The following is a 72,089-nucleotide window of genomic DNA, read 5'->3' as shown; positions in this document are numbered from 1 at the left end:
AACCCTTGAGATCTTCAAATCTACAAAAGGTCTTCATTTGCAACTTCATGGCTACATCTTCCAAGAACCTCCATCTTCAAGACTTAACCATAATTAAATGCAACTACTATTATCTACGATTAGGACTAATCAAAATATTAAGGTACAAAAATACTCAACGGTACGCAGACCGTATTTAGATTTACAAAAATACATCACGGATCGCAGTCCGTATTTTCTCTCCTAATCGGGCCCCACTAGTTGCCATTTCATAAAACCTGTGAGAGAATATACATTCCATTCATCCATTCACTATTTGTGAATGGCCCGTGCATTTTACAATGATAAACAAGTAACAATGTGTAAATACGCGTGAACTAGTAACTAATCTAGGTGGTTAATCCAATTAACACGCCTAATTAAAACTAGTCAAAGTTATTTTAACCGGTTATGTAAATAAGTGCAATTAACATTTGAAGCTCCCACTAAATTCCGCATCCAACTTAAATAATCCAATTAATTAAGCCGGTAAAACACAAAATTTGTCAAAATAAATTTTGCCAATGTTGCTTTAAATTGAGGCTTAGCCTCCAAAATTTATTAAAATAATTAAAAACAAATTAGATTAATAAAATAATTAAAACGACAATTTAAGCAAAAATTACGTAGTCCAAAATGTCTAAGTGCTTAGCACTAAGACATGGAGTGCTCACATTTCGCACAACCGTTTGATGCGGCTCAATGAACGTGGGAGTGGACTCGATGTTGCTAAGCGTTACACCGCCCACATCAGCGAACTTTCACACATCTAAAAATGTGGCCCTTAATGGCCATATTGTACGAACTCATTGCACTACATTGCTTCGCCAGCAACGTCTACGCATATCCCCTATTACACGACGCATGCACCAAGTCCCTAGCCATGCACTAATGTGCTCGTGCTTGCACCAGCCGCGGCCAGCCAGGCAAGGCAGCACGCACAGCGCACACAACACCATGCTGCTGATGCGTCGTGCTACTGCGCCATGCTTGCTACTTGGTGCTTGCTTGCGCGCCATGCTGCTGGCAGCAAGCAGCAGCCACGCATAGGCTTGTGCGCAAGCACGGGGCACCATCCTTGGCAGCCACATGCGGGCTGTTATGCAGCCCGGCTAGCCAAGTGATGTTATTTCCTCGTTTTGCGAGCCATAGCCTCGGGATTTTGATCCTAATTTTGCGTGACATAATTAATAATTCTAAATCAATTTTAGAACTAATTCATTTGAGCAAAAAAAAAAAAAATTTAAACAAGTCTAACTGAAATAAATTTTTCAAAGTGCATGTAACCAAAATAATTCCCAAGAACCATTCTTTAATTAAATTGGTTTAACTAGGTGCAACAAAAATAAGAGGGCAATTACTCACCATTAATTTAATTAATTTAAATTAATCTTGAGTTTTTGACAAAATAAGAGGGAGTTGGAAAATGAACATAAGTTCAATAAAGATTCCAAGTTTAATACTTGTGAATCCTTGAAAAATTATATCTTCCAATATGAAGATAAACAATTTTCTATCACAAAGATTCAAACTTTATGATTCCAATCAACTAAAACACGATTAAATCAACAAAGTTTAACAAAAAATCATGGAATTTAGTAATATAAAGTTTCAACCACTTAACATAATTAAAGATTGAATCTTTAATACTTGGAAGCCTCAAAGAACAACAATTTCACACTTAATGCAATTAGTTTGCAATTATGTGAAAAATAAAACCAAGCTTTCAAGCACAAATTACTACAAAGTAATCATGCTTAAAGAGGTTTAAAATTGCATATTAAATATGTATTGAATCAATTACATAACCACCATAAATATGCAAATAATTTTCAAGGTTATAAAGACTTAAAATTTTTCGTAAAAATGAAAAAACACTCGAAAATTGCATTTCTGGTCGTGTTTTGGCTAAAAACCGTTCCCTGGAAGAATAAAACCATTTCAAGAACACATTTTCCACCCAAAATTCACTATTTGTTGGTCAAAATCTAGGTTTGGGGCTGAAGATAGCTTAAATACGAGGTTAAAATAAATAAAACGAGTTACTAATCTAATTAGCACTTCAAGACCAGAAAATTAAGCCATAGAAAATTCCTTGAAAAAATATTATGATTTTAAAAATAAACGAGCGTGACTCCGATACCGCTGTTGGGGTTTGGTAAGTCCAACTTACCGCAGAAACAACATGTTGGGGTTTGGTAAGTCTTACACTCCAAGTGGTCCTCACTTCTCTTTACATATAATAGTGACACTTGTAGATTTATTATTATTTGCGTGTCTCGTCATTTACTATTTTTGACTCGACTTCCGACGCTCGGTTTTGACGCTCTAAGCTCGAATTTCCGACGTCTAAATATTTAATACTCGGGCGACGAATTAATTTCTTCCGAATTAATTCCTCGAGTTGGTTCGTTTACTGCAAAGGGTGTGACCCGAAGGGTTCAGTCAAGATTAAGCTTTAATATTAATTATGCATTTATATTACTGATCGGAAGCGGCCTCCACCTAGACATTCTGATCACTTGACCTTACTGAATATATTAGCTTTCTAGTAATTCTGAACCCACTAACGGAATAGTACACTTGTTCGAAGGACACCATTCCTTTCAATGCTTTCACGCATGAAAAAGCACATGGAGATTAGGGATGCACAAATTGATTCAATTATAGACCACAATAAAATCATGGATAATCAAATTATGCAGATTTCATCTACCCTTCAATTTCGTCAGGAAAGAGCTCTACCATCACAACCAATTCATCCCACAGATCATGCCAATGCGATCACTCTAAGGAGTGGTTCACACTATGATGGACCTCTTATGCCAAAGGAATATGGAATTGTTCCTGATCCTGATTCCTTTATACCAAATGCTAATCCTATTAACCCTGTAGGGCTACAAAAAGATACTAACCTTTCTAATGTTTCTTTACAGGACAAATCTGAGGATAAGGGAGGAGATGTCCAAAGCCCAATTATCAAACTACCATTCCGAAATAAACATTTGAAGAGTAATTTTGATAATAAATTCGGTAAGTTTTTAGAGGTTGTGAAAAACTTGCAGGTAACAATTCCTTTCACTGATTTAATCACAAAGGTTCCTGCGTATGCTAAATTTATGAAAGATATTTTGACTAGGAAAAGAGGCTTTGATGAGGTAGAAACTGTAGCTTTTACAGAGGAATGTAGTGCTTTATTTCAAAATAAATCCCCTCCTAAGTTAAAGGATCCTGGTAGTTTTTCTATCCCTTGTCATATAGGTAATGTCTTCATTGATAAATCATTGTGTGATTTGGGTGCTAGTGTCAGTGTTATGCCATCGTCTGTTTGTTCTAAACTTAATATGGGGGATTTAAAAGTTACTAATATAACTTTTCAAATGGCAGATCGTTCTGTTAAGTACCCTTTAGGTATTTTAGAGGATGTCCTTGTCAGAGTTGGTAAATTTTTTATCCCTGTTGATATTGTTGCTTTAGACATGGTTGAGGATACACAAATTCCCATTATATTAGGTTGGCCTTTTCTCTATAATGCAGGAGCCATTATTGATGTTAAAAATGGTAAACTAACCCTTTCTGTTGGTGATGATATTATTACATTTAATTTAGGGAAATTTTTGAAAGGACCTATGCTAGAGGAAAATTGTTGTTTAATTGATGTGATTGATATAAGGGATAATATTTGTGATGAAAGCTTACCACAGGTTCTTGCAAGGGATCCCTTGGAGGAAATTCTTTGTGGAGATTTATCTACAGATAATGCAAGCGTCTGAAGTAATGAGGTGGATGTCATTGAAAAAGCTCTTTCCTTAGAAGAGTTAGACCCCAAAGATACCATTAAGGTAGTGAAATTAGTTCAGGATTCAAAACCTGTAGATGTTAAGAAACCTGAACTAAAACATCTCCCTTCTCATTTAAAATATGTTTTTCTTGATGAGCAGGAACTATACCCTGTGATCATCAGTACTACATTTGATGACCCACAAACTTCCCAACTTCTAGAGGTTCTTTGAATCCATAAAGAACCCATAAAAGAGCAATTGGGTACAGTATTGATGATCTTAAGGGTATTAGCCCTGATTTTTGTATGCACAGGATACATCTAGAGGACAACTATAAGCCCTGTATTCAACCGTAGAGAAGGTTGAATCCTAATATGAAGGAAGTAGTCAAGAAAGAGGTTATGAAATTACTTGAGGCAGGTATTATCTGTCCTATTTCTGACTCAAAGTGGGCATGTCCTGTTCAGGTGGTTCCTAAGAAGGGTAGGATGACTGTAATTAAAAATGATAAAAATGAATTAATTCCCACTAGAACTATTACAGGGTGGCGTATGTGCATTGACTATCATAGATTAAATATCTCCACTAAAAAGGACCACTTCCCTTTCCCCTTTATTGATCAAATGCTTGAGAGGTTAGCTAATCATAAGTTCCATTGTTACTTAGATGGGTACTCGGGAGTTTTCCAAATCCCGATTCACCCTAAAGATCAAGAAAAGACTACATTTACATGCCCTAATGGTACTTTTGCATATTGTAGAATTCCCTTTGGTTTATGTAATGCACCTGCTACTTTTAAACGTTGCATGATGAGTATTTTTTTTTATTTCATAGAGTTCATTATGGAAGTCTTTATGGATGATTTTAGTGTGTATGGGTCTTCATTCGATGCATGTTTAATAAATCTCGCTAAAATATTGAAAAGATGTGAATAATGCAATTTGGTTCTAAATTGGGAGAAGTGTCACTTTATGGTGACAGAGGGAGTAGTTGTTGGTCACATTGTATCTGATAAGGGTATACAAGTAGATAAAGCTAAGATTTTTGTGATTGAGCAATTGCCTCTTCCTGTTAATGATAAGGGGGTTAGAAGTTTCTTAGGTCATGTGGGGTTTTATCGTCGCTTTATCAAAGACTTTTCTAAAATTGCTAAACCACTAACTCAGCTTTTACTCAAGGATGCCCCTTTTGATTTTACTGACGAGTGTCTTGACGCTTTTCACATGTTAAAGTAGGCATTGATATCGGCACCCATCATATGTGCACCAGATTGGACTCTTCTCTTCAAAATCATGTATGATGCAAGTGATTTAGCATAAGGTGTCGTGCTAGGACAGAGAAATACCAAGGTTTTGCATTCTATTTATTATGCAAGTAAAACTTTGGATGAAGCACAAGTCAACTATACCACTACGGAGAAGGAGTCTCTTGCTGTGATTTATGCTTTAGAAAAATTTTGATCATATCTAGTTGGTTCTAAAGTTATTGTTTTTACGGACCATGCCAAGGCAGAATCAAAGCCTAGGCTACACCGTTGGGTTCTCTTACTCCAGGACTTTGATGTTGAAATTAAAGACAACAAAGGTGTAGAGAACGTTGTGGCAGATCACTTGTCACGTATCAGGTATGATGAGGGTAAGAATTCTCTTCCTAGAGATGACTCTTTCCCTGATGATCACTTGTATGCAGTTGTGGAGAAGCACCCATGGTATGCCGATTTTTCTAATTATTTAGTGGGTGGTACTCTACCCCCTGACGTATCCTACCAACAGAAAAAGAAATTCCTTTATGATGGTAAACATTATTTTTGGGATGATCCTTTTTTGTTTCGTGAGTGTGCAGATGGATTATTTCACAGGTGTGTTCCCGAATGGGAAGTCCACGACATTCTTACTAGCTGTCACACTTCACCTTATGGTGGACATCATGGCCCTACCAAAACGGTAGCCAAAATTAATGAGTCAGGTTTCTATTGGCCCACCATGTTCAAGGATGCTAACACTTTTGTGCAGGCTTGTGACTCTTGCCAGAGGACTGGCAACATTTCGCGGCGGCATGAGATGCCTCAAACCGAGATTTTGGAAGTAGAAATTTTTGATGTTTGGGGTATTGATTACATGGGACTGTTCCCTTTTTCGAATGGGAATCGCTATATACTTGTCGCCGTTGACTATGTATCTAAGTGGGTTAAGCCATTGCCACTCCTACCAATGATGCCAAGGTGGTCCATAGACTTTTCAAGAAGACCATCTTTCCACGATTTGGAGTACCTAGAGCTATAATCAGTGATGGAGGATCTCACTTTCATGAGCGGAAGTTAGACACCCTTCTCAAGAAGTATAGTGTATACCATAGGACAGGTTTAGCCTATCATACCCAAACTAGTGGCCAAGTTGAAGCTTCCAACAGGGAAATCAAGGTCATATTAGAGAAGGTGGTAGCCAAATCAAGGAAAGATTGGAGCGATAAATTGGATGACACCCTTTGGGCATACAAAATTGCATTTAAGACCCCAATAGGTACTACCCCCTACAGACTTGTGTACGGTAAAGCATGTCATCTTCCGGTGGAATTAGAATACAAGGCATATTGGGCTATTGAGGAGCTTAATTTGGATGCTAAGCTAGCGGGAGAAAAGAGGTTACTTCAACTTAACCAACTCGATGAGTTTAGGTTGATGGCCTATGATAATGCACAAGTCTACAAGGAGAAGACCAAGAGATGGCACGACAAGATGATCCTTCCAAGAGAGTTCAAAAAGGGTGACAAGGTGTTGTTATTCAACTCTAGACTTAAACTTTTCCCAGGAAAGTTGAAGTTAAGGTGGTTGGGTCCCTTTATTGTAAAGAGGGCTAATAAGTTTTGTTCTGTGGAATTGTTTGATGAGCAAGGTATTGAGTTCAAGGTATACCATGAAGGGGCTACTATCGGTGCAGTTTAACTAGTTCACCTAACTGGTTCCGGTTCATCTTGAGTTACATTGTGGTAAGAGAGTCGTGAGGGACCTAAATAAACCAATGCTTTGCAGGAGGCAACCCGTATTTCTTACTTTCTAGACTAATCTTTTCCTTTTTTTTATTTTTTTTTATTTTGAGAGGTGAGGAGAGTGCAACTTTACCTTTTCAAAGTGTTCTTGCACAGGATTTGAACAAGTAAAGAGTATTCAAGAGAAAAAAAAAAGTTAAAGAAGATTGAGTGTCCCGAACTGGGCAGGGGCCCGATCGGGAGGACCTGATCGGGAGGACCTCGCCCGATCAGGCGCGAGAGTAAGGTTCAAATTGAGTATTATCCTCGCCCGATCGAGCTTTCATGCCCGATCGAGCGTGCAAGCGAGCCAACAATCGAGGGCTAAATCGCCCGATCGGGCGACCTTTGCCTGATCGGGCAAGTGAATCGAGCAAAATTCGACCCTCTCTTGCGCCTGATCAGGCGGAGCTTGCCCGATAGGGCGTGCAAGTTGAGAATACGAGTGCTGAAGGTTCGCCCAATCGGGCGCGCCTTTTCCCCGGGGTTATCAAACCCTCCTTCCCCTTTTTTCTTTTCACTTTCTTCCTTATTTCTCCTCTTTCAAACACTCTTTCTCTCTCTAAAATCCATTAACAAACACTCAAACATCATCTTCTCTTCAAGATCTCCTCACATTCTTCCATCCAAACTCAAATATTTTTATATATTCTTAATCCTCTCCCCTTCCTCTACATTCTCCATATACTTTCTCTCATAATTTTTGAAAACCTTAAGAGAGAGAAAGCTTCAAGGGTTGTCAATTCACCACTAATGGCTCTCAAGCGATCAAGAACACAAAGGTGTGAGAGTTCAAGGCATCAACAACCACCTATGGTTGACCCGGAACTCCAAATTCCGGGGTGGAGCGAGGTGGTGGTCACTTCCTTCGAACAAAAGGCTAGGATGCTCAACCTCATTACGAGGCAGGTAATTTCTACACGTTTTGTTCATCATCCCACTCTAGCTAGACTAGGAATTGATAAACAAATGGAAAAATTATTTAAGGGCATTAGCATGAGTGGTTTCTTTTAAATGCATTATGATACTTATGATTATTTGACTGTGGAATTTATTTCTAGTTTTAGTGTGATTAAATCTAATGCTATAATTACTCATGTTCAATTCCAATTACTTAACAATGATGTGAGAATGCCTTTGAAAGAATTCGGTAAATTGTTTGAGTTAAAATCGGATAAACCCATTGAACCATCCCAAGACCATATTGCCGTGGTCTATAAAAAAACTTACAGGGGAGGGTTTAACTAACCTCCAACATGCCAAGGGAACTTGGTTCAACATCCCGTGCCAAAATTTTGGCAACGATTTGTTGGCCTTACCATCTTTGGGAGGCATGAACCGGCTAATGTAAGGAGGGATGAGATAGAGTTGTTCGCCTCCTATGTGATCCCAAGAGGCGAAAAATTGAACATCCCGCATAGGATAGCCCAACACTTCCAACGGGCGGCCAATGCGGCCGAAGGGGGTAGGTCCAGGGCACCTATTTATTTTGATGGGTTGGTTACCCACATTGCGGTCAAACATCAAGGTTTTACCCCTATCGACCATAGGAAAGTAGAAGGTTCTACCGTTATGGACCTTGCTTTTCTAGGAGGCCTTAGTTGGATCCAACCCATGGGTGGTTAGACGTGGTGGATAATCCACCGAGAGTCGGGTAGGAGAGACCAAGCCTTTAAGCTACCCAACCCCACTTTGACTAAGTTTGAGAAGGGTAAGCCTTCCTATACATTCGAGTTAGATGGTCAAGGGGAGGCTCAAGCGGCTCACCATACACAACCCCACCCACATTCTCAATTCCAACCACCACTCCAACCCTACACACATGATATCCCTACCTCTTTCGTTTATTATAACATTGATCCTCATGCCCCATATGACTTTTCGGCTTTTAGGAGCCAACTCGATAGGATTGAGAGGGGACAAGGAAGAGTAGAGGGTTTAGTGCAAAACCTTAACACTAGAGTAGGTTCTCTAGATAGAAGGGTTGGGTATGTGGAGAGAAACCTAGGGAAGGGTCGTCGAGGGGCTATTCCCCCTGAGGCTGTTGTTCCCGATTGGTTTCAATACACCAAAGGAGGGTATTCGACCCCCGGTGCCTACGGTAGTTATGTGGACTATTTTTCGGTCCATGGTTATCGAATCGATGCTCCTTTTGGTGGGATTGGGGGGAATGTGGACCCTAACTACTTTGCAGGTGGTTCGGGTTATGGTTTCGTTGGTTCGAGCCATGGAGGTGGCTATTCTACCATGGATGGGGATGATAATGAGGAGTAGCTACTCCTAGCTACACCCCCAAGTCAATGTGGGCATTGCTTGATTTGGCTTGGGGGAGAAGATGATCTTGTACATATGGTAATTCTCTCTTTTCTCTATTTAATGCTTTCTAGTATAGATTTATTTGCTTTCTAGAGTAGTTTTATTTCTTTCTTATAAGAAAAATACATAAAAAATTGAAAAATAAAAAAAATCCTAAAATACGTTCCAATGAATTGTAAATCATGCTTCCCTTTGCCCCATACTTGAAAAATATTGTATTGATTCTTGGTATATGATAATGAGCATTGTGAATTTGTTGATCATGATTTGAAGTTTGATTGTTCGGATGCCTAAACATGCGTCAATTTTGCCCAACCATTTGTGAATATAGTTGTAGACACCAATTTGTGTCTCCCCAAAACCAAACCCAGTGATGAGTACCTTCCACGTCGAATCATAATCGAATGAAGTGAAAGTGTGAAAAGTCTAGTGTTGCGGTTAGTTTTTAATTCTTTTCTTTCTCTTTGTTTTTGTAAACCTATTTTATGAAAACAGCCAATCCAGTTTAGTTTGGTCCATAGCAAGGGACCAATAATGGTGTAGTTGGGTCAAGCTCAAAAAGAGCTTTCCAACGATATATTATAACCCAATTCCGATGAATAGTGAGGAAGTTATTGCCAAATTACTAAACTGGGCCCGATTTGATCTTTATGTGCGGCCCGATGATCTAGAGGAGGGCCCATTATTGATTTATCATTCCTAATGTGATTAGGATTGATTATAGTATTTTAGAATCTTCTAGAAGGTTCTTTTGAATCCTAATTTGATTAGCATTGATAAATTGACTTTTAAGAGTTTTATTTAGAATAAAAGAAGTGTTTTAAGGAAATTACAGTTTTACCCCTCTCGTACGCTTAAATTTTATCAAAATAAGAAAACACGTGGAAAACTGATTGCAGCGCAGTACGACATGTCTGTCGCCAGGCGACAGACGTCGCGTCTGGGGATAAGCGTGTTGTTGGCGACAACGTCGTGTTTTATTCTTTCCAAAACTCTGATTCGTTTTTTTATCATATCCAGCTGATTTTCTCTATAAATATCCTCCTAAAACCTCCGTTTTCAATCACCAATTCTCACCATCTCTCATCAAGAAATTCTTGATACTTTCTCTCTCTTTTTCTAAAATAGCTCTTCTCAAACAAAATTCCGCATTCGCAAGATCTAGACACACCTAGCCAATTTCAAAGTTGCCTTCGCCCTAGACGTGAAAGGTTTAATTTATGAGGGTTTGGTCCCAAATCTCTCTTTCAATTATTTAATTTAATTCTTTGATTTTATTATTTTCCTTGAAGTTACTAACGTGTGTATTTTGTTATTAGAAAGAGATACGAGGCATCCAAGTAAGTGCTTTAATTGTTTATTGATATTATGATATTGAAATCATGTTTATGTTACTATTTTGATTTCTAGTATCAAGTTAATTCCGTGTTTATTTTTCCTTTTATTCTCTTGTTTTCTTTTTAATAAAGTTTCTAGTTTATTTCTTAGTTTTAGTAAGTTTTAATTCAATTTCTTTATTTAATTGGTTTCTACTTTATTTTTGAATTTTATTTGCTTTCAATTTATTTTATTTCGTTCCTTTTCTTTGTTACTTTCATAGTTTTTATTAGTTTTAAGTTTATTTTGTTATTTTATTTTATTTTATTTACTTGTATAGTTATATTTAATTTTTATTAGTTTATTTAGTGTTATTTCTCTTATTTTCTATTTTATTTTATTTATTTCCATTTTATTTATTTTATTCTTTGTCCCAATCTTCTCCTCAATCTTACTCGTGTTTTTAGGTGTGTTCGAGGTTCAAGGCATATGGTACAATATCCAAATGGAGTGAGTTTCGGGTTTGAGATAAGGAAATAAAAAGCTACCTTGCTACTTGCTGCTGCCTCCTATCCTTCACCCACCTCTTTCTTAACCTCCACCACATCAACAGCCCACATCAGCTCCCCATCTCCTTCCTACACTGCTCCAATTCGCATCCAGCCACAACAAAACACAACCTCCCCTGCTGCAACCACCAAGCAAATCAGCCCACCAATTCACACCTCTAGCCGATGTTACCACCTTCACCAATCAACCACCTTTAGCCACCCAAATCGGCGCACACAACAGCTCCACCTCTCAAATTCCCTGCTCCACACACCTAGCAGCCACAGCAGCCACCCAAACCAAACTATAGCAACCACAACAATTAACTACACCTGAACCACCATCACCCACCAATTCCACTCACCCTTACCAACACGAGTTGCAACACAGACCACCCAATTTCATCAGTACGACCACCAATTTACAGCAGCCCTTCGCCGCATCTATCAAGCATCACAAACCACCTGCACCACCGTCAACAATCAGCGTAGCCCTTGCTTCCGCCAATCACCACATGCGAGCACATCTGCAACACCAACCAAACCAGCCTCAACCGTCACTAGCAACAACCTGCAACAATTAAGCAACAAATCGCAACCCCCGCAGCTCCAATCACCAATTTGCACAAGCATCAGCTAAAATTAGAGCAAAATGCAAGTCCATTTGGGTCCGAGCAAACCGCATAGGAGTTCAGTCGAAGTGCCAGTCAGAAACTTTTGAAGTTCTCTAAATTGAAGAGGTATGGTCGAACACACCCATGGTTCGACCGAACCAACCCCCTAGTTCGGCCACACCAACCCATGGTTCGACCAAACCACTCCACGAGCTATGCACATGATATTGAATGAGATCAAACAGTTGGGATTGTAGATCGAAGATGATGCTCGATGATGTCCGCTGATGATGGTGTGATACTATGGTAGGCGTCGCTCGAAGTGCGCCTACGTTAAAATCATGTGGTGAATATGCTTGGTACTCATAGGAAGTGGGAATTGACATAATATGATTAGGGACAAGAAAAGTAGGGAGCCGCCAACAAGTTTTTAAGGAACTTGTAAACCGTTCAGGGATCATAAAAGGTAACCATGATAAAGGGACAACGAAACCAACAACGATTGACCCGTGAAGGTTACACCCCATTCATAATCCATGAGATTACTAACTCCATATGGTTTGGAACCACGAAAGGAGGATCGGGGATGATGGTACGAAGTGATTCATGGAGTCACATTCGCCCGTATTGGCCTCTACTCGATTCTTATAGTGAAAAACATTCCTGCAATCTCAAAGGCATACATACAAAATATTCAATTCGCTCCAAACTATTATTAAGCTAAATTGGTTGAATATTAATGCAACACATAATTCTAAAATATTAGTGATCACTTGAATTAAACAACAAGATTAAAAAGGAACCTAAACCGGTTGTCCAATATTAGGCGTGATTTTCAATTACATATTCCCTTTAACCATGCAATATGGTGATCAATAAAAATAATAGAATAAAGATTAATATTGGAAGCAATTCAACAATAATAGCGTTAGTCAAATTAAATATGAAATAACCTAATCAAGATACTAGCAATAAGAAAATAAAATAAGAGTAATTAAATTAATTAATTACTCACATTCCACGCGTTCCTTTAAATTGCTACATCATGAATAAACTATTAGTAACTTCAATAAAAATATAAAGTAAATGGAAATTAAATTAAATTAAAAGTAGAGTTGATTTGGTCCAAACCCTTAGTTATTTGTACCTTTCACGCCTTGGTTTAAGGACGGAACCTCGGGTTAAGTATAGTCTCCTTGGAGTGCATAGGGGAATTATTATGGAAGAATAAGAAGGCTAGAAATTAGGTTAAAGAGGGAGAAGAGAATGATTTTTGGTGTAAGATGAGAGAGAATGATTATTGATGCCCCGTACATCAGAAATGAGAGGGTATTTATAGAGAAAAATGTGCTGAGGGAGCACACGGAACCCTAAAATGATAAAAACCCTAAAAAAGGTATCCCGTGACACGGCAAACTGCACCGTGCCACGGGAAGGCCCACCGTCAGACGACATACTTTCCCATGACACGGTACATTTTTAGTGTGACGCGGGAAATTTTCAGAAAACGGGAAAGAAAACGCGTTAAGGGTTTACGCGGAAAAGACACGGAATGTCCCGTAACACGGCACAGGTTCCGTGACACGGCAGTATCAACCGTGACACGATACATTACACCTTTTCACGGTATGGGAGATGCGGAAATTACACGGAAACAGCTCCGTGTCACGGGGAATCCCACCGTCAGACGGTGTAAATTCCCGTGGCTCGGTGGAAAATGTCGTGACGCGGGAGTTGTTTAGGTACAAAGAACGCAAATAGGACACGGAATAGCCCCGCTTCACAGCAAGGGCACCGTGTCACGGGGATTCCCACTGTCAGACGGTGCAATTTCCCGTGACACGGTGGAATTGCACTGTGCGCGGTATTTCCAGGTTTTTATCCGTTTTTAAAACCATCATAACTTTTGATCCTAACTCGGAATAAAGCATATAATATATCATTGGAAATCTTATTAAGTCTACTTTCCAAAACAATTAGAATCAAGTCAAAATGATATGTAAATTTTAAGATATGGTTGTTTTAGTGGAAGGGTGTCGGTTTTAGACCGAGTTTAGTATTTTGCTCATATCTTTTTCGTTATAGCTTGGAATTGGGCTTATGATATATGTCTGGAAAGCTTATTTAAAGGCCTATCCAAAAAAGTAATAATTGGATCAAAATTGTATAGCCATAAAATCAGTTTCTCTCAGTTTTGCGATGTGGACACGAAAAGTGGAAAATAGGTTATGGTTTAGGGAAATGAGCTAGAAATTGGATTGGTTCATGAAATATATTGAATAGAACATGGATTTAACTCTCTAAAGATTAAATACTCAACTCGACCAATAATGGCGATGAAGGGTGTTCATCAACGAGTTTGGTTTTGGGGAGACATTTTTAGGTGTCTACAACTATGGTGATGGAATTAAGAGCAGCCAATAAATCGAAGAAGAAAAGAAAAAGGGGGTTTGATGGGTTTTTTGAGGGATTTGTTTTTAGTTTTATTTTTCATTTTTCTTTTATTTTTATTTTTTTTTTTACTTTCCTTTTCTTATTTCTTTCATTTATTTCATTTATTTTTCTTTTTCTTTTTCTATTTTATTAGCTTAGTATAAATACCCAATTTTGGGGGTAATTAAAAAATGGAGAAGGAACAATTACCTTTTATTCTATTCTCTAATTAGTTTTTAGGAGAGCTTCTCTCTCTAGGTTTAGATTAGGATTAGAGTAGTTTAGAGAGAGAAATTGAAGGTTTCACCATTGTTGAGCTTGGATATTAAAGAGGAAGATTGATCATCTTGCTTGTAGATTTTCACATTCAATCAATGAGAATCTCTAACTCTCTCTCCTCTATTTTTATTGCTTTCTTTTGATTATTATTTTAGTTGTTGGTATTGCTTGTTAATCATGTTGATTCTTGATTATTTATTAATTAATCTTGTTGTTAGCATGATTAGTGAGTAATTCCCCCATTAAGGGGATGGTTGTGGTGTAGTTGGATCTTGAGTATAATCTAGGGTTTAGAATTGATTTATTTGTGATTTAAGTCTTTATACGCTTGATATTCTTTAATCTTCTTGCAAGTGCACATTATTGGTTGATTAAACGTGAATCTTTGCTAACAAGGAACGGAAGTTGACTTAGCTAGGGTTCATTATTATCGATTGTTATTTAATAGTACATCTTAGTATGTGGTTCTAATGTGGAAACATAGAGGCTATATTAAGAGAAGCCAATTGACTCCAGAAGGTGGCTAGATTGGATCTTTTACTTTGATATTCGAGCATTGTTTAGTTCATAATTAATTCAATTTCTATCCCTTTGTTTATGTTCAAGTGAATGCTATACCTGTAAGCATCGCTCGAAGTGCGCCTACGTTAAAACATGTGTGAATATGCTTGGCACTCATAGGAAGTGGGAATTGACATTACGATTAGGGACAGCGATTAGGGACAAATAAAGTAGGGTGCCGCCAACAAGTTTTTAAGGAACTTGTAAACCGTTCACGGATCATAAAAGGCAACCACGATAAAGGGACAACGAAGGCAACAACGATTGACCCGTGAAGGTTACACCCCATTCATATTCCATGAGATTACTAACTCCATATGGTTCGGAAACACGAAAGGAGGATCGGGGATGATGGTGCGAAGTGAGTCATGGAGTCACATTTGCCCGTATTGGCCTCTACTCGATTCTTATAGTGAAAAGTGATTCCTGCGATCTCAAAGGCATACAAACAAAATATTCAATTTTCTCCAAACTATTATTAAGCCAAATTGGTTTAATATTAATGCAACACATAATTCTAAAATATCGTGATCACTTAATTTAATAACAAGATTAAAAAGGAACCTAAACCGGTTGTCCAAATTATCTTATTTGGCGTGATTTTCAATTACATATTACCTTTAAACATGCAATATGGTGATCATAACAATATAATAAAATAAACATTAATATTAGAAGCAATTTAACCATAATAGCGTTAGGCAAATAAAATATTAAATAAATCTAATCTTGATACTAGCAATATAAAATAAAATAAGAGTAATTAAATTAATTAATTACTCACATTCCACGCGTTCCTTTAAATTGTTACATCATGAATAAATTGTTAGTAACTTTAATAAAAAATTTAAATCAAATTGAAAATTAAATTAAATAAAATTAGAGATGATATGGTCAAAACACTCAGCAATTATACCTTTCACGCCTTGGTTTAAGGATGGAACCTCGGGTTAAGTATGGACTCCGTGGTTTAAGGATGGAACCTCGGGATAAGTATAGGCTAAAGAGGGAGAAAAAAATTATTTTGTGATCAAGCTTGTTGATTATTGAAAAATGGGTCATATGACCTCTATTTATAGGGATAAAAGCGGGGTCGAAGAATTAAGATAAGATCCGAATTAAATCGGAATAAAACTCGATAGACTGTAGTTTTTGCGGTTTTTGTTTTAATCATATCTTTTGATTCAGAAATCAAATTAAGATGAATAAGATATTTTTGGAAAGATCTTGAAGTCTACTTTCTAACCCAATTAGAATCAAATTAAACTATTTTGTATAATAAAAGATATGGCTGAAATAGTGAGACGGTGTCAGTTTTGGATAGAGTTTGACATTTTATTCATAACTTTTCCGTTATAGCTCGGAATTGATATTATAATATATCATTGGAAAAATACTTTCAAGAGCTATCCAACCATATAAAATTAGGATAAAAAATATGAGGCAAAAAAATAATATCTGTCTATCTTTGAAAGCCTTTCAATTCGGATAGAATTAGGACTTTCAACAAAAGAAAAGTTTTATTCAATTTCAAACTCTTTAATCTTATCTTTTCAAAACATAATTAAGATATTTTAGAAACTTATATAAGCTTCTAATTAATCGTAATTGGTTTAGGAATTAGATTAAATCATTTAGACCCTCCACATGAACATTAGGTCGTAGGTAAGGTGGGCTTAGGTTCGATTTGGGCTCAGTTTAATATTTCTGCCATAACTTATTCGTTATATCTCGGATTTGAGCTTATAATATATTGTTGGAAAGCTCTTTTAAAGCCCCATCAAAATAATAATTCATTGGACCCTGATTATGGACCAAAATAAAATGGATTAAACGTTTTATAAAAAGGACACGAAATGAATTATTTTGGGTTTAAAGGCACGAAAAGAGGAAAATAATTATGGTTTGGGGAAATGGGCTAGAAGTGGGTTGGTTTATGAAATGAAAATATGGGTTTAAGCAACCCAAGATTAAATACTCAACCTGACCAATAATGGCGGTGAAAGGTTGTTCATCATCGGGTTTGGTTTTGGGGAGACATTTTTAGGTGTCTACAGAAGCCCCCACTTTGACTGAGTTTGTAGAAACGTCAGTTTCAAAAACGATAGTTAAAGTAGTCTATAGGGACGGAGAATGATTGAAGACGTTCTGCGATCCTAAATCACTCTGTATACGCCGATACCTGCAAAAAAATGTTAGTTCCACAGATAAAAGAGTAAAGGAATATAATGCTTATCTGACACCAGTGTATCGGTGACAAATGAGTTTGGTAGCTCCCTATGCTTGAAGGAATCCACCGAATGATGTTTTATTGAAATACTTTCCATGCTTGAGGAAAGTCGACTGATGAGTTTGGTAGCTTTCTAAGCCTGAAGAAATCTACCGGATGATACTTTCCATGCTTGAGGAAAGTCGACAAAGGAATTTGGCGGATTTCCATGCTTGAGGAAAGTCGACAGATGATGAGATTGCAAGTCTCTTTGTATCGAGAACCTTGCGTCATGAAATGATGGTGGTTCGATTGTCCCCGAACGTGGGCTGTAGATGGGTCGCTTGTCCCCGGACGTGGGTTGTAGTTAGTTCGCTTGTCCACGAATGTGGGCTGTAAATGGTTCGCTTGTCCCCAAACGTAGGCTGTAGATGGTCCGCTTGTCCCCGGACATGGGCTGTAGATGGTCCGCATGTCCCCGGGCGTGGGCTATAGATGGTCTGCTAGTCCCTGGACGTGGGCTGTAGATGGTCCGCTTGTCCCCGGACGTGGGCTGTAGATGGCCCGCTTGTCCCCGGACGTGGGCAATAGATGGTCCGCTTGTCCCCGGAAATGGGTTGTAGATGGTCCGCTTGTCCCTGGACGTGGGCTGTAGATGGTCCGCTTGTCGCCGGACGTGGGATGTAGATGGTCCGCTTGTCCTCGGACGTGGGTTGTAGTTGGTTCGCTTGTCCCCAAACGTGGGTTGTAGATGAGACCTGCAAAAAATAAATCTGCCGATGGACTCGTATATATTGTGATTGACTTAACAACTGACTTGACCAAGTTTGACTTGATGTGACATGACATGTGTATGACTTGTGAGTGTGTGTCTGTATATGTGTGTGTGCAGAAACAAGCAAACGAAGATGCAAAAGCGAAAAATTTCCTTCAATTTTTGTCATGAGTGGAGGGTACCGACTTTCTCCCGAGAAAGAAAGATGTGAAAAGTGAACTTTTATTTTCGAACTTCCCTCGATGAGAAAATTTTTAATTTTTTTTAAACTCCCCAAAAGAAAAGACGCGAAAAAAAGGAAAGAAGTTTAGAACTTCCTCGTTGAGCAAGACAAAATGAATCACATGGATTGAATTGCTTTTCTTGAAAGTAATGTATGCATGATGCATGTCCTTAGGCCAGGAGGCTAAGGACAATCACATCATGTGACACGATAGATGAATAAACTTAAGTCATGGAGCTAAGCATTATATATGGTGTAAAGAAGCGATCTTGAACGTCACTTAGGTCTAGAAGCTAAGCACGTATATAGATGAAGTGATTATGAACGTTGCTTAGGTCAAGAAGCTAAGAACGATATGCTTTGTATTATTACAAATCTTTGATATAGAAATGTTACTCAGCACATTATGAACATTGCTCAGGTCAAGAAGCCAATCAAGTATACAACGTTTCTTCTTATGAATGTTGTCTTGAAAGATGATGAAGCATGCGCGGTAGGGAAACAATATTTCATGATAAAGGGTTCCTAAGGGAAGGATGATTGATATGGATAAGGATGTGTGAGTGAAGTGTGTGAATGTGATACTAAGGCTAGCTGCAAGGGTTGTGGTGATGGAAAGAGATGTGAGAAGAGTCAAAGATGATGACTCTTTAGGCTGGGTAAGTTAATGTGATGTGGGTTCAAGCCCCTAAGTCTAGCTCTAAAAGGGTAGGGATATAGAGATAAGAATTGGATATTCTTTGACTCGATCATGCATAGATATGTGGCCGCACCTCGATGTGAGGTTACCTACGTATCCGTTAGGAATCAGGCTGAACGTAGCTCTAATCGAACTTTGCACAAGTGTGTGTACACCTGAAAGAGGTCTTTCAAGGGTTGTAATGTGGTTAAGCTGAAGGCTTAAAGAAGAAAGGGGTAAAAGGCTCAAGACCCGAGAGAAGCCCCCAAGATATGCAATTACGTATTAGACTTTGCAAGTTTTATTTTTCATATATATTTTTTTGTTTTGAATTTTTTTTTCTTTTTTCCATTCTTGTAAATCAATGTAGGCAATCTCAGATCATGCGGTCCATCACTCACTTAGCATTCATGTTTCTTAGGCACGGTACCAAGCACTCAATGAGAGATGCAATTTAAGACATGTTCATATCGGAGACATTGGAACACTTGCCTTTAGACATTGTTTATTTTTTAATTTACTTATTCTTTTCCCTTTTTTTTTAATTTGAACTTGCTTTCTGATTATTACACAAATTGCACAGCTTCCCATCCCAGGGTTAAGTGAATGTGGGTTGAATAAATAAGGTCAATTGTTAGACGAGGCTCAAAGTGGTTGACGAAGAAATGGATATGTGATTGAATGGTAAATGGGGAATGAATGGGTTGCAAAGGCGCCTCAAGTCATTGGTGTACCTTGAGTTTAGTTCGGTTTTTTTTTTTTTTTTTTCCGAATGACATGATCAAATGAAAAGGAAAGAAATTCTCACTGATGAAAAAGGTAAGAAATGTGACACATAGACACATGGATAAGAAGAACCTATGCTAGACTTTTTAGGGGGAAGGGTTTGAAACAAAAGAAGAAGAAAACATGAAATCTTGGTGAGAAACTTGCATCGTGCATTGTCTTCATGGCTGTTTATGAGTTACTTCTAGCTGCCTGCTGAGGAAAATAGTTTCATGTTATTGACGTTTTAATTGGAAGGAAAGAAGGAAGGAGTGACGTTCCCCTTATTCTTCCAATTATTTCCTAGTGATTTTAGACTCAAGTACTGTGTAAGGAAAAACTCACTTAATGCATTTACTCAATACTCGGATTGGAAAGGAAGAGTGTATGAAACAATTTTGAAAACTGATGGGAAAAACTCCACTCATTCCTATTACGATAGAAAACGACGCATGCATGGAGTTAGTATACGATCACAAACAATATAGTGCATTACTCGAAGACAAAGTGTGTGCAATGACTCAACATATGTGATTAGGTGAGTTTATTAAGACTCGTGGTATGATCGCATGACTAGACCTGAGGACGTTGTGAAAAACAAAAGACCCAATGACCAAATAGCACGGAAGACTAAAAGACAAACTAACTTGATTAATTTTGTCCAATTTTAATGTTTATGCTATTTATTAGGTGAAAACAGTCCATTGGCAATCGTTAGTCATAAATAAGATCAACCACAATCAAGGACAAAGAACACATGTTAAGGTTATCACAAAAATCGATAGAAACTAAGAAGAGGACTAGAATTCTAGAAGAGTTATGACTCATGGGTATAAAAAAATAAAAATAAAAATAAAAACAAAAATCTAAATCTATAATCATATGTTATATGAGGTGACACGAATTAAAGGACTTGGCTAAGACTAGCTTGACACGATTTTTTTTTTAAAATAAAATAAAATAAAAATAAAAAAGGTAACGCTGAAAAGACACCTAAACTAGACAGGCCTGTAGTATATCGGTTATTACTTTTGATGTATGACTCTAATTAGGACGAAACTAGCTCCAAATGAAAGATAAAACTCGGGGCTACAGATCCATAGATGGCACGACACGTAACTCTTTATAGGACTCCGGATATGACCAAAACAAGTTGACTCTTGTGCAGGATACGAGAATAAAAATCCGGGTTGACTCAAATTTTAAAAAAAAAATCTATGACTCGACTCTAAAAAAAATAAAAGGGTTAAATAAGAAAAAAAAAATTAATTAAAAAAATTCAATAAAAAAATGCACATATAAGCACATCATCAAGCATGATGCAATGAAGTTCGCAACCTAAAGTCAAGTTCTATGTTCGACTATGGTCAAGCTTATTTGGGTGTCAAAGGGTACCATGGTTAAGAGATTGGATGCGTTAGCAAGGCAGCCTCCCTTGAGGGTGTATGCCAACAGGCGGCTCCGCAAGTTCGTGATGAAATCGAACTCGACTCCATGGTTTGGGTGGATTTAAAAAACTCGGATGAACCCTTATTGCCATGAGCGTTTTCGGGTTGATAGAGTATAAATCCCCCGGGCTAGCCACATACGTAGAACACGTACTATTGTGGCAAATAGGTAATCTAAAATGCATATGCATATGTGACAATGCCAATTAAATCACAGGAATATTTTTCAAAAATCTTTCAAGTCTCATCCACTCATCTCAACTAAGTACCGATCACTCAAATCGATAAATAACCAAGAATCGTCCCCAGTGGAGTCGCCAAATTGTAGGCGTCGCTCGAAGTGCGCCTACATTAAAGGATGTGTGAATATTCTTGGCACTCATAGGAAGTGGGAATTGACATTACGATTAGGGACAACGATTAGGGACAAATAAAGTAGGGAGCCGCCAACAAGTTTTTAAGGAACTTGTAAACCGTTCACGAATCATAAAAGGCAACCACGATAAAGGGACAACGAAGGCAACAACGATTGACCCGTTAAGGTTACAACCCATTCATAATCCATGAGATTACTAACTCCATATGGTTCAGAACCATGAAAGGAGGATCGGGGATGATGGTGCGAAGTGAGTCATGGAGTCACATTCGCCCGTATTGGCCTCTACTCGATTCTTATAGTGAAAAGTGATTCCTGCGATCTCAAAAGCATGCAAACAAAATATTCAATTTGCTCCAAACTATTATTAAGCTAAATTGGTTTAATATTAATGTAACACATAATTCTAAAATATCGTGATCACTTGATTTATTAACAAGATTAAAAAGGAACCTAAACCGATTGTCCAAATTATCTTATTAGGCGTGATTTTCATTTACAAATTCCCTTTAAACATGCAATATGGTGATCATAACAATATAATAAAATAAACATTAATATTGGAAGCAATTTAACCATAATAGTGTTAGTCAAATCAAATAATAAATAAATCTAATCATGATACTAGCAATATAAAAAAAAATAAAATAAATTAAATTAATTAATTACTCACATTCCGCGCGTTCCTTTAAATTGCTACATCATGAATAAATTGTTAGTAACTTCAATAAAAATTTAAATCAAATAGAAAATTAAATTAAATAAAACTAGAGATGATTTGGTCAAAACCCTCATTCATTTATACATTTCACGCCTTGGTTTAAGGATGGAACCTCGGGTTAAGTATGGACTCCTTGGAATGCTTAGGGGATGGAATGAAAGAATAGGGAGGCTAGTGTTTAGGCTAAAGAGGGAGAAAATAATTATTTTGTGATAAATCTTGTTTATTATTGTAAAAGGGGTGATATGACCTCTATTTATAGGGAAAAAAGACGGGTCAAAGAATTAAGATAAGATCCGAATTAAATCGGAATAAAACTCGATAGACTGCAGTTTTTGCGGTTTTTGTTTTAATCATATCTTTTGATCCAGAAATTGGATTAAGATGAATAAGATACATTTGGAAATATATTGAAGTCTACTTTCTAACACAATTAGAATCAGATTAAAATATTTTGTAGAATAAAAGATATTGCTGAAATAGTGAGACGGTTTCAGTTTTGGATAGAGTTTGACATTTTATACATATCTTTTTTGTTATAGCTAGGAATTGATATTATAATATATCATTGAAAAGATAATTTCAAGGGCTATCTAACCATATAAAATTCGGATAAAAAATATGAGGCACGAAAATAATATCTGTCTATCTCTGAACGTCTTTCAATTCGGATAGAATTAGGACTTTCAAAAAAAGAAAAGTTTTATTCAATTTCAAACTCTTTAATCTTATGTTTTCAAAACGGATAATTAAGATATTTTAGAAACTTATAGAAGCTTCCAATTAATCCTAATTGGTTTAGGTATTGGATTAAATCATTTGGACCCTCCACATGATCATTGGGTCGTAGGTAAGGTGGGCTTAAGTTCGGTTTGGGCTCAGTTTAATATTTTGGCCATAACGTATTCGTTATAACTCGGATTTGAGCTTATAATATATCGTTGGAAATCTCTTTTAAAGCCCCATACAACTATTAAATCTTTGGACTTAAATTATGGACCAAAATAAAATGGATTAAACGTTTTATAAAAAGGACACGAAATGAATTATTTTGGGTTTAAAGGCACGAAAAGAGGAAAATAAGTTTTGGTTTGGGGAAATGGTCTAGAAGTTGGGTTGGTTTATGAAATGAAAATATAGATTTAAGCACTCCAAGACTAAATACTCAACCTGACCAATAATGGCGGTGAAAGGTTGTTCATCATCTGGTTTGGTTTTGGGGAGACATTTTTAGGTGTCTACAGAAGCCCCCACTTTGACTGAGTTTGTAGAAATGTCAGTTTTATAAACGATAGTTAAAGTAGTCGATAGGGACGGAGAATGATTTAAGACATTCTGCGATCCTAAATCACTCTGTATACGCTGATACCTGCAAAAGAATGTTAGTTCCACAGATAAAAGAGTAAAGGAATATAATGCTTATCTGACACCAGTGTATCGGTGACAAATGAGTTTGGTAGCTCCCTATGCTTGAAGGAATCCTCCGAATGATATTTTGTTGAAATACTTTCCATGCTTGAGGAAAGTCGACTGACGAGTTTAGTAGCTTTCTAAGCCTGAAGTAATGTATCGGATGATACTTTCCATGCTTGAGGAAAGTCGACAAAGGAATTTGGCGTATTTCCATGCTTGAGGAAAGTCGATAGATGATGAGATTGCAAGTCTCTTTGTATCGAGAACCTTGCGTCATGAAATGATGGTGGTTCGATTGTCCCTGAATGTGGGCTGTAGATGGCCCGCTTGTCCCCGGATGTGGGCTGTAGTTAGTTCGCTTGTCCACGAACGTGGGATGTAAATGGTTCGCTTGTCCCCAAACGTAGGCTGTAGATGGTCCGCTTGTCCCCTAAAGTGGGCTGTAGATGGTCCGCTTGTCCCGGGACGTGGGCTGTAGATGGCCCGCTTGTCCCCGGACGTTGGTCGTAGATGGCCCGCTTGTCCCCGGACGTGAGCAGTAGATGGTCCGCTTGTCCCCGTTAATGGGTTGTAGATGGTTCCCTTGTCCCCGAACGTGGGCTGTAGATGGTCTGCTTGTCGCCGGACGTGGGCTGTAGATGGTCCGCTTGTCCCCGGACGTGGGTTGTAGTTGGTTCGCTTGTCCCCAAACGTGGGTTGTAGATGAGACCTGCAAAAATAAATCTGTCAATGGACTCGTATATATTGTGATTGACTTAACCACTGACTTGACCAAGTTTGACTTAATGTGACATGACATGTGTATGACTTGTGAGTGTGTGTGTGTATATGTGTGTGTGCAGACACAAGCAAACGAAGATGCAAAAGCAAAAAATTTCCTTCAATTTTTGTGATGAGTGGAGGGTACCGACTTTCTCTCGAAAAAGAAAGATGTGAAAAGTGAACTTTTATTTTCGAACTTCCCTCGATGAGAAAATTTTGAATTTTTTTTTAAACTTCCCCAAAAGAAAAGACGCGAAAAAAAGGAAAGAAGTTTAGAACTTCCTCGTTGAGCAAGACAAAATGAATCGCATGGATTGAATTGCTTTTCTTGAAAGTAATGTATGCATGATGCATGTCCTTAGGCCAGGAGGCTAAGGACAATTACATCATGTGACACGATAAATGAATTAACTTACACTAGGCGAAAAAAGCATTTGGCCACCGGTTCAAAACCTTCTTATGCCATCTGTTTTGAACCGGTGGGCATTTGGGGGGTGGCAATACTCGTATAAAAAGCCACCGGTTCAAAACCGGTGGCAAAAACAAGTATTGCCACCGGTTTACCGGTGGCAATAGCACTTCCCGGTTTTTTTTTAAGGGGCTATTGGCACCGGTTCCTGTTCGAAACCGGTGCCAATAATGGGCAAAAAAAAATAAATTTTATTTTATTTTATTTTTTTGCATTTTTTCCACTTAAATTGGTAAATAAACTCTAACATATATATAAACTAACATATTTTCATAAATAAATGTTGTAATATTACAATTTTTGTCTAAAAATTAAAATAAAATACAAGGTTACAAACATATGCAAGACTTGTCATAAGGAGCAGCACAGAGGCAGAATACCAGCATAACAGCAGCACATAAGGAGCAGCACAGAAGCAGAACACCAAATAAGGAGCAGCACAGAAGCAGAACACCAGCAGCAAAGTCGGCATATAGTGCGAGGCAGCAGCTGCAGCAGCAGCAGCTGCAGCAGCAGCAGCAGCTTCCCTGCGAGGCAGCAGCTGCACCCCTGCGAGGCTTGGCGGTGGAGATCTGATAGATATAATCAAGAGATCTTGGCGGCTGCTGAGGAAGAGGCGTTGGAGGAGGAGGAGCAGCCGGTAGTGGCGCTTGTGTAGCTTGGGGGTAATGCATCAAAGAAGGATGCAGCTGAAGCCGAGTCCAGCAAGAAGAGTGCTGACCAGGCGGCAGCTGCTAATATTGAAGATCTGCCCCCTTCTTAAGCTTTATGTCTTCTTTCCACGGCCTGCGTGCCGTTTGTTTGTATTTACCCGGCCAGGGGGCCGGGGCTCTGAATATTTTGTCGGTCTTTAATGACCGGCTTCTTTAATGAATTTTTTTTTTGTTTTGCTTCAAATTTGTTTAAGTATTGAATATTCTGATATCCAATTGTACACTATACCGACTGTTTTACATGGCTGATAGTTGCAGACAGGTACAGATAGTTAGCCACGCCGCCTATGCCCTTGGACGACTGGTTGTCTGTTTCCAGGCTAGACGATCAGTCGGCCATTTATCCAATCGGTATTCGAACCATCTTAAAGACTGGATCCCCTTTAAGCAGGCGGTTCTGTCCTTTGTAAAATTAACCAAGTAGGAAAGTGGTTTCCTACTTGTCATGTTTTTAGGCTAGAGACTTTAGGCCGTTTGGGCCGACTGTATGAACACCTTTTTAGTTTCAAACTAAAATTTTTAGGGAGTGACCAAGTAAACATGATTGTTACCTAATCGCCAAGTAACTGAGTAGTAGAGGTATCAAGCGGTGGGTACCGGTTGTTCCCTTTTATTCGCCAATGTTTTTTGGCTTTTAACTCATAGGTTGTTAACTTAGCAGGAGTAGTGGTTGAGAGCCCCTGTTTGCTAAAAACAGGCGGACGACTCATACCTTTTAGGCTCCATACTAAGTTTGAGAGAGTGACTATGAGTTAACTTTGGTGTTACTCAGTCGTCGTCACTCCTGCTTGAGTAGTAAAGGTACCAGGCGGCGGAGGCCGGCTGAACCTTTTGATTCAAAGCCAATGTTTGTTGGCTATTAACTCAAGAGGTACCCCCTGCATTTATCCCAAGTAATACAGGCGATCATCTGACTCAGATGCCAACTGCTACCACTGGTTTGGTTAGTGATAGAGTTATCCTTGTCTCAAAAACGGCTACGTGGTTGCCCTTGGGGACGGTCGTACAGGTGCCGTGTAATTAGTTTATAGAGCAATGTTCCACCCAAAAGGGAGCTGCTCTCTGTGACGAATTTCATCCGGAGGGATGCCGCCGGACGCCTGCTATGATGTTGGGACAGGTCGTATTAGTTTTGAAGATTGGATCAGTTGGCTTGGCGCCTGGACTGATCATTCGGCTTGTGGCCTTGGTTAGTTCTTGGTGAACGTAGGTGCTAAGTAAGAGGAGGGTGGCTGTGTGCTTTGGAACCAGTCGGCCCTCTTCTATGGAGAGTAGCCGACTATATGTCCAGACGGCATGCCCCTATGGTGATAGAGTAAAATATTCAATGGAGAGTAGCCGACTGTAAAGGTACAGGTGGCATGCCCCTCTGAAGATAGAGTAAAATACTTAATGGAGAGTAGCCGACTGTAAAGGTACAAACGGCATGCCCCTCCGATGATAAAGTGAAATACTCAGTGGAGAGTAGGCGACTGTAAATGTATAGGCGGCCTGCTCCTCTTAAGTAAGAATAGTCGACTGTTTGTTAGTAGGCGTGCCCCTCTTAGTACAAAATTGAATATTAAGTATGCAAACTTTTATTAAGTAGCCCTTGACTATTTACATCATTCAAAAGAAATATTTCTTAAGATTATCTACATTCGAAGTTCGAGGCAACGGTTGTCCGTCTGGTGTTCCCAGACGGTAGGTACCGTCCCTGACCTCTTCACAGATTCGGTAGGGTCCTTCCCAGTTGGGAGTTAGTTTTCCAGACTCATTAGCCCTTCCAACTGCTTCCATTTTTCTAAGTACAAAGTCCCCCACTTTGAGTGGACGCCTGTGTACTTTTTTGTTGTATGATCTAGTCATTCTCAGGCGGTAAATTTCATGGCGCAAGACAACATTGCCCCTACTTTCAGGAAGTGAGTCTAATGTCAGGCGCATGGCTTCCCAGTTTGCCTCTTCGTCATATAACATTACTCAAAGAGTCGGCTCGTAGTGTTCTATTGGAAGAACAGCTTCTGCACCATAAGTTAGGAGGAATGGAGTTTCTCCAGTCGCCCCTTTTTCAGTCGTCCTAATGGCCCAGAGAACATGTGGTAATTCATCCGCCCATAGGCCACCTGCTCGTTCAATCTTTTTCTTGAGACCGTCTGAGATGATTTTATTAAAGGCTTCTACCTGGCCGTTTGCTTGTGGACGGCCGACAGATGCAAAGTAGTGTGCAATTCCTTGGTCACCCAACCAGCTTTTGAGAACAGGCGTCTCAAATTGGGGACCATTATCAAAAACCATAGACATGGGAACCCCGAACCGAGTGATGACATTTTTCCAAATGAATGAAATTACATCCTTCGTCTTGATTCCCTTTACAGCCTCCGCCTCTACCCATTTAGTGAAGTAGTCGACGGCAACAAGTATGTACCTCCTTCCGCCTGTAGCAGGCGTATATGGACCCAGAATATCCATGCCCCACTTAGCAAACGGTAGTGGGCTATGAATGGTAGTGAGGTCAGTAGCCGGACGGTGAATTAGCTTGCCAAACCTTTGGCACTTGTCACATTTTTTCACCACCTCCATTGCATCTGCTTCTAAAGTAGGCCAAAAGTAGCCCTGCCGCCTTGCCCGTTGATCAAGCGTCCTACCGCCTATATGGGAAGCACAATAACCAGAGTGAAGATCGTCTAGTATCTCTCGTCCCTTTTCTGGAGTAACACACTTTAAGAAGGGTTGAAGGTACCCCCTTTTGTGAAGTTCTCCCTTTATTATTTCAAAACTGGTTGCTCGTTTTTTCAGTGCTGCCGCCTATTGATGATCATCCGGCAGGGTACCGTTTGTCAGATATGCCCTGATTTGATCCATCCAGGTTGAGCTTCTGTCTAGGATTCCAATAGGGTCTTCCTCGATGCTTCTCTTCTCCATTACTTCCCAAAAAACAGTTCGAGGAGTATCACAGGAGGCGGATGATGCTAATTTTGACAGTGCATCTGCCTAGTTGTTTTCTGATCTCGGCACTTGGGTCAGATGGAAATCCTCAAGGGAGTAGACTGCTTGTCGGACCGCCTGTAAATACTTGATCATGGTCGGATGGGTTGCTTCGTATTCGCCATTGTACTGACTCACTATCAATTGTGAATCGGAACAACCGTCTATTTTTCTTGCCCCTGCCGCCTTGCACATGCGGCTTCCGGCTAGTAAAGCTTCATATTCTGCCTCATTGTTTGAGGCCTGAAAACAGAAGCGTAGAGCATACTCGTACCTGTCGCCCTTTGGCGACTGACATATGACGCCTGCTCTACAACCATTTGAAGTAGAGCTTCCGTCCACATATACCTTCCAGACCTGGTCTGTAACTTGAGAGTCAGGAGGACGAGTCATCTCAACAATAAAGTCAGCAAAGGCTTGCCCCTTCACTGCTTTTCTAGGCTCGAAAGTAACTTCGAGGCTCTGTATTTCTATGGCCCATTTGATCATTCGGCCTGACGACTCCATGATGGTCAGTGGCCGCTTGATAGGTTGGTCTGTATACACGACGACTGCATGTGCCAAAAAGTAGGGCTTCAAATTTTTAACAGCCATGAAGAGTGCAAGACCAAATTTCTCCACTAAGGGATACCTCAACTCGGCATTTTTCAGTACATGACTAACAAAGTAGACCGGGAGCTGACAGCCGTCTCTTTTAGCAAGGAGAACAGCGCTTAACGCATGATCAGAGACGGCCAGGTACATGTAGAGTACTTCTTTGGGCAAAGGGCTGACCAGCCTCGGCAAGGAATGCAAGTGAACTTTCAATTTCTGGAAGGCCGCCACAGCATCCGGCCCCCATTCAAACCTTGCCTTTTTCTTAATTGTCTGGAAAAAGTATAGGCATTTGTCGCCTGATCGGCTTAGAAATCTTCCCAAGGCCGCCAGACAACCTGTTAACTTATGAACCTCTCGGATGGTACGAGGCGACTGCATGTCGATGATCGCCTGCACCTTCTCAGGGTTCGCCTCTATTCCTCTCTGATTGATAAGGAATCCGAGAAATTTCCCAGACTCAACTCCAAAGACACATTTCTTGGGATTGAGCATGACATGGTGCCGCCTGAGTGTGGAGAAAGTTTCTCGGAGGTCCGACAGATGATCTTTCTGAAGTTTAGACTTGACAATCATATCATCAATATATGCCTCGACATTTCTCCCAATCTGATCAAAGAACACAGTGTTTATCATTCGCTGGAAAGTGGCCGGGGCATTCTTAAGACCAAACGGCATGACCGTGTAACAGTATAACCCCTGATTAGTGACGAAGGCCGTCTTCCCCTGATCTTTCTCCCATAAAGGAATTTGATGGAAACAAGAGTAGGCGTCCATAAAGCTCATAAAAGCATGGCTGGCTGTTGAGTCGACCAGGTTATCAATTTTAGGCAGAGGGTAACTGTCTTTGGGGCACGCCTTGTTTAAGTCTGTGTATTCTACACACATTCGCCAGGTGCCATTCGGCTTTTTAACAAGCACCACATTTGCAACCCAGTCTGGGAAGTAACATTGCCGAATGAACCCTGCATCAAGTAATTTTTTAACTTCAGCGGCTGCCGCCTGACTTCTTTCTTCGCCATGGTTCCGCTTCTTCTGCCGTACCGGCTTCTTTGTCGGATCCACGACCAGTTTATGTACCGCCAGATATGGACTAATGCCTGGCATTTCATGGACTTCGAATGCAAAGATGTCCTTGTATTCTTTCAATAGTTTGTGAAAGTCGTCACCTAGGTCCCTTAGAGCAGTCGTCCCAACCTTGATTGTTCTGTCAGGACGCGAGTCATCTAAGATCAGGTCCGTATGCTCACCAGCTGGCTGAGGGAGGAATTCATCCGACCGCTCCCCTGCCAATGATTGCTATTTTCTGTCTTTTCTTGCGGCCCCTGTCTGGGATGCCTTTCTCTTCTTGTCGCCTGCCTCTTGAACAGGCGCACTCTCCTTGACATTGTCAAGGTCTATTTTTCCACCGCTCGACATAGTGGCCATAACAGTGGGCTTGACATCCGAGAGATAGCACTCTCGGGCCATCCTTTGATCTCCCCTTAGGGACCCGACTGTTCCATTATCCCTCTCAAACTTGAGCAACATAAGAGATGGGATTATAACAGCCTTGGAATTATTCAGGGTTGGTCGTCCCAGAATCATGTTGTAGGCCGAGAGTTCTTCTACTACCAGGAACTGGACTACCATGTGTCGTCCTTCCCCTTTTTCGCCCAGGCGGATGGGTAAATCCACTTGTCCCACTGGGTGGACGACTCCTCCTCCAAACCCTACGAAAGGGTGGGATGCCGGATGTATGCAATCAGTCTGATATTTTAGTTTCGACAGACATTTGCTACTGATGAGATCTGAGGAGCTTCCGGTATCTATGAGGATTCGGCCTACTCTCTGGTTGGCCACTTTACATTGAATAACGATAGGGTCGTCATGCGGCCCTCTTACCCCTCCTAGATCTTCTTCAGTGATGACAATCTCAGGAAATGAATATTTGGAGGGCCGTTCTTGGTGAACGGAATTTACATCTAACCGTCTGATATTGTCTTTGTTGCCCCTAATAGTGGGGTCGCCTCCTGAGAAGCCGCCTGCAATGGTGTAGACGACTGCATCATATGTATCGGAACTGTCGGCCTCTTGATTCTTTTTGGCCGACTGCTTTTTCGAGGAAGTGTTCCCCGTAGATTTTTCTTGTTATAAGTGTCAAGATCACCTTGCTCAGCCAGGCGGTCCAGATACCGCATGAGACTGATGCATTCATTGGTGTGATGACCAACATCTTCATGATAATCACAGAATTTTTCTTGGTTCCGGTTGTTTGCAGAACCCTTCATGGGGACCGGCTTCTCAATTGAGATCCGTCCCTTGATTTCCTTTAGGATAAACTGGCTATCCTTGTTAAACGCATACTTTAGGGAGTATGGTTTGAATTCTTTTTCCTTTTTCTGGGCCGGCTGTTTAGAGGAATCAGCCGCCCATACCTCTTTTCTCTTCTCGTCTTTGTTTTACGACTGTTTCTGTCGTCCTTCTCTTTTGTCGGACCTTCTCCCGTCTGACTGTTTTACCGTACTACAAAGATCAGTCGCCTGTATATAAGCTTCCGCTTCAATCAAGGCCTCTTGAAGAGTCGCCACCCTCTTTCGGACCAAATCAAATTTGAAGGTCGACCCGTCTTTGAGACCTCTGAAAAAGTCAGTATAGGCTACTTCATCCGGTAACCCTTGAATCTGTATTTTCATCAGGTTAAACCGCCTGATGTAAGAACGAAGCCCCTCCTTCTCGCCTTGCTGAATTGTTCCTAAATCAAGGGTCGTCTTCTTCGCAGGGATGTTCATGGCGAAGTTGGAGGTGAATAAGTAAGCAAGCGTCTTGAAGCTATTTACACAACCAGTCGGCAGGTTGCCGAACCATTGTTATGCGATTCCTTTGAGATTCGCTGGGAAACACTTGCACCAAGTGGGATCATCCAACCCTTGAAGGTACATCAGGTTGGTGAATGCCATCAGATGGTCTTCTGGGTTAGTAGTGCCGTCATAGGCGCCTACTAATACATTTTTCACTTTGGCCGGCTGAGCGGCTTCAGTAATTTCCTTGGAGAAGGCCGACGGCTGTTCGCCAAGTCTAAGCAACCGTAGCTGCCAGTCCATAGGTTGGACGTTTTTTGCTGCATGTCCACCAAACGGAGGTGGCTGTAAAAAATAATGTTGTTGCGGTACAAACGGTAAGTTTGGTACCGCCTGGTCGCTATGATAGCCGGACTGACGTGAGGTGTTGCCTGACGGACTCTCATGATACGACTGAGTATGCCTCATCGAGGTATTTCGTAGACTGTCTTGGAGGTTTGAAGTAGAGGCCGACTCTGACAATCGGTCACTCTTCTTCTGCTCTAGCAGTAGCCGAGCGTCTGTGTATGTTTTCCTCGACCCGTCCGCCTGAATATGACGAACAATTTTCCTATTTCCTGGAGTAGGAAAACGGTATTTTGTGAAATCAAGGGCAGGTGGCTCCCGCTTCCTAGATTTAGGATGAGGGGTCGCCTCTCGCCCTTGAACTGGCTTCCTCTTCTGTGAAGTGGAGGGTTTCTTAGCCGACTGCTCCTTGTCCAGAGCAGGCGGCTTCTTGTTGATCAACTCTTGAATTTCTCCCTTGAAGTCCCTCATGAAGGTCATGAGTTCGTTCCTTGTGATGGGAGCAGACCCATCAGTCGGCTGTTGCCGAACAGGCGGTGCGCCTGCTGGCTCGCTTCCTGTATGAAGATGTTCCCGTTCCCTCCTTTCGGTATGACGGGTACGTCGGGCCCTTAGGGTCCCGTCTGAAGCTGTGTGAGCTTCAACTTCAAATTCATTCTCAGTATCGTGGTCCGACTGAACTAGAGGGTCGTCCAGGGGACGTCTCTCTTCAGGAGTCGGTACAAACGTGGATGCCATCTCAGAAGTACTCTCCCCACAGACGGCGCCAAAATGTTTCGGGGTTTTCTGATGTCCTGCGGGAGAGTTACAATTCCGAGACTGGAACCGGACGCCTGTACCTGCAAAACAAACGAATGCTCCGGATGATTGGAGATCCGCCTCCGACGGTCAAGTTAGTACTTGATTAAGGAGTAATTAATGCGGAAATTAAAGTGATTGGGTCTCTCTAGGTGAGAGAGTTTAATGTGTGTAATCTGCGTTCTCCCTCTTAATGAGGATTAAGGGAGGTATTTATAACCTCGGGAAACGTGCCAATCTAGGTTTAGGTTAACCTTGGGCTGATTGGGCTTCCCTCGGAAGTTAGGCCTTGGTGACCAGTTATCCCAGGTGTCATGGGAAGGACACATGTCGTGTCGTAATTGGTCCATAGTGGACGGATCATTGCTTGACACGTGGCAGGCTCCTATTGGCCCATGTGACAGACACATGGCGGAACCTGATTGGTCCACTTGTCAGATGGTGATTGGTGGGAAAAATCCCCTAATCAAGAAGAGTTAAAGATGATGACTCTTTAGGCTGGGTGAGCTAATGTGATGTGGGTTCAAGCCCCCAAGTCTAGCTCTAAATGGGTAGGGATATAGAGATAAGAATTGGATATTCTTTTACTCGATCATGCATAGATATGTGGCTGCACCTCGATGTGAGGTTGCCTACGTATCCGTTAGGAATCAGGCTGAACGTAGCTCTAATCGAACTTTGCACAAGTGTGTGTACACCTCAAAGAGGTCTTTCAAGGATTGTAATGTGGTTAAGCTGAACGCTTAAAGAAGAAAGGGGTAAAAGGCTCAAGACCCGAGAGAAGCCCCCAAGATATGCAATTATGTATTAGACTTTGCAAGTTTTATTTTTCATATATATTTTTTTGTTTTGAATTTTTTTTTCTTTTTTCCATTCTTGTAAATCAATGTAGGAAATCTCAGATCATGCGGTCCATCACTCACTTAGAATTCATGTTTCTTAGGCACGGTACCAAGCACTCAATGAGAGATGAAAATTAAGACATGTTCATATCAGAGACATTGCAACACTTGCGTTTAGACATTGTTTTTTTTTTTTAATTTACTTATTCTTTTCTTTTTTTTTTAATTTGAACTTGCTTTCTGATTGTTACACAAATTGCACACCTTCCCATCCCAGGGTTAAGTGAATGTGGGTTGAATAAATAAGGTCAATCGTTAGACGAGGCTCAAAGTGGTTAACGAAGAAATGGATATGTGATTGAATGGTAAATGGGGAATGAATGGGTTGCAAAGGCGCCTCAAGTCATTGGTGTACCTTGTGTTTAGTTCGGTTTTTTATTTTTTTATTTTTTTTTCGAATGACATGATCAAATGAAAAGGAAAGAAATGCTCACTGATGAAAAAGGTAAGAAATGTGACACATAGACACATGGATAAGAAGAACCTATGCTAGACTTTTTAGGGGGAGGGGTTTGAAACAAAAGAAGAAGAAAACATGAAATCTCGGTGAGAAACTTGCATCGTGCATTGTCTTCATGGCTGTTTATGAGTTACTTCTAGCTGCCTGCTGAGGAAAATAGTTTCATGTTATTGACGTTTTAATTGGAAGGAAAGAAGGAAGGAGTGACGTTCCCCTTATTCTTCCAATTATTTCCTAGTGATTTTAGACTCAAGTACTATGTAAGGAAAAACTCACTTAATGCATTTACTCAATCCTCGGATTGGTAAGGAAGAGTGTATGAAACAATTTTGAAAACTGATGGGAAAAACTCCACTCATTCCTATTACGATAGAAAACGACATATGCAAGGAGTTAGTATACGATCATAAACAATATAGTGCATTACTCGAAGACAAAGTGTGTGCAATGACTCAACATATGTGATTAGGTGAGTTTATTAAGACTCGTGGTATGATCGCATGGGTAGACATTAGGACGTCGTGAAAAACAAAAGACCCAATGACCAAATAGCACGGAAGACTAAAAGACAAACTAACTTGATTAATTTTGTCCAATTTTAATGTTTATGCTATTTTTTAGGTGAAAACGGTCCATTGGCAATCGTTAGTCATAAATAAGATCAACCATAATCAAGGACAAAGAACACATGTTAAGGTTAGCACAAAAATTGATAGAAACTAAGAAGAGGACTAGAATTCTAGAAGAGTTATGACTCATGGGTATAAAAAAATAAAAATAAAAATCTAAATTTATAATCATATGTTATACGAGGTGACACAGATTAAAGGACTTGGCTAAGACTACCTTGACACGAATTTTTTTTTAAATAAAATAAAATAAAAATAAAAAAGGTAACGCTGAAAAGACACCTAAACTAGACAGGTCTATAGTATATCGGTTATTACTATTGATGTATGACTCTGATTAGGACGAAATCAGCTCCAAATGAAAGATAAAACTCGGGGCTACAGATCCATAGATGGCACGACACGTAACTCTTTCTAGAACTCCGGATATGGCCAAAACACGTTGACTCTTGTGCAGGATACGAGAATAAAAATCCGGGTTGACTCAAATTTAAAAAAAAAATACTATGACTCGACTCTAAAAAAAAATAAAAGGGTTTAATAAGAGAAAAAAAAAATTAATTAAAAAAATTCAATAAAAAAATGCACATATAAGCACATCGTCATGCATGATGCAATGAAGTTCGCAACCTAAAGTCAAGTTCTATGTTCGACTATGGTCAAGCTTATTTGGGTGTCAAAGGGTACCATGGTTAAGAGTTTGGACGCGTTAGCAAGGCAGCCTCTCTTGAGGGTGTATGCCAACGAGCGGCTCCGCAAGTTCGTGATGAAATCGAACTCGAATCCATGGTTTGGGTGGATTTAAAAAACTCGGATGAACCCTTATTGCCATGAGCGTTTTCGGGTTGATAGAGTATAAATCCCCCGGGCTAGCCACATACGTAGAACACGTATTATTGTGGCAAATAGGTAATCTAAAATGCATATGCATATGTGACAATGCCAATTAAATCACAGGAATATTTTTCAAGAATCTTTCAAGTCTCATCCACTCTTCTCAATTAAATACCGATCACTCAAATCGATAAATAACCAAGAATCGTCCCCAGTGGAGTCGCCAAATTGTAGGCGTCGCTCGAAGTGCGCCAACGTTAAAGCATGTGTGTATATGCTTGGCACTTATAGGAAGTGGGAATTGACATTACGATTAGGGACAACGATTAGGGACAAATAAAGTAGGGAGCCGCCAACAAGTTTTTAAGGAACTTGTAAACCATTCACGGATCATAAAAGGCAACCACGATAAAGGGACAACGAAGGCAACAACGATTGACCCGTGAAGGTTACACCCCATTCATAATCCATGATATTACTAACTCCATATGGTTCGGAACCATGAATGGAGGATCGGGGATGATGTTGCGAAGTGAGTCATGGAGTCACATTCGCGCGTATTGACCTCTACTCGATTCTTATAGTGAAAAGTGATTCCTGCGATCTCAAAGGCATGCAAACAAAATATTCAATTTGCTCCAAACTATTATTAAGCTAAATTTGTTTAATATTAATGCAACACATAATTCTAAAATATCGTGATCACTTGATTTAATAACAAGATTAAAAAGGAACCTAAACCGATTGTCCAAATTATCTTATTAGGCGTGATTTTCATTTACAAATTCCCTTTAAACATGCAATATGGTGATCATAACAATATAATAAAATAAACATTAATATAGGAAGCATTTTAACCATAATAGTGTTAGTCAAATCAAATAATAAATAAATTAATCATTATACTAGCAATATAAAATAAAATAAAAGTAATTAAATTAATTAATTACTCACATTCCGCGCGTTCCTTTAAATTGCTACATCATGAATAAATTGTTAGTAACTTCAATAAAAATTTCAATCAAATTGAAAATTAAATTAAATAAAACTAGAGATGATTTGGTCAAAACCCTCAGTCATTTATACCTTTCACGCTTTGGTTTAAGGATGGAACCTCGGGTTAAGTATGGACTACTTGAAGTGCTTAGGGGATGGAATGAAAGAATAGGGAGGCTAGTGTTTAGGCTAAAGAGGGAAAAAATAATTATTTTGTGATTAATCTTGTTTATTATTGAAAAAGGGGTGATATGACCTCTATTTATAGGGAAAAAAGAGGGGTCGAAGAATTAAGATAAGATCCGAATTAAATCGGAATAAAACTCGATAGACTGCAGTTTTTGCGGTTTTTGTTTTAATCATATATTTTGATCCAGAAATTGGATTAAGATGAATAAGATATAGTTGGAAAGATATTGAAGTCTACTTTCTAATCCAATTAGAATCAGATTAAAATATTTTGTAAAATAAAAGATATTGCTGAAATAGTGAGACGGTGTCAGTTTTGGATAGAGTTTGACATTTTATACATATCTTTTCTGTTATAGCTCGGAATTGATATTATAATATAACATTGAAAAGATAATTTCAAGGGTTATCTAACCACATAAAATTCAAATAAAAAATATGAGGCACGAAAATAATATCTGTCTATCTCTGAACGTCTTTCAATTCGGATAGAATTAGGACTTTCAAAAAAAGAAAAGTTTTATTCAATTTCAAACTCTTTAATCTTATGTTTTCAAAACGGATAATTAAGACATTTTAGAAACTTATAGAAGCTTCCAATTAATCCTAATTGGTTTAGGAATTGGATTAAATCATTTGGACCCTCCACATGATCATTGGGTCGTAGGTAAGGTGGGCTTAGGTTCGGTTTGGGCTCAGTTTAATATTTTGGCCATAACTTATTCGTTATAACTCGGATTTGAGCTTATAATATATCGTTGGAAATCTCTTTTAAAGCCCCATCCAATATTAAATCATTGGACCCAGATTATGGACCAAAATAAAATGGATTAAACGTTTTATAAAAAGGACACGAAATAAATTATTTTGGGTTTAAAGGCACGAAAAGAGGAAAATAAGTTATGGTTTGGGGAAATGGTCTAGAATTTGGGTTGGTTTATGAAATGAAAATATGGATTTAAGCACTCCAAGATTAAATACTCAACCTGACCAACAATGGCGGTGAAAGGTTGTTCATCATCGGGTTTGGTTTTGGGGAGACATTTTTAGGTGTCTACAGAAGCCCCCACTTTGACTGAGTTTGTAGAAACGTCAGTTTCAAAAATGATAGTCAAAGTAGTTGAAGGGACGAAGAATGATTTAAGACGTTCTGCGATCCTAAATCACTCTGTATACGCCGATACCTGTAGAAAAATGTTTGTTCCACAGATAAAAGAGTAAAGGAATATAATGCTTATCTGACACTAGTGTATCGGTGACAAATGAGTTTGGTAGCTTCCTATGCTTGAAGGAATCCACCGAATGATGTTTTGTTCAAATACTTTCCATGCCTGAGGAAAGTCGACTGATGAGTTTTGTATCTTTCTAAGCCTGAAGAAATTTACCAGATGATACTTTCCATGCTTGAGGAAAGTCGATAAAGGAATTTGGCGGTTTTCTATGCTTGAAGGATAATACTTTCCATGCTTGAGAAAATTCGACAGATGATGAGATTACAAGTCTCTGTGTATCGAGAACCTTGCGTCAAGAAATGATGGTGGTTCGATTTTCCCCGAACGTGGGCTGTAGATGGTCCGCTTGTCCCCAGACGTGGGCTATAGTTGGTTCGCTTGTCCACGAACGTGGGCTGTAAATGGTTCGTTTGTCCCCAAACGTGGGCTGTAGATGGTCTGCTTGTCCCTGAACGTGGGCTGTAGATGGTCCGCTTGTCCCCGGGCGTGGGCTGTAGATGGTCCGCTTGTCCCGGGACGTGGGCTGTAGATGGCCCGCTTGTCCCCGGACGTGGGCTGTAGATGGCCCGCTTGTCCCCGGACGTGGGCTTTAGATGGTCCGCTTGTCCTGGAAAGTGGGTTGTAGATGGTCCGCTTGTCCCCGTACGTGGGCTGTAGATGGTCCGCTTGTTCCCGGACGTGGGCTGTAGATGGTCCGCTTGTCCCCGGACGTGGGTTGTAGTTGGTTCGCTAGTCCCCGAACGTGGGCTGTAGATCAAACCTGCTAAAATAAATTTTCCAATGGACTCTTATATATTGTGATTGACTTAATCACTGACTTGACCAAGTTTGACTTGATGTGACATGACATGTGTATGACTTGTGAGTGTGTGTGTGTATATGTGTGTGTGCAGACACAAGCAAACGAAGATGCAAAAGCAAAAAAATTTCGTCAATTTTTGTCATGAGTGGAGGGTACCTAAACCATTTCTCTTAATGTTTTATTTCTTGTTTTAGCATCTTTAGACTTTAGTTTATTTATCCCTTGTTCCGGACTAGCTTAATTGTCGATAACATTTGGTGGTGTTTATTCGTTCCCTGTGGTTCGACCCCTATGCTTGCCTTATTCTCGTATTAGGTTTGTTTAGGTTGTATAAATTGTATTTGATCTTGGGATAGACAATTGACGACGCGTTTTTTCCCTTGTCTATGTTTGATGTTTTGAATGACTTCAATGATTCCTAGTATCATGTTTAGGGTAAAGGTTATAATACCAAATATGCTTATTATAATTAATGCGATGCTTCCTATTTTCTTTCCTAATATTCATGTTAGTATCATGTTACGGCTATATATTTGATCTTTGATGTTTAGTGACATGCTAGGGTTTGTTATTAATCTTGTTAGTATCATGCCTAGGATCCTGCTATTATTATACTTTAACAAGATTATTTTAATTATAATTGTTATTACGATTATTATTATTATTATTATTATTATTATTATTATTATTATTATTTAATAATTATTATTATTATTATTATTATTATTATTTTTATTTTTATTACTACTACTACTACTACTATTATTATTATTATTATTATTATTATTATTATTATTATTATTATTATATGTTGCTTGATGCTTATTTTTATTGCTTGATCACGCCTTTTATGCATGTTTAAAGGGAATTTGTACATGTAATCACGCTTAATAAGATAATTGATGATCTTGTTTAGGTTAATTTGATTATAATTCAAGTGATCGCCACTAATAGTTTTATTTGTGCATTAATACTCAACCAACATAGATAAATAGGTTTAGGGTTAAATCTAATGATTGCATGTTAGTCAGAAAGCGCACATGAATACGAGAAGAATAAAGTAGAGGCCTATTATTAGGGCAGGTTCAATCTCTTATAGGTTGGATTTGTACCTTCATCCCCGAACTTCCGGTCTTGGTTCCAGACCTATTGGAGTTAACAATCTCCTGGATTTTTAAGGGTGTAACCTTTACCCTATGAACGGTTTACAAGTTCCTAAAACTTGTTGGCGACTCTTTTGCTCTAGATTCCTTCCCTTTAGACGCCACCGTACTTAAGTGTATGATCACAGTGGGGTTCAAGTTTGGGGTAAATCTTGAAATATTCCTTATAGTTTTTGGGGACTCCACTGGGAAGGATTTCTAATTTAATTCCTGAAATTTATTTCGGTAATGATTTAGAATGAGTGGATTAGACTCGAAAAGTTCTAAGTATTTCATGTGCGTAATTTTGATTAAACATTATTTGCATATGCATAAAAAAGATCTCATTGGAAAGACCATCCGTAATGAATTAAAAACATAGGATTTTTACACGTAGGAAATTTGAGGAATATCTTTCACAACTAGGATCGAAATAATGTTATGAAAAACTGAAATTTTTTTATCAAACACAGAAAGCTGCTGAGCTATGTAGGTACTGGCGGCTAGAAAACAGTGCCTGTCTCCGATGATTTGGCTCTGTCGCCAGGTGACAGAGCTATATCGCGGCGACGGACTCTGTTGTCTGGCGCTGCATTTTTCCAATACCGAGCAAGAAATATGAGTTCTAATTTTGACCAGTTCTAGCATTGTTTGCTCGATTCAACTTCCTGATTAAGTTTTTCTCACTTTTATGAAACCCATATGTGTTCTACATATGGACATAACCCTTTGGGAATTCATGCTCCATCTACCTGATTGAACGCTCTGTGCAACGAAGGGTACATCCAAGAATGTTGAACTCACCAAAACATGGAAGCGAGTTTTTAACTTGTGGTGTCCATCCACTCGCGCCAACCCTTCAAAAGGTAAGGCTTCCGTGCGGTGCATCCAGACAAATAACCATGGACCGTCTTTGACTAACCCATATCCCGAAATTCAGAGAACTAGATCCATGGTTAGGTTGCAAACTCATTGCATCATATTGTGCCTACTTGACTAATTGTGCATTATTTGTTGTGCATACTCTATGTGTTTTCCTAACCGTTTGTTGACTTGTGTTTAAGTCTAAATAAACTGATTAATGACTTAAAGGACTTTGCCTAATTAATTTATTAATTAATTTGAGTAATTAAAGTCTAATAATTTAATCAGAATTGACTTAGTACGACTTTAGGAATGTCCCGTAGATTTAAAAATACTGAAAGCAGTCCCTTATTAACGCTCCAGTAATGGCGCCACGATTTAGGCTGCAGCGCCACACGCTGTTGTGCAACGCCGGGCGACAAATCTGTCGTCTGGTGCTGCATTGCACAGTACGACGACAGTCTAGTTGCTTTGGCGACAGTTCAACATTTTGCTCGAGTCGTCACGACGAGTCTAATTAAACAATTTTCTTATAAGTTTGATAATTTTGTTAATAACAGTACCTTTGTTAAGTCCTTAATTGACTCTAGACACTAAGTCCCATGGTCTTACACAAGAGTCAAAGCATATACACTTTGACCATATCTAAGAGAGTCTTATATGCGCGTGTTTTCCGTCATTTTTTTAGGGGGTAAGTTGGATATTAATCCTCCAATTAAACCACTTGTTTGAACCTTATACTTGATTCCCAAAAATATACACCCTATTTTTGTTGTTTTCTTTTTCTTTATAAACCCGTAAAGTCAAGGTCAATTTGAGTCAAGTCATTAAAATAAAAATGGTTTAATTTACAGCGCGTGGTCAAGAAAGGAAGGGCGTTTGATCAGAGACAACCTTTTCGTTCAAGTAGAACTTTTTGACAAACCAATTGCTCGAAAAAGAAAAGCCAAGAAGATAACGGCAAGCCAAGAAGAAGTTAATGAGCTCAAGAAGCAAATGGTTGGTGTTACTGAGTTGCTAAAGACCTTAACTCTCCAAATTAATGACCCTGTGAAGCAACAACAAATGGATCTTATGCAAGAAAGCTTGAGCAAGCTATCTAGTGATTACAAGTTCTAGGGCATTAGTTCACAAGGGGTCTCGGTGGTCATGGAGCTTCTTCCGCAGAAGTTCAATGCCAACGACATCCCAAAATTCAAGGCAACTGATAATCCTTATTTTCATTTGAGAGCTTTTGAAACAATAATGAGTATTAAGGGTATCGATAAAAAAGTATTTCCTTCTCTATTTTCCTTTTCTTGAAACCGTTTGCCAACAACGGTCCTTCTCCCTTGACAAAGAGAAAATTTCTACTTGGGAATCAATAGTAAACGCTTTCATTGATAGGTATAAGTGCAATATTCAAGTTGAAATTGATCATAGGGAACTTGAGATACTTAAACAAAAAGAGAACGAAGGTTTCACTTCTTTCTTCAATAAATGGAGAGAAACCTCTGCTAGGATGATTGAAGTACAAAGTGAAAAAGAATCTGTGAGGTTGTTCATCAAGAACCTTCAATAAAAGTACTCCAAGCATCTGAAATATCAAAATAATCTACATACCTTCAAGGCTGTCTATGATATTGGGATTAACATTGAAGACGACCTTTCTAAATAATAAGCTGCAAACAATAACTCCAACAGTGGCTAGAAAGGCAAGAAGAACGACAATCCTTCTTCCAAAACCACCCACTCAAACAATGTTAGCATTTTTAATTTGAGTGAAGTCCTTGCTATGAACAACCAAGGACAAAAGAAACCATTTAGGAGAAACTTTACTCCTATTGGTATGAGTTATGACACTGCATTTGATCGATTGAATGCAAAAGGTCTCATAACTCCTATTGAACCATTTGGAGACCCACCAGTTGAAAAGAGGACAGCTAATTGGAACCCTAATGCACACTGCAAATATCACCAAGGTAGGGGCCATCTCACTGAGAATTGTGGAAATCTTAAAGAAGCTATCCAAGATTTAATTGATAACAACAAACTACCATTGCCCCCTGCCAGTAAGAAGCCAAACTTCAACAATGCACCTCTCTCCGATTCCTTGGCCATCTCTGATGAGGAAAAAGATGTTGATCCCTCATCTCTCATCAAACCTCTTAAAGAAATTCATGCTATCGAAGAAGATGAGGAAACTTTTTTCGACGCCATGGATGACTTTCTAGAACCAGCAACCAAGGAAGACGTGCAAATGCTTATATGGTCCATGTGGGAGGGAATAGACTTACTACGTGAGGTTATTGAATTTTCAAAGAAAGAAGGAGAGGAACTTCAGAAAAAGTACGATAAAGTTCCACCCATGAAGAAGAAAACATTCCCTCTCCAGATAATTGACACACCCAAGAAGAGTAATAAACTTTATACTCCAATTGGGACTACCTATGCTGAAATGTTCAAAATGATCTTCGAGAACCTGTCAAACCTCTCGAACCGAGACCATTTGAATCTATAAAGAGGAGAGACAGGTTCTACTGTCCATACCATCAATCAGGAGGACATACCAGTGAAAACTTTTTTAAATTTAAAGATTTAATTCAGAAGATGTTTGAAGATAAAAAGCAAGTTCAAATCCCATAAGAAGAAGACATAAGCATTCACCTACAGACGTCCTCACAAGATCTGGGAGAACATAAGAAGACGTCTACCTAAAAGACATGGAAAAACCTCCACTTTCAGTGTCAGATTCAATAGGTGATTTTTGGGATGAAGAGGATTCACCTATAGACGTCCTCACAAGATCTGGGAGAACATAACCTCCCGTCCCGACACAAGCCATGCCAACCGTGCAGCAAGTTCCCATACCTATTATAGAAGACAACGATATTCTCAAGCAATTCAAAAAGACCAAGATCGAGATGAACGTATGGAAACTTCTACTACGTCTCGAGAACATAGGTTGGCGATAATGAATGCCTTCGATAAGATAGGGATAGATTCCGACACCACTCCTGAGGGGTTGGCTAACTTCCTTATGAGTGATCTCCTTAGTCCTATCAACTTGATCACCTTTTCTGAAAAAGATTTACCTCCATAAGGTGACAAGCATTACAAGGCACTAAACCTCACAGTAGTCTGCAAGAGAATGAACGTCTCAATGACTCTTGAAGACAATGGATCGGCAATTAATGTTTTTCCACTCAGAACTGCGAGGATGCTAGGCATATGGGATGAAGACTTTACTCCGTAAACACAAGGAATAAGAGCCTATGACAATACTCGTCGCCAAGCTCTTGGTAAAATTACTATGAATGTAATGGCGGGAGCAATAGAACATGCCACTACCTTCCAAGTGGTAGATATTAAGGCTTCATTCAACTTATTGATGGGACGCCCTTGGCTTCATGACCTCAAGGCCGTCCCATCATCTCTTCACCAACAGGTAAAAGGTATAGTTGGAGGAATCCCCATCACAATCGATGCTTCACGATTGGGGATTAAAGCTGTTGAAAACCCGATCATTAATGTGGAGCATGATGAGGATGGTGAAGACTTGTGGGCTTTAATGAAGAGGTCTCCTTCATCGAGGAGGATGAAAGGACCCCTCTCTATCATGACCCCTACTCCAATATGACAGTAAATGTTATCCTCAAGATACAGGGACACTTTCTTGGAATTACACTAGGAAAGAAAAAGGAGATAGTAAAATCGCTGGAATTACTTGGCCTCCCTAAGTTAGATACTTTAAGACTTAGATCTGAACTAACTCGGAAAGATCTTAAGCGAGCCCAGGAAAGGTCTAAGGTGCATAGGAACTCTCCCATCCAAAAGAAAGCAATCCCAATGGATGAGTATCCTCTTACCCTTAATGGACAATTCATAATAGAAGGAGAGGACTATCCCTGCTATGAATTTCCCAAAACCTTTGTTGCAAATGGCATAAGGAAACCGGGGTTCGAAATATTTCTAGATGAGATCCCAAATCCTGTTCACAAGGAGAAAGCACCCCCATGATTTGATTTTAATGTCATGGGATTACTATTTGGGCGAGAAAAAGATGAGCCGAAATATATAGAGGATAACTTTGCGCTCATCCAAACGGTCCTACAAAGCGAGAAATTTGACCCTTCAAAACTCATCACTCCAGCGGAAGAATTAGTACAAGGGTAGCGCAAGACGGTCAAGGTGACTACTCCAAGTGGAAGGAAAATCTTTAAAATGACAGGGAAAGGACCGATTTTCAAAGAGTCGTCTGAGTTAGAGTCAGAGTAGAGTATTTTTTTATAGAGTCTTCCAAGCCTTTAGCTGTAGCACCCCCTATTTCTTCTATTTCTACTCCTAGGATAGTTAGTAATCAAGTCTTTGAGGACATTTCCCTTTTCGATGTAATGATTTCATAATTCAATAATATGACTTCTTCCGCGTACTCCTCATGTTTTTCATTAACCCAATATGAAGAGCATTGATTAACTAACACTGAGAATGACAAAGAAATTATTAAATCAATGGAAACACTTGAAAAGAAAACACCGATAATTGAGGATACTGAGACGGTTGATATTTCAAATGATTCAACCATTAAAAGAGAAGTCAAAATCGGATTAACACTTAATGAACAAGAAAGGACCGATTTAATTAATCTACTTAAAGAATTTATTGATGTATTTTCTTGGTCATATGAAGATATGCCAGACATTAATAGAGAAATAACTCAACACACTATACCACTAATTCCAGGAATGAAACCTGTAAAACAAAAGTTGTGTTGAATGAAACCTGACATCGCTCTTAAAATAAAGGAAAGTTTCACATTTACTACCAGGAAAAGCACCCGTGTTCACATTTGCTACCCCTTTAATTTTTTATTTTTTATTACTGCCACACAAACACACTAACTGTTGAAATCACTACCACTTAACGGAATCCGTTGGAATTTCCGTTAAGTTTATTAAAAAAAAATTTAAAAAAATAATAAAACAAAAAATAAAAGCCAGCCACCCAAAAAACCCTAGCCCTCCCTGTCAGCCACCCTCCCCCATCCCCCTGCTGGCGGCCAGCTCCCAAAGATGTAGCGGCCGGCGTCGGAATTGAACCCCTCCACTTCCCCACCCAAACCGATAACCCTAACCCTTATTTCCCTGCCCGAAACCACCGTAACCCCCAAACCCGGCGACGCCCCATACCCACCACCACGACACCACCCTAACCCCCAAACCCAGACCACCACCACCAACGTGCTTTACCACGAACCCACCCACAAACCCACTGCCAGACCACCACAACCCATAAACCCACCCACAAACCCACTCAAACCCACGAACCCAGACCACCACCTGCCAAAACCACCAAACCCAAACCGGTCGAAATGGGTCTGGGATCGGGTTTTCAAGGGGAAGGGGCTGGGATCGGGGCTGTGATCAAGGTTTGAAGGGGAAGGGGATGGAATTGAGGTTTGGGTTGGGTTTTCGAGGTGATTGGGGCTAGGAAAGGGGCCGTTTTCGGCAGCCTTGGTGGTCTGGGCTGGGAAAGGGGTTGTTGTTGGCAGCCTTGGTGGTGGAAGAATGGGTGTGCTCTTGGTGGTTGTGTGAACGTGAGGAGGTGTTGGTGGCGTTTGGGAAGGAGGTGGGCTGCTGGTGGAGTTCGCGGCTGCCGTGGGCTTCTTTGGGCACCGGCGTAGATGGGAAATGGAGGTTGGATGGTGGCAATGACGGTGGTTGAAGATGTAGCGGTGGCGGTGAGGTGGTTGGATGGTGGTTGGGCTCTACTAACGGAAATAGTAATAGCATCAGTGAAATGGTAGTGATATCAAAAATTTTGGTGTTTGTGTGTTAGTAATATTAAATAAAAAAATAAAGGGGTAGCAAATGTGAACACGAGTGCTTTCCCTGGTAGCAAATGTGAAATTTTCCTAAAATAAAAGAAGAAGTTAAAAAACAAATAACTGCAGGTTTTATCAGGGTATCCAAATACCTCGAATGGGTAGCCAACATCGTCCCAGTTCCAAATAAGGATGGAAGGGTAAGAATGTGTGTCGACTATCGAGATTTAAATAAGGCAAGTCCAAAGGACGACTTCCCTTTACCACACATCGATATTTTAGTAGATAATACAACAAATCATGCACTTCTCTCATTTATGGATGGATACGCGGGATACAATCAAATTCTCATGGCAGAAGAAGATATGGAGAAAACAACATTCATAACACCATGGGGTACTTACTGTTACACGGTAATGCTATTCATGTTGAAAAATAGGGTTGCTACTCACCAACGAGCAGCGACTGCCCTACTCCATGACATGGTGCATAAAGAGGTTGAAGTATATGTAGACGACATGATTGTGAATCAAAAGATCGCCCAGGACATCAAGTAGCATTAAGAAAATTCTTCGAAAGGGTAAGAAAATATAACACGAGGCTGAATCCATCCAAGTGTGCTTTTGGAGCCATATCAGGCAAGCTCTTAGGGTACGTCATAAGCTCTAAAGGAATAGAGATAGACCCAACCAAGATCAAGGCGATCATGTCAATGCCACCGCCCAAAACTGAGAAACAAATTCGAGGGTTTATTGGCCGGTTGCAATATATAAGTAGGTTCATTTCAAAATTAACAACGATATGAGAACCAATATTCAAGAAACTCAAAAAGAATGTGCAAGTAATATGGGACAATGAGTGTCAAAAAGCCTTTGAAAAGATCAAAGCCTATCTCGCAAATCCTCCTGTATTAGCACCAACACTTACAGGGATACCTCTTAGGCTATACTTGACAGTCACCAAGGAGACAATGGGGGCTATGCTCGTACAAGAAGTAGAAGGCAAAGAAAATGCAATCTACTATCTAAGAAAAAAGATGCTCGAGTATGAAATACTCTACACACCGCTTGAGAAATTGTGCCTTGCATTGGTGTGGGCCACAACCAATCTAAGACATTACATGCTCGTGCATATAGTCTTTGAAGTTTCCCGAATGGATCCACTTAAATATCTATTCGAAAAGTCTACACTCAATGGGCACATATCAAAAGGCTATCAAAGGATCTGTGGTCTCAGATTTCCTAGCGAATTTCCCAATAGAAGACGCCGATACATGACAATGAATTTCCAGACGAAGACTTGATGGTCACAGAAGATGATACTTGGACTTTTTACTTCGATGGAGCCTCAAACCAAAAGAAATGTGGCGTTGGAGTATTATTAGTATCACCTAAAGAAGAGCACGTTCCAATATCTATAAAGTTAGATTTAGACGTTACCAACAACGCTGCTGAATACGAAGCATGCGTGGTAGGCCTTGAAACAACTTTGACATTTGGAGTAAAGAAATTATGAATATTCGGGGACTCTTCATTGATCATCAATCAGATTTCTAAGAGATGGAAAGTAAGGAGTGAAAGTCTAGCCCGTTACCAAACTTATCTAGAAACTCTCACCAATCAGTTAGAAAAGGTAGAATACACTTATCTACCTAGACAGGAAAACCAATTTGCTGATGCTTTGGCAAGACTAGCCTCAATGGTTAGGATTCCTACGGAAATCGAGCAAATGCCTCTAACTATAGAGAAAAGTCACAAACCGGCTTTTATTCAAGCCATAAAAGACAATGAAGTGGTCCAAGATGAAGAAGAAGAAGAAGAAGAAGAACCGTGGTATACGGATAGTAATCCGCGTTCGACGATCAAGTTAGTGATCAACAATGGAAGTTTAGAGAGAGAAAGTAGAGAGAAATGAGAGCAAATTTTAGGTAGAGTGCCTTTGGTTTTGTGAAGTATTGTTCCCATCATATAATTATGGGGGTATTTATAGGGATGTGGGAGATCATGCTCCTAAGGTTTCATGACTTTGGAAGATCAGCTGCCCTGTACGCGGTTGGCACCTGTCTGAGGGTATGCTTTATTCTAGGTATTCTTCTTTTAATGAGCTTTGATCCGTTCATTATCTTATGTCTCTCTTAGGCCATGTGTCATGCTCATGTTGGCCTTTTTAGATGAGCAGGATTTTATAGATTTGAAGTTCCTTTTGATTATGACTAGGAGGACAACAAACCCTATACTCCCATTTCCCTAGATTTGTTACTACATGGTGCTTATTCAAATGAGGATATAAGTTAGATGTTGATTATAAAATAGGAGTAGATGAGTGGGAGGATGAAGATGATGATTGTTGAGGTAATAAATGAAACGAGTTTTTAGGTTGAGGAATTGTTAGGTAATTATGAAATCTATGAAGCAAATTTTGGGACAGGTTTTGAAAACAACGACATAGAGAAAGTAAAAGATCCAGAGTTATTAGATGGAGTGGGTAGTAGTGATGAAGAATTATAGGTAGCTAAGGAGAGAGTTAAGGGAATAAACTGTAGTATATAAGGATAGCCTTACTACACAATAGGTGGGAACACTTAGGTAGAGGGAGAGGGTAACCCTGAGTCTGAATATGAGGATTATGGGAAAGACATTCATACACTTGTTGGAAGCGGGGATGAAGATGAGACCAACCAACAAAGAAGGGAGTGAAGTGGGTTGTTAGTGAGGAAGCATAAACTAGTATTGTGTTTGAGTGGAGGGTTGGTCAAAGATTTACTAGTAGGGAAGATTTCAAGCAATCTATGGCCAAGTATACAGTGTTTCAAGGTAGAAGCCTGCACGTTGTTTTGAAAAATAAGATTTGGCACAAAGGATAGGTATACAGGTAATAAGAGGATCAATAATTCAAGATGTGAATAAATTTACCACAACATTCTCCTATAACTTTAGCTAAGGGTCCAGTTGTTAAAGTCTAGTGTAATAGTTTAGCAACTAACTTCAGTGTGCAATGCACTGTATTTTGTCTTAGCATGTGTAGACATCATATTGTGTCTCCCCAAAACCAAACCTAGTGATGAGTACTTTTCACGTCATTTAATTATCAAATGAGGTGAAATGTGAAAAGTCTCTAGATTCCCTTGCTTTTAATAAAAATACTTCATTCTATTTTCAAAAATCATTCTTTTCAAAAAATGTCCTATATAATTTAACTTAGTCCATGGTATGTGGTCAATAATTGTGTAGTTGGATGGGGCTCGAAAAGAGCGTTCAAATGATATATTATAAGCCCAATTCCGATGAATAATGAGGAAGTTATGTCCCAAATATTTAATTCGATCTTAAATGAGTTTTATGGGCGACCCAACCCAATGATCAAGTGGAGGGTCCATTAATTATCATTCCTAAAGTCATAAGGAATAACTTGAATTTTCTATAATAGTCTAGAAAGTTATTTTAAGTTCTAAAGAGATTAAGATTAATAATTAAATATTTTTAATTAGAAATGATAAAGAATTTTAGTTGAAATAAAACAAGTGTTTTTAAAGAGATTTAATTTGTTTTTAATGATACAGTACATACTCTAATTACCCAATTATATTTGGAAAAAGGACTCCGTACGACAAAATAATATCATGTAGCACCATCACGCTGCGACACGTCCGTCGCGCCGCGATAGCGCCTTCGCGTCGCGATGGGAGTAGTTTTACTTCGATTAGAATTCAATCTTCTCTGACCATTTCTAGATGTTTTTCTGTATAAATAGGGTTGTATTTCCCTGTTTTTTTTTTTTTTGGAAAATAAGAGAAATTTTATTACCAAAAGGAAAAGTTACAACTTACAAAAGCTAAGTTATAACAAACACTAAACCCCACAAGACTTGAAAAAAGGCCAACCAACCACCAAACAGTTCAAGATCAATCTTCTGCCACCTTCTAGGAAGGATTCAGGAGAAAGAGACAAGAACACCCTTAGCACAAGCTTCCAGCCACCTTCTAGGAAGGGTTTTGGAAACAAGGCCCAAGGACACAAAGACAAGCATAGAGCAACAACAATAAACACCAACCCTGCAAACTGTAAAAAGCAAACCTCCACCTAGACTCAGTTGTAAAAGCAACAGGATTAGACAAAAGAGGGTAATACACCACCTCAGGGAAAGCAACAAGAAAAAGCACCAGATTTCAACATTAGCAAAACTGATTTGCAACAACTGGAACCAGCAATAACATCTGAAACCAGAAAAAGCAGTAAAATACAGCAACATCAACAAAGACAGCAACAGTTCAGCAACTCCAGAACCAGCAACAACAGCTGCTGAAATAGTAACAGAGCAGCAACAGCACAGCAAAGCAGCCAGCCAGCAACAACAGCTGAAAAAAACAGCAACAACACAGTCTCAGCAATAACAGGTGCTGACCAGCACAACAACAGAGCAGACAGCATAGCAGAGCAGTCATCAACAACAATAGCAACAGCCTAGCAACAGCACATCAGGGAAGTCAGCACAGCCAGCAACAGAAGTCAGCAAGAACAACTGAAATCAGCAACAACAACACAGAACCCAGCAATACCAGCTGCTGACCAGACTAGCAACAGAGCAGACAGCACAGCAGAACAGTCAGCAAAAGCAACAGAATTCCGCAACAAACAGCTGATTTCAGGAACAACAAAAGAACAAAAATAACAGCAGAAACCAGCAGCAGACAAGGACCAAAAAGATCAAGAAAACAGCAAAAATCAACAACAGCATCAGAAGACCAGAATAACAGAAGCAGCTCCAAAACAATCAAGTATTTGCTTCTCGCTGGGATTCTACAGGCTGAATGAAAGACAATATCCCTAACTAGAGCATCAATGGGTTTGCAACAACCAGTAAACAAGACTGCATTCCTCTAAATCCAAATACCATATATTGTTTCAGTGAAGGCTACATGGATCACTTTCTTTTTAAATCTGGAACTTTTGTAAATTTTCTTCATCCATTCAATCTCATCACTAAACTGCTGAGTGAAAGACAATATCCCTAACATGTAAGATACCCAACACCTTGTTCCAAACCTGTCTAGAGTACTCACAATCAAAGAATAAGTGTTGAACACTTTCATTGCTATTCAAGCACAAGAAACACCTTGGATCACAAGAAATGTGCCATTGAAGCAACCTATCCTTAGTGACAAGCCTATTCCACAAAGCTAGCCACAAAATAAAAACACTTTTAGGAGTTGCTAAGTTATGACAAATAATTCTCTTCCAAGGAACTTTAGGGACTTGAGGCCTAATAGCAGCATAAAGCTTCTTGATTTCCACTTTGTTGCCCTGTATGAAACCATCCCATCCCCCTTGATCATTCACAACATCTCTACAACTCAGAATCTTCTTCAACAACCAAGAGCATTTAGCAGGGGTAGGAGTGGTCCAGCAATCATTATGCTTGAAGTAATAGATTTGGACCCACTTAACCTAAAGATTATCAGCCTTGTGAGCAATATCCCAAAGTAACTTGGTGACAGCTGCTTTATTCCACTCAGGAAGAGAAAGTAAGTTCCAGCCACCACAAACTTTAGGAAGACAGATATAATTCCAAGCAACCAGAGATTTCTTAGTAGGGACAGAGGAACCAGTCCAAAGAAAGCACCTGAATCTAGCCTCAATTTCTTTCAGAATTTTCTTTGGCAAGATGAAAATTTGAGCCCAATATGTCGGAATACCAAACAACACACTCTTCACCAACTGAAGCCTCCCAGCATAAGACAAGTGTTTTTCCATCCACCCTTGGATTCTAGCAGTAACCTTCTCCACCAAAGGCCTACACTGAGCAATAATAAGCTTCTTGGAAGAGAGAAGGACCCCAAGATACCTAAAAGGAATAGTACCTTGAGAAACACCAAGAAGCTCCCTCAGATCTGTCTGAACATCAACAGAAACTCCTCCAAAAAAGACTTCACTTTTATCAAGATTAGCAGAAAGCCCGGAAGCACCTGAGAATTTCAAGAAGGCTTGGAAGAGAAGCTTAACAGAAACACTATCAGCTCTAGAAAACATCAATAGATCATCAGCAAACATCATGTGAGTTAGGTTTAACTTTTCACATCTAGGATGAAAGTTTAAATCAGGAGTTAACCTAAGCTCATCAAGGCATCTGGAGAGGTATTCCATACCAATATAAAAAAGAAAGGGAGACATAGGGTCATCTTGTCTTAAACCTTTCTTAGCTTCAAAAGGAGGGGCAGGAAAACCAGTAATAAGAATAGAATAAGAGACAAAAGTAAGACAAGTCCAGATCCAGCTAACAAATCTCTGAGGAAAACCAAGCTCCTGCATAACAGTGATCAAGAATCCCCACTCAACTGAATCATAGGCTTTCTTCAAATCCACCTTAACCATGCATCTAGTTGAAATAAATTTGTGGTCATAACCTTTGATCAATTCAGTTGCAAGAAGGATATTGTCACCAATGTGCTTGCCTGGAATGAAACCTGCTTGAGCATCATCAATCACCTCACCAATGATAGCAGCAAGTCTAGCAGTTATGACCTTAGAAATAAGCTTATAAACCACAGTGCAACAAGCTATAGGTCTAAAATCCTTAACATGGGAAGCATTAGGGATTTTAGGAACAAGAGCGATAGTTGTGCAATTCCATTGCTTAGGCAAGGTCCTTTTAGTGAAGAAATCAATAACACTAGCATAAATATCATATTTCACAATATGCCAAGCTCTCTTAAAGAAGAAGGAGTTAAAGCCATCAATACTAGGAGCTTTAGTGTTATCAATTCCCTTAAGGGAAGCATCAATTTCAACAGAATCAGGCCAAATGAGATAGCTCTAAGCAACAGAGCTAAGCTGTTTACCCCTCCTCATAGTAACAAGGTCAACAGCAGGAAGCCAAGGAGCTTGACTCCCTAAAAGTGACTTATAGAAGGAGATAATTTCATGAGAAATAGCATCCGGATCCTTAAGCAGAACCTGGTTAGAGTCAAAGATGGAGTCAATTCTATTCCTTGCTTGTCTATTCTTCATCACAGAGAAGAAATAATGAGAATTGCCATCTCCAAGCTTAATCCAGTTGATCCTAGATTTTTGTTTGAAGATGCTTTCCTGAATATCATTCCAGTGTTTGACAACCTTAATAGCATCATATTCTTTAGCATATAGATCCAAATCATCAGGATTCTGAGCCATTAAGTTCTGAATTCTAGCAAGCTCAACATTAGCTTGACCAATCTTTTCCTCAATGTTGCCAAACTGCTTGCTATTAAGAGACTTGATACTAGACTTCACAGAATTAAGCTTCTGCCAAACGGAACTACCACAACCCTAAGCCTGAGAAACAGTATCAAGGAAATCAGGGTGATCAGCAATACAGTTTAGAAACCTAAAAGGTCTACCTCTCCCAGTAGGAGCAGAACAAACATCCAACAAAACTGGACTATGATCAGATAAAGAGGGGAGGGAGGGAGACAGATAGTCTCAACATGCCCATGAGAGGCTAGCCAAGCTTGGTTACCAAAGACTCTATCAATCCTAGAAAGAGTTCTAGGACCAGTGTGAGCCTTATTTGACCAAGAGTAGAAGGCTCCTTTGCTCTTGACCTTAGTGAGGTCCAAATCATCAACCAAACTATGAAAATCTCTAGTCTTATAATCACTAACATCAGTACCATGAAGCCTATCTGAAGTATGAAGAACAGAGTTAAAGTCACCAGCACAAAGCCAAGGAGAATGTTGAATAGAGATGCTCCTAATTCTTTCCCACATAGGAAGCCTATCATGAATGGAGTGAAGCCCATAAACAACAGTGAGATGAATTTGAGTAGAAAGATCCTTAGAAGAGAAACTACAATGAATGAACTGTTCATGAATCTTCAAGACATTAACAGTTACTCTATCTGCATTCCAACCAAGCCAAAATTCTCCCTTTGGGAGAATCATCAAAATTGCACATCCAAAGCCAAGAAGAGCCAAACTTTCTCTGATAAGTGAGAACATTTTTTGATTTGATTTTTGTTTCAAGAAGACCAATAACATCAACTGAATGAGAATGAAGCAACCTCTTAACATAGGCAACTTTGCCAGGGTCATTCAGGCCCCTAACATTCCAGATAGAGTAAATCATGACACCAAAGGGGGATTCACCTCACCCCCGCTTGGATTTATAGTGAAACCTCCTACACCATCCATTTCATTTGAAAATAAAGCCACAAAAGCATTAGAGGTAGAGGCAGGCTGGTGAACTCTAGTTTGCTGGCTTTTTGTCTTCCTTCCAACTATTCTCCACCCCTCATCTGAATTTTGAGAAGTATGAACCTGTGGAGTAATGACAGATTGCCCATGAACATAAGCATCAACATCAACAACAGGAGCAGGAGCTTGGCTAGGATTAGGAACCCAGGCCTGCTTTTGCTTAGGAGCAACAGGAGCTGGCTGCTTATGAACCTGCTTAGGCTTAGCAGGAGCAGGTTTAGTAGAGCAATCATGACCAACCTTGCTGCACTTAGAACAGAAAGGTGGAGCCCACTTATATAATACCTTGAGCTCCAATAGTTCCGTTGAAGGACTCTTAACCAAAACAGAGTTAGGCATAGGCTTTGTAACATCAATTTCAATTAGGACCCTAGCAAAAGAAACTCTAAGTTGTCTAGTAATACACTCATCAGCACAAATTGGCACTCCAAGCAAACTACCAATACGGCTAAGAGTGTCAGATCCCCAACAATTAAGTGGAAGATTAGGAAACTTAACCCAGAGAGGAACAGTTCTCAGAATTTCATCATTAAAATCAAATTTAGTACACAAAGGTTTAACTATTGCTGTTTTTCCAAGGAACATATGAGGACCAGAACAGAGTATAGTATCTTTATCATCACTAGAACACAGATTAATGATAAAGTACCCATCATCCAATAAACATATGGTTTCTGCATATCACTCCATTGTTGGGCAAAAAATCGAAGAACAACAGCAATAGTAGGGTAAAAGCCAACCACATAGAAAACTAAAGCATTAGACCACTTTTTATTACCTGCATCAAGCTCGGATTCTTGAAGAACAACAACTTGCTTCCCCTCCTGAACTTTCGGAGCAACAAAGGACAAAGAAGCTCCTTTGGCAGCCAAATTTCCCAAGAAAGGAACAACCCGATCCTCACCATTGTTATGCGCATTCTGCTCCAGGGAAGGAGTAGGATGGGGAGGTGGAATTATCGGCTCAGATCGCTGCTCAGATCCTCCAGCAACCAATGAAACAGTACACCCAGAAACCCTAGGTACTGTTCCATTAGAAAGTCTCGAATCTGGCCTGGCAGTAGCTTCAGCGAACAGAGCATTGGTCTCAGCATCGCTTCTGGGAATAGCTCCATATGCTGGGTGCACTAACGCCGGCGCCGGAGTAACCAATTCATCCACCTCTTAAATCGGACTTAGAACAAACGAAGTACCTGAATTTTTCAAATTCTGCAAAATCGTGTCAAAAGCTTCATGAGTATTCTTTTGTTGCAATACTTTAGGTGTAGAAGTATTCTGATTCTTCTTCTTAGCCATTGAAATCCAAAATTGATGAAGAAAACCAATAAAAAATGAAGAACCATGAAGAAGAGAGACAAGAGAGAAAGTCAACAAAAGTCAACGAAAGACACTCTTCATTTTTCCCTGTTTTTAATCATCAACAATCGTCTTTCAATTCTCCCTCTTAAAGGTAGAAGCTTATTCTTTCTCCCTCTTTCTAAGCCTTTCCCTTTTTAAATACAACCTTCGTCCATCACTACACTTAGACACACCTAGTCAAGCTTGTAGTTGCCTTCTCCCTATACATGAAAGGTTAATAATTTCTGAGGGTTTAGTCCCAAATCCTTAAATAAATGGTTTGATTTAATGTTTTTATTGAAGTTACTAATGTGTGTATTTTTTGATAGAAAGAGATACGAGATATCAAAGTAAGTATTTAATTATTCTTTTGATATATAAATCATTTTTAGAATATTATTTTTAATTCTTAATATCATGTTAGGATGTTTTTATTGCTTTCTAGAAACATGATTAGGTTTAATCTTTATTGTTTAGTGACATGCTAGGATTTGTTATTAATATTTTAGTATTGTGCATAGGATCTTGCTAATATTATGCTTAGATGAGAGTATTATAATGATGATGATGATTTATTGTATCAATAATTTATTATGTTGCCTGATATTATTGTTATTGCTTGATGACGCCCTCTCTTGTAGGATTAAAGAGAATTTGTATTTGAAATCACGCTTAATGAGATAATTATATACACCTAAAAATGTCTCCCCAAAACTAAACCCGATGATGAACAACATTTCACCGCCACTATTGGCGGGGTTCAGTATTTAATCCCAAGAGTGCTTAAAAAACCGTACTTAATTAAATTTAATTTTTGAATAGTCCATGAATCAGTCTTGATGTTTGGTCAAAGCATAGTTTTTAATTTCGGCCCAAACCTTTTTTATTTTTATTTTATTATTTATTTTAGCCCAAACCTTTTATTTATTTTAATTACTTATTTTCTTTTTAGCCCAAATAATAATAATACATCAGAAATGGCCCAAAATTATCAATCGACACTTAAAATGCTGAACGAAATTAGGGTTAAAAATGAATTTAAACGGAAAAACGGACAAGGACTCCCGCGCCACGGCATTTGTACACCGTGTCATGGGAAATTGTCTCGTTTGACGGTGGGATCCCCCGTGAGACGGGGCACTTGCTGTGACACGGGGGTTTCCGTGTCCTTTCCACGTAAACCCTTAAGGCGTTTTCTCCCCTGTTCACTAAATATTTCCCGCGTCACACAGCTGTGCACCGTGTCACGGAAATGTTTCCCGTGTCACGGTACACTTTGCCGTGTCGCGGTATACTTTTTAAGGGTTTTTATCTTTTTAAGGTTCCGTTTGTTCCCTCAGCACATTTTTTCTATAAATACCCCCTCAATTCTGATGTACGGGGAATCAATTAATTCTCTATTTTTTCTCTCTTCTATGCTCTAGCCTAAACACTAGCCTACCCTTCTTCTTTCAAAATACCTTCTTCAAGCACTCCAAGGAGTCCATACTTTACTCGATTAATTAATGCGTGTAAATAAAATCAACTAACTTAGTTTTAGCTATCACGTTGCATATATTGTTTGGTGATGAAATTGTGCAAAAGGAAGAGCTAGTAGAGGCCGCACTAGGGCTAGGATCGCGATTCCCCTCTATAGGGAACGTTATCTTGGTACCCTCGCTCCTGAACTTATTTCTGGTTTAAAGACCAATTTGGGCATGGGTAAACTTATGATTCATGCTAAATATCCCTTGAACTCTACTTGGGAGAAAGGCATGAACGAGGTTTATGGGTTTTCCTAAAACTCGTTGGCGACTCCTACTTGTTTCTTACAAAAAGGCATGTATGATAGAATCATTTCTAATTCAACGTCTCCCAAACAGTCAGGAATTCAAATCCTAATACACCCTAACTAGTGTAAAGTCCTAGGCTTTTAAAGGGCCATGGGCATTTAATGAGAGTACCCCTTACGATGGGATCATCCTCCTTACAGTGGCGACTCCACTCGGGACTTAGAGGTTACATGATTAGTTCGTATTTATGATCCAAGGTTTCCAATACTAGGTTGCCTATGGGTTGTAACGAGAACTAACTTTGATAATCTCTAGTAGAGAGCGAGACTTGAACACATAATATCTTCCTTATGCACAAAAGTAAAAACCTAACAAGAAACATTGCATCATGCATAAGTATAGCACACTTAAACATTGGGGATTGGCTCATTGACTAAGGGTTGCCACCACTAGGCTTTTATCCCTAAATCAATAACAATCATCCCACCCATATTGCCAACAAAATGTTGGGAGAGCGATGTCATAAGTCAACTCATTTAGTGATTGGTTTGTGCGTCGTTTCTTAAGATATGATACCTTGGACACCCAAGCCTTTTTTGACCGTAGAATGACATTGTATGCTTAGACGCTTCCTTTATGTGCTTATGTGACTACATGAATATGTGCTTCGCGTCTAATCTAACTAATTCCAACTTGATACCTAGAGATATAATTAAAAAAAAATCGCAAAAATTGTGGTTCGACAAAAATAAAAAAAAAATCTGCGCATCGATTTTCCAAAAAAAAAAAAAAAAAAAAGTCAAACCTACCAGGTGGCACGCGCAACTGTTGAAGTTGCGCGCGCCCTCCAAGCGCAAGTTCAGAAGTTGCGCGCGGCACCTCCGCGCACACTGTGTCTTGCGCGCGCCCACTATTCAACGTTGACTTTAACTTGTTACGAGCAATATCATACGGGGAAAACGATATTACCGCTTCAAGGTTAATCGTTAAGTGGGTGCTAAAATATCTCTTTGGCTAACAACGTTACTTTTACTTTGATCGTTTTTTTTGTTTTTTTTCGAAAAAACCAAAAACATGTTTTTTTTATCATTCTCCTTGCGTTTACGCACAAAAAAAATAAAAATAAAAAGGGGCATGTAGAATATGTTACTCTAGAAGTTGCACCTTCAACCTTAGCGCAAGACAGAAAATTGCGCGCGACACTATTTTTTATTATGACGATTCGTTTATGTTCTTTATAATCAAACTAATGGCATTAGTTCTCATGAATTCGTCATTAGAAGTTCGCATCCCTGAATAGGACGTTATCAATATGTTTACGTGTCTATTCTTGGGTTCATCATTTTTTTAGTTGTAATTGGTCAACCTTGATTTAAGAGTATAATTTATTTACCTCTTCTATGGTTTAAAAAGAAAATTCCGAGAACTTTACTTGGGATGATTGCCTTACACACACAAAAAAAAAAGAAATAGAACGAAAAAAAAATGAAATATTGTTCTTAAAAAAAACAAAGAGTATGATACAAAAAATATTACTCTAAAAAAAAGAAAAAAAAAGAGAAAATAACGAATGGTAAAACCGAGAAAATGGTTGAATTATTTCTTAGATTTTACATTCGGAGGCCATCATTCTTTTTAAGCAAATAGTAAAATATTTTCCTTTAAAAATAAGCAATATGAGAGTCATAATTAAAAAAAACGATATTGATCTCTATTGTAATCTAAATTATCAACAAATACTATAGTATATTCGATCATTTTGAGGAGTGTGTTCGGGTCGATTAATATTTCTAAAAAATTGATGCGCACTTTCAATCCAAATTTCTTCTCTTTCTCTTCTACCTTTTTCGAAAACAATTTATTTAGAGTAAAATCCTTAGATGATTACCTTGTTGAAGTCAACACAAATCATGACATTCCATTAATGATTGTTCGTGAATTTTTTGACATTCTTCATCAACAAACTTGCTTAAAGTGAATTCGTATTACAAGGATAAAAAAAGGGTAAAACAATCATTTTGACTTTGGTTCATTGTTTGAATGTTTGGCAGAAAAGGTTTAAGTGAACACGCTCAATTTCTCGTGACACACATTATTAGGTCATATTCCACATTCGCATACTAGTCCAATCATGGGTGACAAAGCAGCATTGGAAAAAACTTAGACAGGAACTCCAAAACCTAAAGGCCCTACGAGAAGAAAAAGCCCAATTAATGGCTCATAAAAAAAAGCAGAAAAGGATAAAATAAAAGCAGAGAAAGAAAAAGGAAACATTCTGCAAGAAAAAGCAAGAGCCGAAAGACTAGAGGCCTTGGAGAAACTTATCCTTCGAGCTAGCTCAGGGATTAAGTACTTCAATTATGAGCTTGCACCACAACCTTTAAGATTATGGACAATCCTAGTTCTCACTTAATGAGCTTTATTGGAATCATAGCATTGAAAGAGGTGGAGCAAAGACTATATACATGTACTTTTCCTCTTTCATTGGACCCAACTGCTAGATCATGGTTTTATATCCTCGATACAAAACAAACTTCCACTTGGAGTGACGTTGTAAAAGCGTTTTTTAACCCAATATGGAGATAACATCGAGCTCACAAATACCTTGCGCTATCTTGAAATGCTTAAGCAAGGGGGATAAGAAGGCTTCATTGACCTCTTTTCCAGGTGGCGATCAAAGGTTGCTCTTCTTTTACAAAGACCTCTGGATCATGAACTTGTCCCAAAGTTCATAGACAATATGTCTCCACCATACAAGTGCCGTTTACAATACCTTGGGAATAATTAAAGGACTTGATATATGAAACAATGAATCATATAGATGGACTAGATTTTTAGAGAGGATTTCACCTACGTCGAAAACGGACAAAGCTCGAAGACGCAATCTTAAGAAGTTTTCAACAAATCAAGATGTAGCATCCTAGGTCTTGTTTTGTTTCTTTCCTTTGTTTTTTTTAATGATAGATTAAGAGATTCATGCTGTTGAATCTATTTATTTTGTACTCTCATTAATTAATGAATACAAAATATATTTTCAAGTACGTCTATCTTGTTCTATTTTCAATCTTTTTATTGTTATTGGCTCACATAAAATTAAACGCATACATACAAACAGGCAATATGAAAAAGGCATACATACTCAACACTTCAAGAATCTAGATAAGATTTTGCTTACTAGATCTATCGAACGAAAAGAGGCCCATCTTTGGCCCACAAAGAAAGGATATGATGATTTCACCAACACAGGAGGCAACTTGAAACTCCACAAAGATAATCCCATGTTCTTAACCTTAGAGGAAATCCATCTTCTTGGCAGCCCTTTTGAGCCTCGTCAGTTAAGCCTTAGTTATTCAACCTACATTATTCCATAACTTGGGATGGGAATGGAGCAAAGAGATATAAATAGAAAATTGGGGGAACGAAACATAAGAGGGGGACACAAAGTTAGTCTAAGCCCAAAAAGGAATGATCCAATGAAAAAGAAAGAAAATAATCGTTCTAAACCCGAAACAAAAAAAAAGGAGAGAGAGAGACGACAAGGAAAAGGCACCTAATGTAGGAAGTTTCCACATAAAGAAGAAAAGGTTTTAATCTGAGAAGCACCAAAGGTAAAGAATTTTGGGAGTATACTTGAGCCTGTCCATTCTTCATAACCCTAAGCTTAGCTACGTTACAACCTTGGAAAAGCCCTCCTTGAGGTAGGCCATAACCATGTACCAAAATCATAATTCTATGAAAATATGGCCAACCTTAAGCTTTTTGCACATATGGACCTACTATTGAGTAGTCATGCACATATATAAAATGCATGAAGTGTTGAGTTATGATTACAAAATCATATAAAAGAATCAAATGATTTGGATGATTTGATAGCCATTAGCTTGATGACACCATTTTCAGTAAAGCAATCGAATCAAATTAAATTCGATGTTTTCCATAATTTTGCAAAAGAAAAATGAGATGACTATCACTCTAAAAAAAACAATCATCTTATTTTCTTTTAATAATAGGACTATTTATTACCAAGGTAATTCAAGTTCTATATACATTGCGTAGGAAGAAAAAGAGTTAATACGGTTTGATATATCGACAGCCTCGACATCAACTCTAGATGTCTTTTACAACTCTTGAGAATTGGTCTTCTTGCTTATACGTCCGCCTGCATGGGATATCTCCATCTTCTCTAAGCGAGGAAAATTGATTGAACACGATCGCTACATGAGAAAATGATCGTTATCACTATCACACGTATACCTCACTGCCAAATCATCACGATGATTCAAATATTAAGTCAATAGTCCTTACTTTTCAAAAAAACTTTTCTAATTTTCTTTCTTTAATCTTCTATGGGAAAGTTGGATTCTCCTTCCTTTTTATAAAAATCCATCTTTTTTGTTCATTTCTTTTTTAGGGGGTAAGTCGGGATGATCCCTCCCATTTGGCAGCTAAAATACTTGAACAATAGTATAATTTTTCAGACATCCCCACTTCATTCTATTTACAGATTTGAACACGCTATTTATGCTGCGAAATCAATGTCATGCAAAGCTTATCATGAACCATCTTAATAACTTTAAAATGACAAAGGGAAGAATACCACTTCCTATTATTTGACCAAGATAATTAATTATGTTACTTGATCAAACAATTCATGATAAAAATATGCAATATTCCACAAATAAAAAAAAAAGACCTTGGGGCTTCAAAAAAAAAAACATGAGAAATATCCCCTAGCATATGTATACATGAACTGCAAAAGCCACTTAAGGTTACACTTGGGGGCTACAAAAATATAGGTCTTAACTCGATTCTTGTTTTGAAATAAGACCATATTTTAGAGAATGATTAGAACGATTTTATGAATTATTCTAACACTCCACCAAACCTAAGTTTGATAAGCATTCATTTTCAAACAACGACACTTTTTAATTGGAAGAACTTCATTTTCAATTATCAAAGTATGACAATGATGACAAACACTAAAAAGGGAGAGATGACAAAATTGGATATACAAAAGTTTGATCACATTTTCATATATTTGTTGAATTAAGTTGCAAATTACAACTTAACTTCGTCAATCTTGGACAAAAAAGTCATACTCAATTACGAGCTAGACTTTTCTTTCCATTTTGGGTCCAGTTTTGAAAACAATATGATTATGATTTTTGCCTACTCGAAAAAGTTGCTTTTGAAAACAAACTATTGGACCCTTTTCAAATTTTGAATACTAATTCGAAACAACATGTTTCTAATAAAAATAGTATTCAAAATTTCTGTTCGGAATTTTTGTTTTCTCAAATAATAAATTTTCAGATCCTCAATAACCGTTTGGATAATACATACATAAATATTTCCAAAAGGAATGAATCAAGATTCGACTTCTTCTTGACTCGAACTTGTTCTCGCTTAGTTCTCCTGCGAATATTTGCTAAGGGATGGTAAACGAACCGCCTACAAGACCAAAATCAAAGATTGGTAAGAACAAAGAAAATATTTGATGTTCTAAATCAACTTTGAGAATAAAATCACCGCAATGATCTTTACAAACGTTTAGACATTAGGTAAGATTACTAAACCTTAAACACAATTGTTTTTGGTTTGTAAACAAGCAAAGAACTAACTTGCTTTCTTGAACATGACTATAACTTAAATTCAAAAGCCATGTCATTGTCCTAAGTATCTAAAAAACAAAAATAGGATACATACATAGGTCCACCCCAATATCATGATTATATGAATGGCCTAAACAATAGCAAGTCATTAGAACTACCCCAAAGTGGGGGCTCCAAGGCTTGTGAAATAGCAAGAATGCGCGTAACCTGACACATGGGGGCTTCAATATCAACAAAAAAATAAAATTAGATATTCATGCCATTTGAGCTACTTTCGAGAATCGCCTAAACTACAAATGGTTTACGTAGAACTCGAGCCTTACAATTTTCAAATGCATCACAATGATTTAATAATCATTTTGTTCCTTTGAAAACTAAGTTAACACTTGGCCATGTAACAAGTAACATATTCGAGCCATTTTCAAGTTCAAACTTTAAGAGCTAATCTTAGTGCATAATTGTTGTTTCAATACCTCAATTTACTCTAGAGATTAGAGAGTATGACTAGTAAAGAGCAAAGAAACAAAATCATGGTACATAAAAAATACTTGCTCATATGAAAGTTAAGTACTCAATTATTCATCATGAAAATTGTATCAAGACACATAATTAACATAAGATAAAAAAATTTCATGAGTTAGAATGTAAACAAAAGACTCCCAAATTTTAAATTAAGGAGTATTTATTCTAAATTATTCCCCATTGGAATTTCGCAAGGAGGATAACATCTACTTTCTCAAGCTTCAAAACATTGATAAAATTCAAACTCAAGAGAAAGAATTCAAAAGTAGCATGAATAGATGAAAAATTTGAACAACATTTCATTTTTCCTCTTACTTGTTCTAATGAATGACCAATATTACTAGACTTAGCAAATTTCTTTGTTAAAATTATGAATGGTCAAAAAAAAATTTAAACACACTAGTTTAATCAATTCTATGATCCTAGTCGTTATCATAATAAGACGAAACACGGGATTTCTAGACCCATTTTAAGCAACATGAAAGGGTCTAATTAATAAAAACAAACAAGTCATCGAAGTCACCCAAGGGGGCTACAATATTCGATAACATAAAATGGGGGATCAAAAGCCCGAAGTATAGCCAAACTACTCTAGTTCGATGATGTCTTCAAGAATTTCCTAAACTAACTAGTTTTGTGCAAATCTTGAGATCACAGTTTAACAAGTGAATAATAATAACCATCGGTTATTTTTATCATTGATAACCAATTTTGAAACTTACTCATGAAAAAATAATCATGAGTCGCAAAGAACAAATTCATGCTATTATAAAAGTTCAAAATTTCATTTATAATTTTAATGCCTAATTGTTGTACTAAACACTTCAATTTACATTAAAATTAACAAGTATAGTCTATATGAGCAAAACAAAAGAGAAATAAAGTTCAAGCACAAAGTCAAAATTAGAACAAAAAAAAAACACATATATGCGTGATATGCTCATATAGGATCAATACTTTACGACTTCGCATGAAATTTGTTGCAATATCCACAAGAGCCATCCTATACCAGTTTCAACTAAGCATTCAAGGGATTCTAATCTAAAATCTCAAAGAATCGGCTACTCTTAGGCGAATAATAGTAACACCATTACAATTATCGTCTACCAATCACTTTTGAAGAGAAAAAGGCTAAGAGTACACTTCGTGCCATTTTTTTTTCCAATTTCAAAATTTTCAAAACATAATTTATGAAAGTAATATTAGTTCCAATACAATAATTCACTTCATAATAAACAAGTATAACCAAAATGAGCAAGTAAAACAACAAATTCGAAGGAAAAAAGCAAGAACATATTTAAACGAAGAAATGCTCATGCAATGTTCAATACTTATTTTTTTCATGAAATTTGTTGCAAAATGCTCCTTAAACATAGCATAAAGACATGAAGCGAACAATATCATGGAAATAAGACGAATAAAAAAACCACAAAATTCGAAATTTGGGGTTTAATGGTTCAAAAATCGCCTAAAATTCAGCCAAAAGAGAATGAATTATAGCAAAAACTTACATAGGATTATGGAAAAAATGAATAAGGGACGAGATCTACTTCCTTTAACTTCTAAAAAACATGAAAATCGGAGCTCTTTAGAGAAAGAAAGAAGCGAAAATCGTGAAGGAAGGAGAGAGTGAGAACAAAATGAAAAATCGCGCTCCGCGATTTTCTTTTTGCTGAACTAATTGTCACGCGCAACTGAATCAGTTGCGCGTGAAAGACCAGCGCAACTCAGAATGATGCGCGCGCCAGGCTAGCGCGACCTACTGAGTTGCGCGCGGATACTAGTCACTAAAATGATCGATATCCGGATTTTGATCCGTTTGATCATTTTTTCAACGGTTTTTGCTCGTTATTAGACGTAATGGCGCGTAAATTATCAAAATCCTTTTTTAATTTCTTTGCATATGTAGTTTATTTTCTTCTTTGATAGTTTTTTTGCATCATTTTGCATGTACACCGTGCTTTGTGCCTTCCCCAAGAATAAGTGTTTAACGTTTTTCGTAAGCGTGCCTTAAGCCGTTTCGTGGTGGTGCTTTAGTAAAAGCACCCATAGATAGGTTTTTCATTTTACTATAATGACGTTATAAGAGTCCGGGTTTTTCTTCTTTTTCACATCCAAAGCAAAAGGAAGGCTTTTTCATGCAGTGTAAAATTGTACGACGTATGTGTTGCGTAAAATTTCACCTCAGCCCAAGCTTTGCGAGATCTACCTCTCAGAACTAAATGGTAGAATATTTACTGTAGGCATTAGCTCACGAGTCGACAGGCGCGCCAAACCTTTAGGAACAGGCACTTCTTGAATCGAAGCAAATACGATAGTTAGTGAGCTTACTAACTTACCGGACAGTTAGGGTGTCCGTCCACCCTCTGTATAAAGAGCGACGAGATAGTGTCGCACCCATGTAGTCACGTGCCCCTAGTCCTAAGACGCGTGTACTCATCTTATGGACAAAACTGCGGAGAGAGTTTCTGACTTTCTTCCCTCTCACTGGATTTGGATATATGCCTCCAGTCCTGAGACATGTATTTCTATCTTGTGGACATCCGGTTCGAATACCGGAACCGGCTCGAATGCCTGACCTTTTTTGGTTCGAATATCGAAAACCCCATTTCATTCTTTTTACTTTGTTAAAGTCAGGCTAAAGTTTCAATAACATATCGAGGGACTTTATACCAACGATGACATGATTGAGAGGAAATCATCCCCTTTTATTCTTTTTTAAAACCGATCTCTTCTCATGACTTGACATCACCCAGAACACCTTTACTTGTAAAAGTGTTCTACAACTAGCAAAGGATCAATCTAGATTCTTTAGCGCGTTAAGACTAGCGAAAACTTTTTCTAGCCCTAATAGCTACTTGTTTCAAACACTTAGCAAACCAAGGATTGTTTCGACATCCTTAAACATTACTGAAAGATTCTCTATCCTTAAAGAACTTTGCAGAATGAGTCTCGGATTTATTTCCTTGACTACTTTGATCATTGTCTATTCTAGACTCAAAGTGGGGGATAACTGTAGACACCTACTTTTGGCCTCTTGTCCCGAAAAGGAAGTGCGATGATGTTACAAAAATCCGTTCTTCATGCTAGATCAAAGTTGAAGTGTTTATGTACTACGAAAAGCATTATGAAGTAACTTGAAACCCATTTTGAGACCAAGCTGTATTAAAGCGTTGTAAGATTACTAATTAGCCTAAAACGTGTTCATAAATGTTTAAACTTGATTAATAACGGACCCAAATGCGTCAAATACAATGATTGGATCAGATGGAAACTACATTGTTTAAAAATAGACTCAAACACATAAACCAACTATCAAATTTTCGTTCAAGGTATATACATATAGATATCCCTTTCAAAGAGCTTTCCAACAGTATATTATAAGCCCAATTCCGAGCTAAAACGAAGAATTGATGATCAAAACACAAAACCGGGCCCAAAACCGACACCCTTGCACTCCAACGGCCATAACTTTTGATCCTTAACATATTTTAACCTAATTAAAATGGAATTGGAAATTAAAATTCTAGATATTTTCAATGATATCTCACACGCCTAAATCCGACTTCACAATCAAAAGTTATGGAAGTTTTAAAAACGCGTTTTCGTATAAGGCAAACCGCAAACCAGGGCAACTCAATCAGTTGCGCTCGACTGGCGCGCGCCACTCATTGAGATGCGTGTGGCAACCCAGCGCGACTCAGAGAGTTGCGCGCGCCACGTAACGGCGCAGATCTAAAACCTTAAACCGAGATTCCTACGCCTATAAAAAGGGGTCTTCGCACAGCTCTAAACAGACAGAAAATCAGAATTTAAAACCCTAAATTTCTGAAATCCCTAATCTCTCAAACCCTCTTACTATCATGCTACGTTTCCCTCTGTCTTCCCAATTAATCTTCAACCATAATCCATCCATTGAAGCTCTTGAAGGTACGAAGAAGAAAGAAAGTCCATAAACGCATAAGACAGAGATTTAGCATAAAAGAAGAATGATTAGTTTCCTGAGGGTTTAGATAAATCACTTTTCTTTTATTGTTTAAATAAATTTAATTGATTAAATTATGTTGTTTGATCATTTTAAACAAAATTTTTATTAAGTAATTCATATAGTACTCTTTTGTTAATCAAGACTAGAATTTGAATAATTAATTGTTGTTTTATCACTTAAGACAAGGCGAATATTGTTTATTTCTTGTTCTCTTCACGAATTTGATTGATTAAGAATAACGAATTTTTCAATGTAATTCCTACATGATTAATGCGTGTAAATAAAATCAACTAACTTAGTTTTAGGTATCATGTTGCATATATTGTTCGGTGATGAAATTGTGCAAAGGAAGAGCTAGTAGAGGCCGCACTAGGGCTAGGATCGCGATTCCCCTTTAAAGGGAACGTTATCTTGGTACCCTAGCTCCCGAACTCATTTATGGTTTAAAGACCAATTTGGGCATGGGTAAACTTATGATTCATGCTAAATATCCCTTGAACTCTACTAGGGAAAAAGGCATGAACGAGGTTTATGGGTATTCCTAAAACTCATTGGCGACTCCTACTTGTTTCTTACAAAAAAGCGTGTATGACATAATCATTTCTAATTCATGGTCTCCCAAACCGTCAGGAATTCAAATCCTAATACACCCTAACAAGTGTAAAGTCCTAGGCATTTAAAGGGCCATGGGCATTTAAGGAGAGTACCCCTTACGATGGGATCAACCTCCTTACAACTAACCATAATCCTTGAACTTTAAAGAACTAGAGCCATGGTTAGGTTGCAAACTCATTACATCATATTGTGACCACTTGACCACTTGTGCATCTCTTGTTTGTCCATAACTTATATGTGATTAAACTAACCGCTTGTTTCACTTGTGATTATGAATATGCTTAAATACGCTAACCAATGAATTAAGGACTTTGCTTACTTAATTGATTGATTAATTTGAACCAATAAATATGCCAAAAATCGAGTCATAGTTCCTGTGAGTCAACCCAGATTTTTATTCCCGCATACTGCATAACAGTCAAATTTTTTTTTTGTCCTTACTAGAGATCCAGAAAGAATTACGAGTCTTACAACCTATGCTTCCGTAGCCTTGAGTTTTATCTTTCATTTGGAGTTAGCAATTACGACTCACAGATCAAAAGTTATGACTAAAATACTACAGCATGTCCAGTTTAGTGCACGTACGTGAGGTCTTAACTTAGTCTTTGTTTGAGACTACACACATAGTCTAGTTACATGGTCATGATACGAGTCTTGAATATATCACTTACACTCACGAGTCTTCACGCACTTTATATATGTGTCACCATGACCATGTCTTAGCTCCATGCATGAGTCATTATTTTTGTCATTTGTGTTGGATGTCCACTTTATTCCTAAATTTTTCTAAATCACCTTCTCTCCACATGCTTTCTCTATATATATATCATTCCCCTCATTACTGTATAATCTTTCCTCATCCATGCATGTTGCATTAAGTTTGAGTCAAATGATTAATAATAAATATCCATAACTTCCCTTTCTATAGCACATGGTTATGAAACGAAGGGCGATTAATCAAAGACAACACCATCATTCAAGTAATACTCTTTGATAACCCGATCGGTCAAAGAAGGAGAGCTACTCCCTCCGTGTTTTTTAAATGTTACACTTCCCATTTCCGGTCGTGTTTATTGAAGTGTTACACTTCCTTTTTGGAAAAAAGCTAGATACATATTATATTTCTCTCCTCTTATGGTCCCCACGCAAACCCAATACTACTTTTTTATTATATCTTTCCTCTCACATTCATTACTTTTCAATAAACTATTAACCCCACTACTTTTTTTTACAATTTTTTAATACTCCAACTACCCAACTTAACTCTTATTTTACTTACGTTAATTAAATTGCTAAAACTATGTGCCGGTCAAACTGTAACACTTAAAAAACACGGAGGGAGTAAGAAAATGGCTATCCAACAAGAAGTTGATGAGTTTAAGCGAAATATGAATAACCTGGCTAGATGTTGAAGACTCTCGTTCTTCAAGTTAACAATCCTAGCAAGCAACAACAGCTTGAGCGCGTGGAAGAAATCCTCAGTAAAGTTTCCAACGGTTATAAGTATCTGTAGACACCTACTTTTGGCCTCTTGTCCCAAAAAGAAGTGCGATGATGTCACAAAAGTTGAAGTGTTTATGGACTACAAAATGCATCATAAAGTAAGTTAAAACTCACATTTGAGACCAAGTAATCTTAGAGCCTTTTCCGATTACTAATTAATTAGGCCTAAAACGTGCTCATACATGGTTAAACTTCATTAATAACGGACCCAAATGTGGCAAATGTAAAGATTTTATCCAATGGATCTTATATTGTTGAAAACCGAGCCAAACAGATCAAACAACCATCATATTTCCATTCATAAAGTATACATATGGATATCCCTTTCAAAAATCTTTCCAACGGTATATTATAAGCCCAATTCTGAGTGAAAACAAAGAAGTTATGATTAAAACACTAAACCAGGCCCTAAAACCGACACCCTTACACTCCAACGGCCATATCTTTTGATCCGTCACCTATGTTAACCAAATTCTAACAGAATTGAAAAGTATAGATTCAGTGCTTTTCAATGATATCTCACATGCTTATATCCGACTTCACAATCAAAAGTTTTGGAAGTTTTTAAAAAAACGTTTTTGTATAAGGCAAACAACATCCCAGCGCAACTCAATAAGTTGCGCGCTCCTGGCGCGCACGACTCATTGAAATGCGCGCGGCACCCATCGTGACTCAGAGAGTTGCGCGCGCCACCTGAAGGCGCGACTATTAAACCCTAAAACTAGATCCATACGCCTATAAATAGGGATCTTCATTCAGCATTACAAGGATAAAAAAATCAGAATTAAAAAATCCTAGCATTCTTGAAACCCTAATCTCTCAAGTTCTCTTACTATAATACTACTTTTTTTCTCTCTTCCCAAATACTTTCCAACACTAATTGAATCCATTGAAATCCTTGGATGTATGTAGAAGAAAGAAAGTCCATAAACACATTAAACGAAGATTAACATAAAAGAAGAACGATTAGTTTCCTAAGCACTTAGATAAATCACTTTTCTTTTGTTGTTTAAATAACTTTAATTGAATAAATAGTGTAGTTTGATTACTTTAAACAAACTTTTAATTAATTAATTCACATATTACTCTTTCGTTAATCAAGACTAGAATTTGATAATTAATTGTTGTTTTATCACTTAAGACAAGACGAATATTGTTTATTTTGTTCTTTTCACGAATATTGATTAAACAAAGAATAAAGACTTTTTCAATGTAATTCCCATGTGATTAATGCTTGTAAATAAAATGAACTAACTTAGTCTTTAGGTACCACGTTGCATATATTGTTTGGTAATGAAATTCTGAAAAAAGAAGAGCTAGTAGAGGTCGTACTAGGGCTAAGATAGTGATTCCCCTCTAAAGAGAACGTTATCTCAGTACCCTCGCTCCCGAACTCATTTCTAGTTAATGTAGACCAATTTGGGCATGGGTAAACTTACAATTTGTGCTAATTATCCCTTGTATTCTACTTGGGAGAAAGGCATGAACGAGGTTTATGAGTTTTTCTAAAACTCATTGGTGACTCTTACTTGTTTCTTACAAAAAAGCGTGATGAGAGTATCATTTCTAATTCAAGGTCTCCCAAACAGTTAGGAATTCAAATCCTAATACATTCTAACAAGTGTAAAGTCCTAGGATTTTAAAGGGTCGTGGGAATCTAAGGAAAAGGATCTCCTACGATGGGAACACCCTCCTTATAGGGGCAACTTCATTGGGGACTTAGAGGTTACAAGA

Source organism: Chenopodium quinoa, unplaced genomic scaffold (genome assembly GCF_001683475.1).
Source record: "Chenopodium quinoa cultivar QQ74 unplaced genomic scaffold, ASM168347v1, whole genome shotgun sequence".
NCBI lineage: Eukaryota > Viridiplantae > Streptophyta > Magnoliopsida > Caryophyllales > Amaranthaceae > Chenopodium > Chenopodium quinoa.
This window is presented reverse-complemented; position numbering follows the sequence as displayed.